The following is a 68,222-nucleotide window of genomic DNA, read 5'->3' as shown; positions in this document are numbered from 1 at the left end:
AATGAGTAATTGCTTCAATATTTACAGAACAGAAAGCACATTTCACATCAATGTCTATTTTAAACCTTTTAACAATATGATCATTAGAAGGATAAAATCTATGAATTATTTTTAAACAATATTTCTCTAACTTTGTTGGTCAACAGGTATCGGTTGGGTAAGAGCCAGACCTTTTTCCAGCCAATATGATCCATGTACCTATTCCAGTGTGAGATCACATAAGGAACTGTGGTGACATCCTGTCTAAACAAGAATCTAATCAACTTATTGTTCTTACCACGGTTACAGGACAAACAGATTTTGCCAATTGGAGTATCAGTCAATGATAACAGGGATAATTGTTGGGTTTCCACTCTTGGTTGAGATCTAAAAAACATGCAAACACCAGAAGGGATTGCTCCAAATACTTTTGCAAAGTCTCCAGGTGACACAGGAATATTGTATTCTGCTAGAAACTCATTATAGGAGTAGAGAAGACCGTCCCTGTTAAACAACTGAGCTACATATACAATGTTGTTATTAAACCAGTACTCAAATAAATAGGGATTTATGTTTAAACAATATGTCTTTGTTGTTCCATATGAGGTATTTGTGGGGTGAAAAGTTGTGTTTGAAAATAAGAGACCATGACAGGAAGGCCTGACGGTGAAAGGAAGACATTTTTATCAGGATTTTATCAATATTGTAGTCACAGGTAAAAAAAAAAGTTTAATCCACCCAGTTTTGACAGAATATGGAAGGGTAGACATTCCAGATAGAGTTAGGATTTTTGAAGAATTGTTTCAACCAATTGTATCTTAAATGTGTTATTTAGGGTGCAGAAATTTAGAAAATGTAGTCCACCATTTTCATAGTCATTCATTAGAAAAGATTTTTTTCAGATGATGAGTTCTATTTTTCCACAAGAAGTTGAGAAGCAGCCTGTCAATCTGAGTAATACGTTTGTTGTCCATGAACAGAGACAGAGATGCATATGTTAACGTGATATTCCTTCCTCCTTGGTGAGTAAAACTCTACCACTAAGAGAAAGATCCCGTAATAGCCACTGGTTTCACTTTTTTTGAGTTCTTTGGATAATATGATTGAAATTCAGTGAAGTTATTTTTTGTTGGTCCTTAGTTATTGTAATACCCAAGTAAACAACTTTTTGACTGGGATACTACAAATTGATGTTTTATCAGAATGCTTAATGGACAACAAAATTTGTTGTCCTTTTCGGACATTGTAAAACTGCTATACCGGCGAGGCCGGCCACGCCCCCTTAGGAACGCTCGGTCTGAGATGCAGGAATGCCCGAGCGGGCGGTGTTTGTTGTTGTAAACGTCATCAGATTGACCCGCTCTGAACTATTTTCCGATCTCCAATCAAAACCGATAGGGGCATTATAGGCCTGATCCCGATCAGTGGCCGATCAATCGGTGCATCTCTAGTTTTGAGCAGGTGTCTGCGATTTCTCCTGTACATTTCTCCTCTCCCCCTTGTGGTTTTGATAATGTATGATCTGGGCTGAATGTGTTTCTCTACCACAGGTACCCACTTGTTGCCTTGTCTAACCCACACATTTTCACCAACTTGGAGGTCAGACAGTGTCCTGGTTCCTTGATCAAAGTATTGTTTCTGTCTTTGTTGTCTTTGCACGAGGTGGCTCCTGGCATCTTTATAGAAAGCTGGCTGCAATAATGTCTTTGTCACAAGTAACTTTGATTTGAGCCTTCTTCCCATGAGCATCTGAGCAGGTGAGAGTCCAACCCCACTCAGTGGTGTGTCCCGGTATTCAAGCAGTGCTAGGTACGGGTCACCAGCACTGCCCTGTGCTTTTGTCAGCATGTTTTTTATTGTCTGAACTGCTCTCTCAACTTGGCCATTTGACTGGGAGAAAGTGGGACTTGAAGAGATGTGTTTGAAACCCCACTCAGCACTGAAGTCCACCATCTCTTGGCTCACCGGCTGTCTGCCATTGTCGGAGAACAACTCATCTGGCACACCATGCCTTGCAAATATAGACTTCAGCCCAATGATGATGTGTTTGCTTGTGGTTCCATTCAGTTTGATGATCTCTGGAAACTTTGAAAAATAATCCACACACAATAAATACTTTGCATCCTTGAAGTGAAACAAATCCACACCTATCTTTGCCAATGCTGTCTCAGGCACTGGGTGTGGTATAAGTGGCTCTCTGGGATTATTGTTCTTGTGTGTGTTACCTACAGCACACTGAGCCACGACTTCTATCTGTTTCATCGTGCCCGGCCAGTACAGTACATCACGGGCTCGCTCCTTACACTTAACCATGCCATATGTGACGTGTGGATTTTCCTGAGCATTTCACTTCTCAATGTGTGTGGTACTACTAACCTTGAGTTCTTGTGTATGAGTCCATCTGCATATGGCAGTTCTTCTAAATGTCCAGTACTGTTTGATTCTGTCTGGAAGCTGTCTCTGTGTATCTGGCCAGCCTCTCTGAATTGCATTTGCGACTAGCATCAACTCAGCATCCTCTTGTGTTGCTTCTTTGAACTCCTGCAACTTCTCCTCTGATACTGGGAGGTGGTTATTTACAAAGTTGGCTTCCAGCTCTTCATCAAGGAGTTTCTCATGGTGCTCTTTTAGAAATGCTCTGCTTAAAGCATTAGCAATATGCATCTCCTTGCCTGGCTTGTACTTGACCTCAAGACTGTACTTTTATAGTCTCATGAGCATTCTTTGTAGACTGGCTCGGGCGCTGAGGAGTGATTTTTTTTTTTTTTTTTTTTTTTTTTTTTTTAATTTTTAATCACCTCCAGCGGCTTATGATCACTTGTTACATGGACATGTCTTCCATACCTGGCTTTCTGACATCATAGTTCTTGAGTACTGGTGCTTGGTCGACGAGAACTTTCAGTTTGTCAAAACTCTGTTGTTGCTCTGACCCCCAGTACCAGTCCACATTCCCTTCCAGCTTCCTTAGTGGAGCACTCAGGTCTGAAAGGTTAGGGATGAATTTAGAGAGGTACTGCAGTAACCCTGTGAACGTCTGGAGGGCAGCTTTGTCCTCTGGTGCAGGAATGTTTTGTATGGCTCTAACTTTTTCAGGATCAGGCTTGAGTCCTTTCTCACTGAGCACATGTCCAATGTAACTGATTTCTGTCATCCTTATCTTCCACTTACTTTTTTTCAGTTTCATATTGACGCTTCTTAGGCGGTCCAGCTGTTGTTTCGAGCGGCGATCATGCTGCTCTATGTTCTCTCCCCAGACCAGGATGTCATCTATTACATTGACTACACCCTCTAGCCCTTCTAGATGTCTGGCTATGCAATAGAAAAACCTGCCTTTCAAACCTGTATCCCCACATGGCGTGTTGAATGTACACAGGTGAGAGCTTTCTTGGTCCAATTTGATTTGCCAAAATCCGTGGTTTAGCGTCTACAACTGAGAAGTATCAGGTCCTCTGGGTCAATACAGATCCGAACTTTGTTGGGTTTTTGTTACAGTCACCATACTATTGACCCAATCTGTAGTTTATTTCTGTTTGGTTATCACCCCTAAGTTTTCCATTCTATTCAGCTCTGTTTAAATTTGATCTTTTAGCGCGACAGGTACTTTCCTGGGAGCGTACTACTGGAGTGACATCTGGATTCGTCTCAATGTGATAAACTCCTGGTATGCAGCCTAATCCAGTGAATAAATCCTCTTATTCACTTAGAATGTCACTCTCTTTTCTAAGCGCATGCAATCTTTTGACAAGCCCCATTTTCTCACATGACTCTCCTCCTAGAAATGCAGGTGCATTGTTCTTTATGACCTCAAACTCCATGTCATACTTTTTTATCTTTGTACTGACATGTCAACATGACTTTACAGGGCTCCAGACTAACTTTTTCCACTAGGAGCACCAGTGCTCCTTACTGAAAATTTTAGGAGCACCAGCACAAAATTTAGGAGCATCCATATCAACACAACATATTCATTTTTTGTCTATATTAACTGCATTACTGATAATTTAGCAATAAACACAGGCAATTTACAGTAATAGCAATGTACTGCTTTTTCATTGCATCAGCAATAACACCAATGAACTGCGAACAGTGTATTCCATTCACTTGAGAAAAAAACTAACGAAGATATTTATCTCAGAATTCTGAGAAATGTTTTAATGAAAGAATAAATCTGCTGTGTTTTTCTGAATTAACGAGAATTATCTCAGAATTCTGAGAAGTTTTAATGAAAAAAAAATCTGCTGTTTTTTCTGAATTAAAGGAGCTTGAAGCTCCTTTTAAAAAATGAGACTCTCTAGCGCCACCCTTCACCACGACGGCAGTTGGGGGTACTGCAGCCAACAGTGAAGCCGGCACGGGAGAACGGGGAGAACGTGCATGCAGCGCCATGTGACGTCACATCCGCAGGACAGCACGGGAAATTCGGGACCGAATTGCAGCACATTTTGCAGCACACAACCTGTTCAAGGCAAAGGAGATCTACACTAGAGGGCTCATTCTTTTGGGTTTGGAACGCTTCATCTGACATTATTACTAGAAAACTTAAAACGTATACAGATTTTTTTCATAAATCCTGCCACAATCCGGCCTCAAGCTCCTTTAAGCAGATACCTCACAACTTGCAGAAGCTATCATTCACTTGAGAGCTGGATTTCATGGAAGCAAACATGACATGCCTGCCCAGTTTAATCCAATTTTATTTTGCTTTTGGTTTGAAACATTGGGAGGTAGTCTTGTCTTTAAGTTATATAGATTGTATTGTTATTAGTTTGTCGACTTTGCGCAGGCCTTTGGACCTCAGGACTTTGCGGTTGTTCAGACGGAAAGGGTTTTTTTTTTTTTTTCATTAAAACCACGGCTTCTATTCTACAGCCTCATCACAGCAGATCATTCCGCGTCAGGGAAGCAACAATGTATCCGTGACAACAACCAACTGTTACATATTTTTGACGGTTACAGCAGGTAGCAAAAAGTAGCTGGTGTTAAAGTTTATTTTTTATTTTCGTGAACAAGTAATTTGGCATGTTTGCGGTAAACTTTGATCTTCGGGGAGGAGCTAACGATGGATGAATGGATTGACGAGTGCCAGTCTCCGAAAAAAAAAGACGACATGCGGAGCTGTAAACTCTCCCACTCCGTTAAAATCGTCCTGTGTTTATCCTCATATTTTCGTTAGGCCGTGCATTTTTCCCTGCCATTTTGAGTGCGCACCACAAACGCAAAATTCAATGGGAGCGCGCGCCCGTCTGGTTCAACGGGTTGAGCAGACTTATGTAAACCTTCCCCTGTACAGCGACGCATGTTCGATTCCAGTCGCGGGATATTTTGCCCCCACTTCCTACGGGTCTGTCTTTCACTGCACCATCAAATAAAGTCGCAAGAACCGCATGACACCTGGCAAAGAGTTGGCACTGGCGCGCGCCGTGCCCCCCCCGCCTCGCAGTGCGCATCCAGACACACATGACAGGCACGCACACACGCACGCACAGACACAGACGCTTGCTTCGGCTCCTCCACATTATTATGAAAAAAAAATAAAGAAATGGGGGAGAAGGGTGGATTTGTATGTCGCGCTGGTGCTCCTAGTTAAAAAACTATGTCGCACCGCCTCCAGAAAAGGTCGCAAAATGCGACCAATTGGTCGCAGTCTGGAGCCCTGCTTTACCTTTGGCTGGAATGTGGTGTCCTGCATAAGCAACAAGCTTGGAGTGAGATTTGCTCACTTTTGTATCCAGTCTCAGCTTTCTGAGGTCTTTCATAGAAATTACGTTGCAATCAGCCCCAGTGTCCAGCTTGACTTTCAAAACTTGTTGACAATCAGAGAAGCGCCCCGCTGCCTCTGCAGCGGGACGGTCCTCTGGTCCTGGAGGGCTGCTTTTGTGGGGGCGGGTACATATACACATACACTCGCGCACACACACATACATTTATATACACACACACACAAGTGTTCTTGCTTCCTGGTTTAGCAGCAGGTTTGTATGTGTGTGTGTGTGTGTGTGTGTGTGTGTGTGTGTGTGTGTGTGTGTGTGTGTGTGTGTGTATATATATATATATATATATATATATAAAATATAGTAACAATGCACATATATATGCCTTAGGTTTTTACCATTATGATATTAACCATTAATATGTGTGCAGACAAGGTAAAAAAAAAAGAAGAAGACACTCAGATCTTCATGCCACTTTTTTTTTTCTTTGCATCCACTGCATCGATTTGTGAGACTTGTTTTTCTGCTTGGATTGTGCCAATAAAGAAGTCCTGATCTCGCTCGGCCTTGTTTATATGATGCACTTTATGATTATTTGTGTGCTTGCGTGAGTTGCACATTTTGGCATAGTGATTTTTCCCGTGGCAGGCTTTGCACACTTGTCCGTAGTAGGGGTGGGTTAAAAATATTAATATATCGATATAAGTCAGTCCTGGGCATTGCTCCATCTACCAACCTCGGGAGGCCCTGCACTGAGCTCAAGTCTCCTCCTTACTTGAGGAGTGAGCAGGCTGCTTCTCTTCACCAGGCAGGGTGGGGTTTCTTTGGCCGGACGTGGCGCGTGGAAGGATCATGTTATTCCCTTATTGTAACCAGAATATCGATATCGAATCGTATCGGATCGGAAATCGTATCGTCTTGGGACCTAGTGTATCGGAATCGTATCGTATCGGGAGGTCAGTGATGATACCCAGCTCTAGTCCGTAGGCAGGGCACTTCCTTGGCTCATGCCTGTAGCTGCATCTTGCGCAGTTTCCTTGAGTCAACTCACTGGCTCTGCACATGTCTATTGCTTTATTTAGCGCGAGGTCCAGGTCTCTCAGTAGTCGTCCTCTCACTTGGTCATCTGTGATTCCACACACGATTCTATCTCGTATCAGTGAGTCGGTGAGGTGCTCAAACTCGCAGTCTTTCACTTTGTTTTTTAAACCAGTCACATATGCATAAACAGTCTCTGATTTTCCTTGCACTCGAATAAAGAACAGGTGTCTCAAATACGTCACATTTTTCCTTGGCTCACAATGTTGGCGGAAAAGTTCTTTCAATGTATCATAGTCATCTACGTCTTCATCGAAGTCAAAATTTTTATATACCTTTAAATGCTTCGTCCCCGGCACATGTAGGAACGTGGCTCTTTTCACTGCATCAGATTTTTTGTCTACTCCGCTGGCGACAAGAAACAGTTCAAATCTCTGGATCCAGACTCTCCAATTTTCTGCTAGATTTCCTCCTAAATTTAAGGAGGTCGGAGGTTTCATCTGCTCCATTTTGCCTTCCTATCTTTGTTTTCCTTCAAGTTTTTACTCTGACACCATGTTATATATGATGTGGAAGAAGCCATTTCTAGAACAACAACTTTATTCTTCAACTGTCTCGTTACCAACGCAGTAACACGAGTACTGTCACAGTGCCGCCTAATGGTCACACAGAGTAAAGCACTTGTTTTCAAATATACTACATAGATGAAGGGGAAGACCGAAGGTTCAGGACAAACTTTAAACCTCACACATACAACCAAACAATCAACACTGGGAAGCACTTTTGACTTGTTAAAATCCTATCTTTTTGTCCCTTTTTGTAATTCCAGAACTCCCACAAGAAAATGTTTGTAAGGGGAAGGAGGACGGGGTTTTCAGTGACCAGCACCTCGATAACCTGGAGAGGAGCTGCAGCCCGGACCAGGAGGAACCAGGGCATCCACAGACTGTAGAACTGGAGGAAGACTCCAGTCGTCAGGCGTAGACGTAGAGGTGGATGTCTCATTGGTCAATGTCGCTGATGTGAAAGTTGGTGAACCAGGACCAAACTGTGGCCAGCTGCTGTTGCACACTTCTCCTGAAGCTCAAAACAAAGATGAGGAAGGGACTGAAAGTTTACGCTCAGAATCCAGTAAAACTGCAGATCCGGAGCCAATGGGACGACACGGTGACCACGAATATGCTGCTGTCCCGTCAGACAGCAACTGTAAATCAAAGCTGACCAGGACCCACACGGGGAAGAAGGTGTTTTCTTGCAGAACCTGCAGGACAGAGTTCAGTAAAAGTAGTATTTTAATGGATCACATGAAGATCCACACTTGTGAAAGGCTATACCTGTGCAACACCTGCGGAAAATCGTTTACTAAATCATCAAATCTTAAACGCCACATAATCACACACAGGGGTGAGAAGCCCTACATCTGCAAAACATGTGGAAAAACTTACACAGAACGTTCCAACCTGGTGGTTCACTCGAGGATCCACACTGGCGAAAGGCCGTACATGTGCAACACCTGCGGAAAATCGTTTACTAAATCATCAAATCTTAAAAGCCACATAACCACGCACACGGGCGAGAAGCCCTACATCTGCAAAACATGTGGAAAAAGTTACAGGCTACGTTCCCAGCTAGTGATTCACTCGAGGACCCACACTGGCGAAAGGCCGTACCTGTGCAACACCTGCAGCAAAACCTTTACTAATTTATCAGATCTTAAACGCCACATAACCATGCACACGGTCGAGAAGCCCTACATCTGCAAAACATGTGGAAAGAGTTACAGGATACGTTCCTACCTGGTGGCTCACTCGAGGATACACACCGGTGAAAGGCCGTTCGTGTGCAACACCTGCGGAAAAACCTTTATTAAATCATCAAACCTTAAAAGCCACATAACCACGCACACGGGCGAGAAGCCCTACATCTGCAAAACATGTGGAAAAAGTTACAGGCTACGTTCACACCTAGTGACTCACTCGAGGATCCACACCGGCGAAAGGCCGTACTTGTGCAACACCTGTGGAAAAACCTTTACGGGATCATCAGTTCTTAAACGGCACATAACCACGCACACGGGAGAGAAGCCCTACATCTGCAAAACATGTGGAAAAAGTTACAGGCTACGTTCCCAACTAGTGATTCACTCGAGGATCCACACCGGCGAAAGGCCGTACCTGTGCAACACCTGCGGAAAAACCTTTACTGAATCATCACATCTTAAACGGCACATATTCACCCACACGGGGAGAAGCTATATTAGTGCAAGACGTGCAACAACGGTTTTAGCCGCAGAATTGATTTGCTGAGTCACATGAAAAATCACCCGGAGGAGAAGTCTGGTGACTCGTGACAAATGAAGCTCATGTTGTCGTCCTCCGGGGGCAGCTGTCCACTCCTGTCTGACCCACAGAAGAAGAACCCGCAGAAGTCCAACCACCACCTCCTGTGGCTGATGAGCCTAATCCCCTCCCCACAAGGGTTGCAGCTTCAACCCGGATTTATGCTTCTCCGTCAACTTGACGCAGAGGGAACGATGTGGTGGTGTACTTTTTTTTTTTTTAATTCTGCATTGAGTTTGTTTGAATCCCTGTTCCTTCTTAAAATCGTATTATTTGTTGCTGTTGGTAACTTGTCGTCTCCACGGTGCAAATAAAGAGCTGTTAGTATGTGCTGAAGGTTCTTTAAACGTGACAGTTTATTTCGTTCATCTACAAAGCCTCTCTCACACGTCCTTTTTCCCGTCTGTTTCTTCTTCACTCACATTCTCTTTGTAAAGTTAATCTGCAGCTCCATGTTGTTAAACTTTCGTTTGATATATTTTGATATATTTACAGTTTGATATATTTACATGTTCTTTTTACAACGTTCTTCTGAAAAACACGAAGAAACTTCAGAGAAACGAGGCCACAAGAAGAAATGCAACCATCAACAGAACAGCCAACCATCTGTCACCATTTACAGATTAAGATTCCCAGAATATTCAAACTTTTTGAGATAGGATATTTGAATTTTCTTAATATGTAAGCCATGATCAGCAATGTGAAAATAATAAAAGGCTTGCAATATTTCAGTTGATTTGTATTGAATCCAGAATGTATGACGTTTTTGTAATTGCATTACTGAAAATCACAATATTCAAATTTTCTGAGACAGTCCTGTACAAGCTAAAGTTACAACATATTTGTGTACGTTTTTCACATTATTTACATATTATGAAATTAATGAAATATTATTTTATCACATGTATAAAATCAAGTTGTACTAGATTTACAACTCGTCTGACACATGATTTATTCTAAAGCTAATGTTGTGTTGTGTTGTGTTGAAGCTGCAGATCTGCAGGTTGGAGAGCAGGAAGAAGAGGGAGGATCATCGGGATCAGATTCCAGGAAGAGGACAGACTTTGGATTTAACCCTTTTATATCAGACATCCGTTTAGAAGTAAATGTCTTTTTACCTCAACTCATATTTAGTCAGAAATAATCATGAAAATGTAATTAAGTTTTCATTTTAGACGGATGACTTATTATATTGTTTATAATTCTGGAATATTACACTCTCCATATGTAGAAAGAGCAGCAGTGCCCCCTGGTGGTGAGTTATAAAAGCTCAACATAAACCCAAGAGTGAACAATCTATCGTAATAATAATAATAAAAACACAAATAAAAAAGACTTTAGTGCATCAACAAGACGAAAGTTATCAGTCACGCAGATTATTGGTACAGCGTGATCAGTACAACCAGCATTTAGCTCAGAAAACAATGTGGAAAGAGAAATGTCATCAAATGAAGTTGAAAAGTGGAGATGCACTTTTGTCCTTTATCCTCAATTTCCTCAATCACGTCATTTTGATCCAGTTTGTTATTTCACTGGTCTTGGCTTCATCAAATGACACATCCAGGGACAGAAGCCGTGCATAGGTGTTCATCCTGTCCAGGTGTTGGAAGGTGAAGTGAAGCCGAAGCCATCGCTTCATCCACTGATCTGTTGGCACGGTAGGAAAACTGATAGGAATCCACTGTGTCAGGAACCATGGAGTTGATGTGGGTTAAAAAAAGATGATCTGCTCTGTTGGTCTCTGGAGAAGGTTTAATGAAAATGTCTCTCCACATTTCTAGTCCATGAAAGAAGGCAGATTTTATGTCCATCAAATGCAGTGTCCATTGTTTTTGATAACTTCCTGCCACAAGGAGCCTCAGAGACTGAAGCACAGGTTGGAGATTCCTTCTGTAGCAGAAACTTGCACATCCTCAAAACCTTGTGCAGCAAGCCTGGCTTTTGGTACCAGTCCATTTTCCATCTCTTTCAAAGTGCAAACTCAACGAGTGGAGATGCGCTTTTGTAATAATAATTATAATAATAAAAATAATAATATGATAATGGAGGGAGGACTTTGCTGTTTCAGGGCTGAGACCACTTGCCTTCATGGAGAGGGACATGAATTCCTTCATGAATAAGGACTAAAAATAACGTTAAAGGTATTTGGAATATATTGAATGATGCGATTAGGAAAAGTTCAAGACAGACTAATTATCCACAATATTTAACCAATAACGATGAAGTCATTAATGATATGATTGAGGTGGTTAATAATTTTAACAGGTATTTTGTGAGTGTTGGACCAAAGCTGGCAGAAAAATGTGTGGTCCTGGATCAGCTGATGGATGGAAGGAAACATTAATAAGTAGAAATCCAGATTCAATGTTTCTCACAGCTGTGGAGGAGAGAGAAATCATAGATATTGTAAGTAAATGTAAAAACAAGGTGTCAACTGACTGTGGTGATATGACAATAGTCAAAAAGGTTATTGATGGATTGTTAACTGACATACAGCTGTAATCAGTCGCTCAGAACTGGGACATTTCCAAAAAAAAATGAAAACTGCAAAAGTCATCCCACTGTACAGAACTGGAGACAGACACCAATTCACTAATTACAGGCCTGATTCTTTACTCCCAACATTTTCTAAGATCTTAGAAAAAGTATTTATTTACAGGTTGGACAAATTAATGCCAATCAAAAGGCCACGCCCCTAATTACGCATTAAACTTCTTGCTTTATATAATTCCAACCTGCCACAATACGAGGAAAAAGAGGCTTCAAACCCCTGCAGAAAACCTGTGGGTGATTCATGCAGGAATGAACCGTCATTCTGAGTTTGGGGGTTAGTTTGGGATCTTTATTCCCTCTAGTGGTTAAATGTTGGAAACTGCAGCTTTAAATGAGTCTTGTATATCTATATATTTCACACCAAAATCAGTTTGATAGTTTGATCAGTTTGATATTTAAATGTTTTAATGTCTCAAAGACTTACCATGTGTATTATTTTGAGGCCCATTGCAATAAAAGTTTCTTAACAACATAAATGTTTTATGACAAATAATAAAGAACACATGGATTAAAAAATATTTGTATTTTATATATTGATATTAACAATCAGAAGCTTATCATATAAATTGCGTCAGCTCTCATTGTGTCGGAAAAAATAAAACTCTTTCTAAACCTTGTTGCTTGTGTTGTTTTCTCAGATGTAAATCACTTTGGATAAAAGCGTCTGCTAAATGACAGAAGTCGTAGTAAACCAGTGATGAAAAGAATGTTCTATGCATTTTGTTCTAAATACTTTCGTTGGTAAATGAAATACTTACTGTAACTGCGAGAAGGAACTATGTCATTTGTTCAGACTCCACTGCAGCCCTTCAGAGTTTGACTTCAAATAAAACAATAAGAGAAGATCTAGTGTTGGAAATATTAATGGTGTTGTGGAGGTTCTGCAGAACTGGAATTACTGTGCAGTTTTGTTGGGTTCCTGCCCACATGGGTGTTGATGGCAATGAGAAAGCAGACAATATTGCTAAAAGAGCATTGAAATTGAGTAGTGAGGTAATTATGGAAATTCCTTTTGGTAAAGGTGAAGCAAAATCATGAATTAGAAAGGCAGTGAGGGATTCATGGCAGAAGGTGTGGGACAACGGTGTAAAAGGGAGACATTTTTATAACATACAGAAGTCAATTAACGTGAAGGTTTTCAAAGGAAAGTGTAGGAGAGAGGAAGTCATCATTTCTAGATTAAGATTAGGTCATACTAGTTTAAAATCAACTCTGTATTTAATGTCAAAGTCCGTGTCTGATAAATGTGATGAGTGTGATGTCACAGAGAATGTAGAGCATGTGATTCTTAAATGTGGCAAGTATGAGGTAGAAAGGAACGCTTTAAGAGACAGGATGTACGAGCTGGGACGGGAATGGAGTTTAGTAGGTTATTAGGGAGGAGTGAGGTGATGAGGGATTGTTATAAGGAAATCCTTGTCTTTCTTAAAGATGCAGGGATAGATAATAAGATTTAAATGTGGTTATCTTATTTTATTTAGGTATTTCCTCCCCCCCCCCCTTTAAGTTAGACTGTAACCTGGTGTAATAATGATCCTGATGTTACACACTCCGGTACAGCAGGTGGCGGTAGAACCTAATAACGTTGGTTGTGATCCGCCATTAAACCTAGAGAAGAAGAAGGAGAGGACGGTTCTGTTGTTTCCTTTCTTTTTCCTCTTCAACAATGTCTAAGGTGAATCATCTGAGAGAGTTTATCGGTCAGCGACTAACAGCAGCTGCTGTAGAAATATTGTCAGTGTTTGAAAAAAGCATCTTGGAGTATGAAGAAGAGCTCGACCGTCAGCGCAGACTGTTGGACCTCGCCTGGAAACCTGAAATCAGACTCCACAGAGTCGGTACGTAACCCTGGAAAGTTGAATGAATGAACACATGAGTATGACTCCTACAAGATCCCTTTGTTTCCAGTTAAAAGCCGTGGTGATGAAGCAAACCAACTAAATGGGAAACTCCCCAGCTCAAGCAGCTGCTGATGTGGGATTCGGAAACATCCCGAACTAACTTGTTGTTCTGTTTACTTGGTGCTGCCTTTCATGCTCCATTCAGACTCTGGACCAGACTCATATTTCACACTTTACACTTAATCCTTTATTCTGTAGAAAAGATGCAGATCACAGTGGCTCCTTGTAGATTTTTTTAGAGCAAATTCATAGTGTAATAATTTTTGAAGAAGAATATAAAAAAAAAGCTTTGGATAAATCAAGAAAGATTCCCAAAGTGTATTAATTATTATTGATTGCAGTGTGAATTTTATCAACCAATTGAATTATAGCCATTTCTGTAGAATGATTTTTCCTAAATCCATATTGGTGTTTATACAGTAAATTACCGTCCTGCAAATGTTTCATCATTCTGTTATAGACCAATTTCTCCAGGATCTCTGAGAAACATGGGAGAACAGAAATGGGCCGGTAGTTTCTAAATACACTATGGTCTCCAGATTTGTAAACAGGGACTACTTTGGTAATTTTGAGGTCATTGGGTATTATTCCAGTTTCTAGAGATTTGGTGAAAATATGGCGCCTAATGGTCACACAGAGTAATGCACTTGTTTTCAAATATACTACATAGATGAAGGGGAAGACCGAAGGTTCAGGACAAACTTTAAACCTCACAAATACAACCAAACAATCAACACTGGGAAGCACTTTTGACTTGTTAAAATCCTGTCTTTTTATCCCTTTTTGTAATTCCAGAACTCCCACCAGAAAATGTTTGTAAGGTGGAGGAGGACGGGGTTTTCAGTGACCAGCACCTGGATAACCTGGAGAGGAGCTGCAGCCCGGACCAGGAGGAACCAGGGCATCCACAGACTACAGAACTGGAGGAAGACTCCAGCGGTCAGGAGATGAAGCACGAGGACGTAGAGGTGGATGTCTCATTGGTCAATGGTGCTGATGTGAAAGTTGAAAATGGTGAACCAGGACCAAACTGTGGCCAGCTGCTGTTGCACACTTCTCCTGAAGCTCAAAACAAAGATGAGGAAGGGACTGAAAGTTTACGCTCAGACTCCAGTAAAACTGCAGATCCGGAGCCAATGAGACGACACGGTGACCACGAAGATGCTGCTGTCCCGTCAGACAGCAACTGTAAATCAAAGCTGACCAGGACCCACACGGGGAAGAAGGTATTTTTTTGCAGCACTTGCAGGAAAGAGTTCAGTAAAAGTAGTAATTTAATGGATCACATGGAGATCCACACTGGTGAAAGGCCGTACCTGTGCAACACCTGCGGAAAAATCTTTACTGAATCATCAGATCTTAAACGGCACATAACCACGCACACAAACATTATTTTGGGAAGATTCTAGGTTTCAAAGACTGTAATAATTTACCTTGTTGACTAATTAAGAAACATTTTGAGTGGATTTCTTTCCCTCAAAGCACTCAGAAACACAGCCATGAAACCTTTTACATAATGTTACACAGGGAACAACCTGCCATCAAGACATTTATGAAAATATCTATATTTTTCCGTTTTGCAGGTTTCTACTGAGGAAATGCCTCCAGAAGATTCTGGTGTTACAAAGTCTTCCTCCACAATTGAAGATTTGGAACAGGTATATATTGATACTTTTAATAAACATTGTACATTATCTGACTATGAAATACTATTTTCTGAATGAATAGCAGCGGGGTGCAAAAAAGATTACGGTAGGTTTTAATCTTAACTCGCACACTGTGCTCGTAAATTATTTCTTCCAGTTCGTACATATCCATTTTTAGGGGCAAGTGAAATACTCGCTCTGTAGAGCCCTGCACTAACATCACATTGGACTACCAAAACAGCCAAATCACTGACCAAGTTCAACACTATTAAATCATTCAAAAAGTTGTACTTGAAAACAGGGTTTTGTTTCTGTAACTCATATTTGTTTGTATCTGTAACCGTAGTTTTGTAAACTTGTACATAGCAGTAGCTATTAAATATTTAGCTGTATGAAAGTGAGCTTGCAAGTGTCTGAATGCACAGACTTGTAAAACAGAGTTTGCACACATGTAGAAGTTTACGAAACTAAGCTTACAGATAAATGCTTGTACTTAAATGTACAAGTTTGCAAAACTATAGTTACAGGTACAAGGGTCAAAGACGAGACGTGTAAATTTGGTGTCCGAGGGCCATTCTTTTAACATAAAAAGATATATATATAATATTAAATCACTCAACTCTTATCCTTCTTTTGACCAGGAAATATTTGTGTTGCTAATTTATTAAATTAAGGAAGTTATTGATCTCTAAAGTCTCAAAATGTCCTTCAGTGTAACTGTCCCGGTTTAAATTCTAATGACAAAAGTTTTTTTTAAATGTAGAAATTCATCCTAAAAATATAAATGAACACTCATGGCATAATTGTGTTAGTGTTTGCAACAATATATAGAATAATGGCCATCATACTGTATCTAAAAAATATTTAAAAACTTGAATATCTTTTGTCCGGACCTTTGCCTTTCCTCAATGTCATTCAGTATAACAATGGTAAAAAGGCATTTTAAGGCATATCACATGATGGTAATCATGTGACAGTGTGTGACATCACAAAGAAGACCCCTTGAAGACCCTCTATCAATGTGATGAGGTGAGTAAATCTCTCTGAAATATTTGATGATTTAATAATAATAATAATAACAATGACTTGGATTTATATAGCGCCCTTCTAGGCACCCAGAGCGCTTTACAGAGATCATTATTCATTCATACACATTCTCACTGGTGGTGGTAGCTACATCTGTAGCCACAGCTGCCCTGGGGCAGACTGACGGAAGCGTGGCTGACATATCGCGCCTCACGGCCCCTCCGACCACCACCAACATTCAAACACATTCACACGGGGCAAGGTGGGTAAGGTGTCTTGCCCAAGGACACTACGGCAGCAAACTGGGACAGAGCGGGATTCGAACCGCCGACCTTCCGATCATTGGACGACCCGCTCTGCCACCTGAGCTACTGCCGCCACCTTTTCTCCCTCTTGTAACCTTCGGAACAAAAAAGTATGTCCTTCAGTACAACACAGAAAACATACTTTTAATGTTATTGTTTTATAAATACCTACATTAAACATGAAAAGTAAGGATAATCTTTACAGGTTAAGAGCATTACATTATATAGGTGGCCAAGGAACTGCCTGTTAAATATGTTTATGTATGAAATCTGTCCTTCAGTGTCGCGCTTTTGTCCTTCAGCACAACAAAAGTTTCATGTTATACCACAATGTCACCCGTTATGCTGAATGACAGTAGCTTTATTATCCCATGTTTTCACAACATATTATCATGCAATTCATATTTTATTGTTGTATTGATACTGAATAGTATTGTTTTAAACTATTTTTATGGCATTTGAAGGTATTTCAAGACATTATCTTTATACTGTAGATGCCATTGTCTAATAAGGAGAGGGCTGCACGGCACAGACAAAAGATCAATGCAGATCCAGTTGCTAGGGAGGAAAGACTAGCCAGAAGAAGAGCAAGGTATTGTTTTCATGGTTTTATGGTGTCAGCAACAGAATAGGATATACAGTACTGGGATATAAAGCTGGGTGGATAACACTTAAAATTAAGTTGCACTATTACACTGTAGTTAATATTTTATTGCACTGCAGTTAAGGTATGACTGATGGATTATATCAGTTAATATAATATCACACACACACACACACACACACACACACACACACACACACACACACACACACACACACACACACACACACACACACACACACACACCCACAATGCTTTGGGTTAGGTTAATTATGAATTATAGATTGCATTTGTGTACTTGCATTGGATAGAAATTTACCAGTACCATTTTACGTTAATTACAACGTTAACTATCGTGCAATAATTGTGTAATAATGCAACTTAATGCAACATAAAGTGTTGCCATAGACCAAATCCTAGTAAAGTGATTATTATTGACATTAGCAATGAAATAGTAACAAAAAATGTTTAAGAGAGAATGGAAGAGGGAGTTGATTTAACTTTTAAACTTTTTATCATTTTATAGCCTACTATTAATAGACTACTAATAACATTTAATGGATGTGAATCCTTTTCTGTGCCAGTCATAACTATTAAATGCTTGTTTTTTAGCTATCAGAGAAGAAAGAGGGGGAAGGATGGCAATCCTGATCATCCACCGATCTATATAATGACGCAATCAGATGCTGAAAAAAAGAGGGGAAAATGGAGATTAAATCAGAGGCGGCGCCGTGAAAAAATCAAACAAGTGAATGTGGTGATGAACATAACTCCAGAATCCATTGAAGGAAACTCTTTTGAGCAGCCCCCTGAACAACTTGTACAAGTACAACATGAACCTGCACCTCCAGAGCTGGAGCAACCATCTGAGTCTTTGATTCCAGAAGTAGAGCAATCCCTTGAGCCTCAATCTCAAACACTGGAGCAACCACTTTCTTCCTCCACTCCAGAAAAAGTGAAAAAGGTATCAAAACGTTGCAAGCGGCTGCAAAAAGATAAAGAAAAACTAAAGAATAAAATTCTCCAACTGCAAATGAAACTAAAACAGTCAGAACAAAAAAGCGACAAATTAAGAAAGGGCATGCAAAGGTCAAATAAATTAAAACACAATCTAAGTGAAAAATACAGGCCACGAGGGCTAAAGAAAATATCTTCAGTGAGGAAAACACAGGTCATTGCATTTCTCAGTAGAGATGAAAATAGTCACCTTCTCTCAGGGAAGAAAGACACAGTCACACACAAGAAGAAGAAGGTTCAGAGATGCATACTCATGAAATCTATGAAAGAACTCCATGCAGATGTTGTGCAACTCAGGTAGCTTGGCTGTCCAGTTATCGAAGGCTAATGATAATTCTATTAAAGAATTATTAATAATTAATAAAGTCGACTATTTATCAAAGTGAATTATCAAAATGATAATAATTCTCGTAGGGGCACCACCCCCGGGCCTTAATCCGGGGGAAAAGTGATAACTAAACAGCAGAAAATCAGTCTCATATGATTTTAGGATTATCCTGCATAACAGTAAATCTCACTATCACTTACAGAATAACAATTGAAGGCGTGCAATTCGAGCACTGGCTCTGCTGAACAATCAGTTTGTGACCAAATCTTATATGAAATAACAACAACCACTCATTAAAAATCAATCAGAATTTATTTACATACGGGTATCAAAAGATGATAAACGCGACACCCAAATAATTCCGATGGCACACTACGTATTACAAAACCATTAATTAAGAAAAACAACAATCAATAAAAATGAAATGAAAGTTAAATGCATGGAATGAAAAAGAAATCAAATGCAATCATAAACATGATATCAACGAACCTCTATGGTTTAAAAGATGGCTGCCGCATTTAAAGATGGCGGAACAGTAACCACGCCACGTGCAGTCAGACCGGATGGTGATCCCGCTGTTTAAACCGTGAACAACTGGCGAAACGGCGCTTTAAAACATGAATGACTAGCAGAAAGTGGTGACTACAAATTAATGACAACAGTCATGATAATGATGTAATCTCAGCTCTGGACACAGATTTAGCTCTGTAACACTCCCAGTTAAACTCATACACCCAGGTCTCAAAATCTCGCACACAGTTCTGAACACTCTTAAATTCTACTGATCGCTGCTCGTGAGCTCACGTCTCCTCTGGGATCCGGCTCGGGTGCCTGCGGGTTTTGTCGACTGGGTTCGCGGTCCTGCTGGGGATTCGCAGTCAGGCTATCGCGTCCCGTCCCTTCCCCTGAAACGGATTAGACAGCGGCGGGGCCGCCTCGTACCGGGCCGTGGTTCCGGGCCAACGGACGCTCCCACGCATTCCTAGGCGCGGCGGAGGGACCGGTCTCTCCTGCCGTGCTTCCCTGCTCGCCGGTCGCCGACGTGCGGCCGTCCAGGCCCCGGGAAAGCTCACAACCGGGCGAGACGCCGGCCGTCCGTCCCGATTCCTGCGCGGTCAGCAGACAGGGGCTCGGAGCGAGGAGGGGGGGGGTTCAGTCGGAGCGATCAGTCGCAGCTGTGTCCCGATCTGATTACCGGGAGCTCGTGGGCATCAGGAGTTCGGATCTGCGGACTTAAAGAGGAACAGAGTTTAGTGAGAGGTCGGAGCCTCCCCGGGGACCGCGGTTCCGTGGACCGCAGGTCTCCTCTGGGCTCCGATGCGGGCCTTACATCTCCCCCCAGCCGGGGGGAGAAAGGGAGATGGGACCGTTGGCCTGGAGCCAAAGATCCAGCGCAGATGAGATAAAGTGGAGAAGGGAGAGAGGGACGCAGCACCGTGGATCTCTCCTCTTACCCCCCCTTTTTGGGGGGGGGAAGGTCGTGGTCCCTTTGGCCTGGAGCCAAAAGGGACGTGTTGACCCACCGGTTGATGAAGGAAAAGAGAGAGGACAGGGAGCAGCTGCAGAGTTTTGATCCTACGCGCGCTGCGGTGACGTCATCGGTGCCTCGTTTGTGATTGGATGCGCGCCGCTTGTAGGCGCCGCCCCCCCACGCAAGGCATGCTGGGGGTTGTAGTTCATGGCAACGGCGGCCTGTTCAAAGAGGCACATTAAAGCGGGAAAGGGGGGTTGCTGGTATTTGTAGCTTTTGGGTCGGTTCAAAGAAGCAGTACCCCCCCCTCCGAGGCCTGGTTTTCGGGCTCCGCTGCGTCCGGCTTTGATCTGGGCCATTGCAGCGGGGGTCGTAAACGGGTTATCTCGAGCCAGGCCGAGATAACCAGAAGTTAGCAGCAGGGGGTCATAAAACTGACTTCAGGAAGAAGGGCCAACTCTGGCTTTACTGGTCTTCATAATCACAAAATTTTCATACATTTATAAGTCCAGAGTTCACATGGGCATATGGGCGAGCACAACACAGAGTACAATTCAGAGGTGGATGGGACACTGTCGCTGTCATACAGACAGTTTTTACGACTGCGGCCATTTTACATTACAGAGCCAAAGGCACATGACCGCAACACCTGTGCGTGTCTCGATCACGAGAATGTGAAACTTCTAGTTGACAGGTTGAGCCAGAGCGGGTTGCTGAAAACCTCAAGCATTTCCGAGTTACTGTCATCCATTGTCTGTGATCTCAAGAACAAGAAATGCATGTACCGTGTTTGTGCAAAGTGTTGCTATGATGAAATAGAGCTAGCCCTACCTGAAGAGAATGCACAGATTTCATGGCAACAGTGGCAAAGGGAGAAATCAAGCAACGGAGAAAGGTCATTCACAAATGTTGTGAAAAAAACAGAGACAGGCACGTGGCTCGATCTGGTTAAAAAATTAAATGAGAAACTGAATGTTCTTGAAATGCACCAGTTCAATTGCTGCACCAAGTTTAGCAGTGCCGAAACTTGAAAGACACACTTAAAGAACACGAGGTTGTAATCCACATGGACTTTTCAGAAAATGATGCATGTCAACTGCATACAGAGGTTCAAATGTACAAATGTACAAGTTTGCAAAACTATAGTTACAGGTACAAACATAAATGCACAGCTTTACAAAACTATGGTTACAGATACAAAACCCTGTTTTCAAGCACTCCTTTCTGAATGATACAATATTCCATAAAAAAGGTGCAACCAAATCATGTGCTGGTGCAACCAACTTTCTCAGTTGTCGCACCAGTGGACGAGTTAGTCTGGAGCCTGTGCAAGACATTTTTGACCTTCAAAAGCTGTATTTCCACACTTATTTTTATCCTGTCACTTAATGAACAAATGAACACAGGCAGACCACAGTGTTAATTTTGAACACATCTGCTCTTGTTCTCTATCTTAGATGGACACGGAGAATCAGTTCTGCAGTCCAGCTGAAATGGAGACAATTGTCAACAGTGAGAGGGTAAGTTGAATGTAATGTAGACATTTGATGGAAATGTGTTGTTTTTAAAAAAAATACTTTTAAGATAAATACATATGATTCTGAAATGTCTTGCTGCTCAAACTGTGTGGTAACAATAAATGTTACAATAAAAACATTCCAACAGTGTCAAAAACATAGCCTGGTGTGTGCAACTGTCTCCCCCTTGGACAAGTGTCTCCAGTGTGTGGGACCTGTGTCCTCCCTCAAGTGGCTTGGCTATAAATGCAGAGGTGAGATATTAAATGAATTGGCACTGTCTGGTGAAAGGTAGTAGGTGTATGTGCTGTGTTCTGTGGTACGATTAACCCCTCTATTAACACCTATGGAAAATGATCCTGGTACAGCATAGGCTACTGTACCTACTATTGTTTTCAGTTTAACTATGGTGTCATTATGAAATTGAAGGCAAGGCAAGGCAAGGCAAATTTATTTATATAGCACAATTCAACACAAGGTAATTCAAAGTGCTTTACATTGACATTAAAAGCGGCAAAACATAATTAGACAGTAAATAATTCGACATAATTAGACAGTAAATAACAAATAAGATTGAATAAGATGATAAGAAAAGAAGTAAAATAATAAAAGCACAAGCTGTTAAAAATAAGGGCAGTAGAATACAGCAGGTAAGTTTAATTTAGGAGTACGCTTGAGTAAACAGTAATGTTTTTAACCCTGATTTAAAGGATCTACAGTTGGAGCAGACCTCAGGTCTACAGGAAGTTTGTTCCACCGGTGAGGAGCAGAATAACTGAACGCTGCCTCACCTTGCTTGGTTCTGGTTCTTGGGACACACAACAAACCAGATCCAGAAGACCTACGGGGTCTGGGAGCTTCATAGGGAACTAAGAGATCCAGCATGTATTTTGGTCCAAGACCATTCAGTGCTTTGTAGACCAGCAGTAAGATTTTAAACTCTATCCTTTGACTAACTGGAAGCCAGTGTAGTGATTTCATGACCGGTGTAATGTGGTCCAGTTTCCTGGTGTTTGTAAGGACTCTGGCAGCAGCGTTCTGGATCAGCTGCAGCTGCCTAATAGATTTCTTGTTTAGGCCTGTAAAGATGCCATTGCAATAATCCAACCTACTGAAAATGAATGCATGAATAAGTTTTTCCATGTCTTGATTAGACAGAATACCCTTAATTCTAGCAATGTTTTTTAGGTGGTAATAGGCAGATTTAGTGATAAACTTTAGATGGCTGTTGAAGTTCAGGTCTGAGTCAATAATTACACCAAGATTTCTGGCTTGATTTGTAGCTGTCAATGACATGGAGCCAAGGTGAGCGCTGATCTTTTCCCTTTCATTTTTAGGGCCAAAAATTATCACCTCTGTCTTTTCTGCATTTAGCTGGAGAAAATTCTGGCACATCCACTCATTGATTTGGTGAATACAGTTACTCAATGAGATCAGGGGACTGTAGTCATGTGACGTCACTGAAATATAGAGCTGTGTGTCATCGGCATAAGTATGGTAGGAAATGTTGTGATGTTCCATAATCTGAGCTAGGGGTAGCATATAGATGTTGAATAGAAGCGGTCCGAGAATGGACCCTTGAGGAACCCCACATGTGATCTTGGTTCTCTTAGACTCATGGTTTCCAATTGACACAAAGAAGGCCCTATCATGCAAGTAAGATTTAAACCATTGAAGCACAGTGCCGGTAAGTCCCACCCACTTTTCCAGTCTGCTGAGAAGAATGTTATGATCAACTGTGTCGAATGCAGCACTGAGATCCAATAATACCAGAACAGAGGATTTGCCTGCATCATTATTCAGATGAATATCATTTAGGACTTTGATGAGTACAGTCTCAGTGCTGTGGTGTGGCCGAAATCCAGACTGAAATACATTAAAGAGGTTGTTTTGCATCATAAAAGCATGGATTTGCTGGAAAACGACCTTTTCAATGATTTTCCCCAAAAATGGCAGATTTGATATTGGCCTATAGTTTCTAAGTGTTGTGGCATCCAGATTTGATTTTTTTAGAAGAGGTTTTATTACTGCAGTTTTCAACGCCTGGGGAAACTGGCCTGTTTGAAGAGAAGTATTTATTATCTGCAATACATCCGGAGCTATGCAGTTTAAAACTGTTTTGAAAAAGTTTGAGGGCAGAATATCAAGACAGCATGTTGTGGGCTTTAATTTTGAAACTGTTTCCGTTAGGGTTTTGTAATTTAAAACGCTGAACTGTCCCAGCTTTACTAAAGGATAGGAAGGCCAGAGTGTTATCATTCCTGAGGGGGAGCTGCACATTGCTTGTCTTATCTGTAATATTTTGTTTGTGAAAAAGTCAGCGATACTATTGTTTTCAGTTTAACTATGGTGTCATTATGAAATTGAAGACAGCTACCGTACTTTATTAGAGTGAGATTGATTGCAGTGCGTGTCATATATGTAATCTAATTCAGATTACATAAAGATGTTTCATTCTGCCTTATTGGCACTGACCAGTTCTGCGAGGGTCATACTGTAGGTTTTCCTCAATCCACCTTGTTCTCCACTTGGATGTGCGAACATTTACATCAATAAGTGTCAGTGAGTCGGTGAAGTGCTCAAACTTGCAGTCTTTCACTTTGTTTTTTAAATCAGTCACATATGCATCAAAAGTCTCTGATATTCCTTGCACTTGAATACAGCACATTTTTCCTCACAATGTTGGCGGAAAAGTTTTTTCAAGTGGCTCTTTTCACTGAATCAGACTTTTCGTCGATTCCGCTGGTGACAAGAAACCGTTCAAATCTCTGGATCCAGACTCTCCAATATTCTGCTAGATTTCCTACAGTCACAGTGCCACCTAATGGTCACACAGAGTAATGCACTTGTTTTCAAATATACTACATAGATGAAGGGGAAGACCGAAGGTTCAGGACAAACTTTAAACCAAATACAACCAAACAATCAACACTGGGAAGCATTTTTGACTTGTTAAAATCCTATCTTTTTGTCCCTTTTTTTTAATTCCAGAACTCCCACAAGAAAATGTTTGTAAGGTGGAGGAGGACGGGGTTTTCAGTGACCAGCACCTGGATAACCTGGAGAGGAGCTGCAGCCCGGACCAGGAGGAACCAGGGCATCCACAGACTACAGACCTGGAGGAAGACTCCAGCGGTCAGGAGATTAAGCAAGAGGACGTAGAGGTGGATGTCTCATTGGTCAATGTTGCTGATGTGAAAGTTGAAAATGGTGAACCAGGACCAAACTGTGGCCAGCTGCTGTTGCACACTTCTCCTGAAGCTCAAAGCAAAGATGAGGAAGGGACTGAAAGTTTACGCTCAGACTCCAGTAAAACTGCAGATCCGGAGCCAATGAGACGACACGGTGACCACGAAGATGCTGCTGTCCCGTCAGACAGCAACTGTAAATCAAAGCTGACCAGGACCCGCACGGGGAAGAAGGCGTTTTCTTGCAGCACTTGCAGGAAAGAGTTCAGTAAAAGTAGTACTTTGGTTGATCACATGAAGATCCACACTGGCGAAAGGCCGTACCTGTGCAACACCTGCGGAAAAACCTTTACTAAATCATCAGCTCTTAAACGGCACATAATCACGCACACGGGCGAGAAGCCCTACATCTGCAAAACATGTGGAAAAAGTTACACAGAACGTTCCAACCTGGTGATTCACTCGAGGAACCACACCGGCGAAAAGCCGTTTCTGTGCAGCACCTGCGGAAAAACCTTTACTAAATCATCAGCTCTTAAACGGCACATAACCACGCACACGGGCGAGAAGCCCGCGTGCGTGTACATCTGCAAAACGTGTGGAAAAAGTTACAGAGAACGTTCCAAACTGGTGATTCACTCAAGGATCCACACGGGCGAGAAGCCCTACATTTGCAAAACCTGTGGAAAAAGTTACACAGAACGTTCCAGCCTGGTGATTCACTCAAGGACCCACACCGGCGAAAGGCCGTACCTGTGCAACACCTGCAACAAAACCTTTACTAAATCATCAGCTCTTAAAAGCCACATAATCACGCACACGGACGAGAAGCCCTACATCTGCAAAACATGTGGAAAAAGTTACAGAGAACGTTCCAAACTGGGGATTCACTCAAGGATCCACACGGGCGAGAAGCCCTACATTTGCAAAACATGTGGAAAGAGTTACAGGCTACGTTCCACCCTGGTGGTTCACTCGAGGACCCACACCGGCGAAAGGCCATACCTGTGCAACACCTGCGGAAAAACCTTTACTAAATCATCACATCTTAACCGCCACATAACCACGCACACGGCTGAGAAGCTATATTTGTGCAAGACGTGCAACAAAGGTTTTAGCCGCAAAATTGATTTCCTGGGTCACATGAAAAATCACCCGGAGGAGAAGTCTGGTGACTCGTGACAAATGAAGCTCATGTTGTCGTCCTCCGGGGGCAGCTGTCCACTCCTGTCTGACCCACAGAAGAAGAACCCGCAGAAGTCCAACCACCACCTCCTGTGGTTGATGAGCCTAATCCCCTCCCCACAAGGGTTGCAGGTTCAACCCGGATTTATGCTTCTCCATAAACTTGACGCAGAGGGATCGATGTGGTTGTGTACTTTTTTTTTAAAGTTCTGCATTGAGTTTGTTTGAATCCCTTTTCCTTCTTAAAATCGTATTATTTGTTGCTGTTGGTAACTTGCCGTCTCCACGGTGCAAATAAAGAGCTGTTAGTATTTGCTGAAGTTTCTTTAAATGTTTATTTCGTTCATCTACAATGCTTCTCTCACACGTCCTTTTTCCCATCTGTTTATTCTTCATTCACATTCTCTTTGTAAAGTTAATCTGCACTAACCTCTGAGCGGAGTAGATGGAGAGAGTTTAACAACATGGAGCATGTTGTTAAACTCTCTCCATCTACTCCGTTCAGAGGTTAGTCCAAGTTTGATATTTTTACGTGTTGAGTTTATACAACGTTCCTCTGAAAAACATGAAGAAACTTCAGAGAAACGAGGACAAAAGAAGAAACGCAACCATCAACACGTCAGAAACAGAACAGCCAACCATCTGTCACCATTTTATAAACTTTAATGTCTGCAGCATTAAACAAAAAACCTTGAAGATTTCAGAAGTCAGTGCAGTCAGATACGGTTTGCTTTTATTTCCCTTTTAAAATGTTTTTATTGATTTAGAAAACAAGAACATTTGGTTTAAAGGTGAATGAGGAAATGAGTGTGATGTGAGATAAACATAACTATACAATACGATATTGCAGTATCCAAATTTTGCGATATATTGTGATGTTATACACAGTTCGCTGAAAACTGTAAAAGGGTTTATGCATTTTAAATCTGAGCTGCGTGTACATCAGATTATCGTGATAATTCATGGGACAAACTAAGTCAAAACAATGTAATTCAAATGATCCATGCTGTGTTATTGTAACTATATAAGCTAAAGTTACAACATATCTGTGTACGTTTTTCATATTATTTAAATTTATGATAAATAATATGAAATTAACAATATTATTTAGTCACATGTATAAAATCAAGTTGTACTAGATTTACAACTCGTCTGACACATGATTTATTCTAAAGCTGATGTTGAGATCCGTGTTGAAGCTGCAGATGTGCAGGTTGGAGAGCAGGAAGAAGAGGGAGGATCATCGGGATCAGATTCCAGGAAGAGGACACACTTTGGATTTAACCCTTTTATATCAGACATCCGTTTAGGAGTAAATGTATTTTTACCTCAACTCATATGTAGTCAGAAATAATAATAAAAAATGTAATTAAGCTTTCATTTTAGATAGATGAATTATTTTATTGTTAATTCTGGAATATTACACTCTCCATAGAAAGAGCAGCAGTGCCCCCTGGTGGTGAGTTATAAAAGCTCAACAGAATCAGAAAAAGGTTTATTGCCAAGTTTGTTAAACACACAAAAGGAATTTGTTGTGCTGATTGGTGCAATACAATACAAATATAAAATATAAAAGCAAATATATAAGAGAAAATGTATAAGCAAAAATGAACAATATGAGGTTTTTAAAGTGCCGGATATGAGTCTATGCAAAAGTGACTTAGGATGTGCGTTAAAGGGGACCTATTATGGCATTTAATGTATATTTTAAACAGGCATTGAATGTCTTAAAAACAATCTAAAGATTGTTTTTTCTACATAAATCAGAAATTCAGTCTGTGGGCCATGTCTCTAGTTTTACCGCTTCTAACCTCCTTCTCTGTGAGGGATTATGATAATGAGGCTCTGCGCTGATTGGCTGCTTGAATGACGTGTAGCAGGGGAGGGAACAAAGCCTCTCCCCGGGCAGAAGAGCCGGCTGTGTACACAAAGCGTGTCCCATGCGATGCGATCGAACTTGAGTGACAAAATAAATTCCATTGCTTTATTTTTTTTTGTATTGGGCTGTCCTAACTGGCCGCGAGTTAACGGTTTCAGTGTGGACAGAGAGCGTTGGACGCTCGCATGCAGTTATGACACAGTGTGAACGGATCTTAAAGCCTGAATTACGGTTCTGCGTTACATCGACGCGTACCCTACGCCGTAGGCTCTGCGTTGGTGTAACGCGGAACCATAAATCAGCCTTTAGTCACCTCGTCTTCACACAGGAAGATTTAATTGAATTCTAAACAGGTACACCACAGTTATTTACTCCGATTCCTCATCATTTCATTTTATTATGTTACAAGACAAATGAATCATGTTAACTGTAAAGAAATCACAACACTGAATTTTCACAAATGGCAACTTTATTGTTAAAAAAAAATAACATAAGTTGTATATAAATAACATTTATGCACTATTGCTAGCTCAAGGAAGGACCGTGCATCTTCTGAAGGTGTCGTTGAACAGCTTCAGATAATAATGATCTTAACTACGCTGCAGCCGTCTGGACGTGTGGTTGGGTGGAGCAGGTCGTCCTCCATCCTGAAGGTCGTGGACTGACCCCAGTCTGAGGAGTCTTTGAGCAGGACACTGAACCCCACACTCTCACCTGATATGACGACTGGGCTACGATGTAGAACATGATTACTACTGTAAATATGCAGTACTGACACTTGAAAATCAAACTTGTCGTCAGTTCAACATTTACTGGAATTTAAACTGAGCAGAGAGAACTTGGAAGCAGGACTGAAGATCACAAAACTGCATCTGGACGAACCAGCAAACTTCAGGAACTGTGTCATCAAGATTCAGGTGTCTGTTCCAGGACTCTCCTGTTGTTTCCATGGAGATGCCCTCTGACCCTGACCTCTTCCTCATCTTCATCATCAGCACCAGCAGCAGGATGACGACAGCCATCAGGACGATGGAGCAGATATGACGTGGACTCTGAATGAACGGAAAGACTCGGCCCTCCAGCTCACGTCCAGCCGGTTGTCCAGACTCAGGTGAGACGCTGCACAGGTGTACTTGTGCTTCCTCTGCAGCTCCTCTTCATCCACCACCAGCGTCTTCCTCAGCTGGTAGAGACCGTTGCCGTTGGGCAGCACCGAGCCAACGGTCATTTCCTCCTCGTCCACGGGTTCACCGTCCCGCAGCAGCAGTTGATGTGGCGACGGTAGAAGTCTGTGGCCAGACAGGTGATCTGGGCCCCGCCCCCCCCCCCCCCCCGGCTGTGATAGGAGGCGTAGTCGAGGTCGAACACGACGCATCACCAGGTGCTTGTTGATCTCCAGCAGGTGTTTCAGAGTCCGGGCACAGAAGGGCAGGTAGATGTTTGAGAAGCGCATCTGAAAGTAAATCTGCTCCATGGTGTCCAACTGGAACTCCCAACCATCACCACCGCCGTACAGGAAGTGGGTTGTGTTACACACTACGCTTTCGGCATCATGACCATTCACACCATCCCTGACCATGAGGAAATGATGCTGATTGTCTTCCTGGTCCCCACAAACCACCATCCTCTGTTGAACGTAGATGCCTGGAGAGGTCAGGTTCAGCTGTTTTCCGGCTACGTCCAACCTGATCCTCATCCCCTTCATATTGTTCCACAGCCCATTCAAGGCAAACTGTCCCACATCAAGCTCCTCCCCTTTCTCACCTCCAGCACCGACCTTCCTCACTCTGTTGGTCTCTGAGTCATAGTACCCCACCTGGATGTCGTCCAGCATCAGGACCGCCGTGTACCCTGGGAACTGGGTTGGTCCTGAGATGTAGGTGAGGCGGCCAGGAGGCCCTCACCCTTCAGGCCGACGACCCCCACCCGGCAGGGGGCCAGCCTGCCCGGAGAGACAGAGCCGCCCCGGCCACCGACGCGGGCAGGCGCACCCGCCCCCCACGAAAGTGGCCCTCCTAGACCAGAGGGGCGCCCCGCCGCAGAGGCAGCGGGGGGGACCGGAGACGGGCCCGGAGAGAGGGAACCCCCCAACAAGGCGACACACGTGCAGGCCCGACAACGGAGGGCCCCAGACCCAGGCATCCCATTCATTCATCCATTCAACTATCCGATATCTATACTAATAATAATATGATATACTATACATAATAATAATACTAATAATACTAATAATACTAATACTAATAATAATAATAATAACCATCTTTGTATAATATAATATTGATAAATTATTAAATTTTGATGTCCTGCCAATGGAGGCCCAAATCCTCCATGGCAGGACCCTTCCATACCGCATTCTCACCGACACAGACACACAATCACGCACCGTTTCCCCCTCCCCGGGGGGGTCCAGCACCGCCAGAAGGCACCCCAGGCTGCACGGCGAGCCCCGCTAGGCCCGGGTATCCCGACCCACCTATCCCAGGCCGGTGAGGGAACGCGGGTGATGTGGGACCCCCTCCCGCCCCTGGTGTTGAGTGCATGTGATTAATGCCATAAAAACAGGGAGGGGGGAGGGCCAAGTATCGATTTGACACCGACCCCCCCCCCTCCCGAACTACGTGTCCTTGTCAAATGTATTTATTAAGTGTTGAATGTGCAGTGTCTATTTTGCTGTTAAAACCGTGAGGCGGGGAGTGCCGGGCCACGCGGGACAATGTCCCCCACGACCCGAACCCCCCGCCCTTCGCCTATGTGCGTATGAATCGTGTAGGGGGGGAAGGAGGGGGAGCGGAGGCCGAAGCCAGGAAGCAGGACCAGCAAAGCCGGCCCTGATAAGACACCCGCGTCCCCCCACCGGCCATCCAGTAGACGGGGGCCGGCCCTCCGAGCCGGGCCAGGGCCCCACCGTACCTCCACGGGCGCCCCCGGCGCCGCCGGAGCCCCCAGACGGAGGGGGAAACGGTCCAACATCCTCCCATTCATACTGACAACATAAGACATAGAGACCAGACATTTCTGACAAAAGAGCAAAGACCTTGTGTAAATATCTCTAAAAATGGAAACCGAATTTACTTTCCTAAAGAGGAGCAGGACCATGAACAGTTACAAGTTCTGAAAGTTATTTCAGCTGGAGACACAGAAACGTCCGTCTGTGTCATCAGTCATTGATGGCAGAGAGCCACATGAGTGAAAATGACAAATTAAAATAAAATGTAAATGTTTCACTTGAAGACAATCAATGCATATATAAACTAAAAATGTTTAAAATAAATAAGTGCTTTAATTCACTAGTGTTTTAATTTAGGCTCTATTATAGGAATTACCAACACAGGAATGTCCACAGCATTTCAGTGTCAACAAAGGTAGAACTAGCAGATTCTGAGCTCATAATTGTAGTTTGTAAGTGGTTGACAGGTAGTTATTTTAGATTGATCATAAATCTGTCTTTAAATGTAATATAATACTGGACCTCGGTTGGACTGGCGGGACAGCGGCGGAAAATTTCATTTATTTTAAAATCCAAAGCTTAACAGGTATGATACAGAATCGCCATCAAAATGCAGAGAAAGATTTACGACATATTTAAGAGAAAAAGGGAGTCCGACTCCGAAGTTAGAGATGAAGAAAAGAGGGAGGAAGCAGCAGCAGAACCAAAAAGAGGTGCAGGCTATTGACAGAATTAAGGGCCAACTAACTAAATAATGTTAAACTTTACTGTCTCAGAACACACACACATAACATTACACTGGAAATTATATTAAAATATTTTTTTAAATTTATTTAGATGGGATTATGCATATTGACACATAAAGCAGTGTAAATACAGACTATTATTTCTGTGCAGCTCTCATCTAGAACATTACATGTCTATGTGAGAACAGCCTTTTTACAGTTAGTCTTACTCTGAATTAGGTAAACTAGTTTTACTTTTCTTATAAACTATAAGCATACTATAATTTTAAAATTGTAAAATTTAATTTGTGTCTGAGGTTTGGCCCGTGGGGGGGCGATTAGTTCCTACAGGAACTTTATCCTACTGTAAATAAAGAAACACTCTGTTTCCAGCAGTATTTGTTACCTGAACTCATCACCAGGTGGAGGAGCAGAAACCCCGACATCAGCTGGAGAACAAACATATTTATTACACTGCTGGTAAAAACCCGACCGTCTGTTTCTGAGTTTTTACTTTCAGTTTTGCAGATGTAAACACACGAAGACCCACGAAGACCCACGAAGACCCACGCAACAGCAGCGGAACTGATGAGCAGAGTCTGGTTCCTGACGGACGGACAGAGGAGGAGGACGGACGGTTCTGTTGTTTCCTTTTTTTTTCCTCTTCAACAATGTCTAAGGTGAATCATCTGAGAGAGTTTATCGGTCAGCGACTAACAGCAGCTGCTGTAGAAATATTGTCAGTGTTTGAAAAAAGCATCTTGGAGTATGAAGAAGAGCTCGACCGTCAGCGCAGACTGTTGGACCTCGCCTGGAAACCTGAAATCAGACTCCACAGAGTCGGTACGTAACCCTGGAAAGTTGAATGAATGAACACATGAGTATGACTCCTACAAGATCCCTTTGTTTCCAGTTAAAAGCCGTGGTGATGAAGCAAACCAACTAAATGGGAAACTCCCCAGCTCAAGCAGCTGCTGATGTGGGATTCGGAAACATCCCGAACTAACTTGTTGTTCTGTTTACTTGGTGCTGCCTTTCATGCTCCATTCACACTCTGGACCAGACTCATATTTCACACTTTATGAATGAATCAATGGATGAATGAATGTTTATTTGGAACATGTATATAAAAAATAAACAGTTACATCTTTATATTCACATATGTTGGAAAAAAGGAGTAGGAAGAAGTCTACACTTTTTCCTAGTTCCTACCCCTTTATAACTCTATGGATTTACATTATTGCTATTATTATATCTACACAATATCCATATAAATATAGTCTATATAAATACTATGTAAAACAAGCCTATTACCACATAATTATCCATATAAGTATATAGAAAATATAAATATTACATGAAAATTATATCAATATATAGAAAATACAAATATTTTATAAAACTATATAAATATACACTATGTAACTACATACATATCCCTATAAATATATATATGCTACATACCTAATAAATATTTAACATATATTACATAATTATAACTATCCCTCTCAACATATAATATATACTACATAAATATCAACATAAATATCTAAACATATCTTAAGCAAGTATAATATACCATTTTTCCCTATTTTATTTGTTTCTCACACTCGTTACCCCATTTCCTCTTCCATATACCTGTTTATAAATAATTTTTTGTATCTTTTTAAACAGATTTATGTTAGTACCTTTTCATTTCCAGCTCCAAACTGTTCCACAGAGTCTCCACAGTTCCATATGCACATGCTGCACATTGTTGTTCCTGCTTTATGTTTTCTAAAATTAGATGGTAGTAGATTATTCCTTGCTTTGAACATTATTTGCGCTGTTTTGTATTTAACCAGATCCCTAAATTTCTTTAGACTTAATCGTTTATTTAGTAGAAAAGATGCAGATCACACTGGCTCCGTGTAGATTTTTTTTTTTATTCATTAATTCAGCACAGTATAAAAACAGAACAAGTAACATACAAATGTAAAAGAGAGATTGGTAATGTGCTAGGCTGAGGCAAAAAGCCCAAGGGGCTTATACGAGGCCTCTACCTGTAAAATACAGCAAAAGATTGTACAAAGATTTAAAATATGCAGAATACATGATTGCAGTCTAAAAACAAAGACAAAGCAAATAAACAGCAGCATGAATAGAATACATGGTATCTACATGATTAAAGAAAAAATAACACATCTAGAAAATATCATTAGATAATCTGATCAATCAAATGTGTCCTCAGCTTACGTTTTAAAATGATTGAATGAAGTAGAGGTAGACGAGATTGCTGTAGGTGTTCCATAACTGTATCTGATGGAGAACTGACACAAACCAGTACGGAACTTCAGGAGATTTAAATGATTAGCCTGTCTTGTATTAAAATGGTGCATATCACTGTTGAACTGAAAACAATCTTTACATGGCAAAGAAAATGAAAGTGGAAGGAACAATACTTTGAAAATAAAATTGCAGGTTTGATATGTATTTAACTTAAAGATGGGTAAAATATTGAGTTGTTTGAAAAGAGGGGCAGAATGAGCAGACCAATTACTGTGTGTGGCAATCCTGCAGAATATTTTTTACAACGTGTTAAGTTTATGAAGATGTGTGTTGTAGGTAGCTCCCCCAATACTATTACAGTAAATAAGATATGGATATATCAAGCTATAATAAAGAGTTGGGAGACAATTTTCATTCACCAAACTACAGAATTTGCCAATAATACCAATAGATTTAGATATTTTTTTACAGACATGGTTGATGTGGTTTTTCCAGCTTAAACTTTCATTGATAATTACACCAAGGAAGGTTATTGATGTAACCTGAGTGAGTGGGTCATCTCCTAGACAGACCGGTGTTAGATTTACAATATATTTTATTTTTGGATGTAAATATAATAAAATTTAGATTTTTTTTTTATATTCAGTGAATTTTGTTAATATTAAATCATTTTGAAATGTTTTATAAATCATGGTTAGCCTTTCCCATTAGAGATGAAAAATCATTATGTGGAATAAATATGTTTGTTTCATTGGCAAAAAGTACAGGAAACAAGGAGGACAAGGCTGCGGCCAAATCATTTATATGAATCAAAAATACACAGGGGCCCTAGTATAGACCCCTGGGGGACCCCACATTTTAAGGCGGCCCTCTCTGATGATTTACCATCAATGATAACAAATTGCTGACTGTTATGAATATAATTGAAAAGCAACACATGAATGATTCCAGCAAATTCATAGTGTAGTAATTTTTGAATAAAAATATCAGAATTAACTGTGTCAAAAGCTTTGGATAAATCAAGAAAGATTCCCAAAGCGTATTCATTATTATTGATTGCAGTGTGAATTTTATCAACCAATTGAAGTAAAGCCATTTCTGCAGAATGATTTTTCCTAAATCCATATTGGTGTTTATACAGTATATTACAGTCCTGCAAATGTTTCATCATTCTGTTATAGACCAATTTCTCCAGGATCTTTGAGAAACATGGGAGAACAGAAATGGGCCGGTAGTTACTAAATACACTATGGTCTCCAGATTTGTAAACGGGGACTACTTTGGCAATTTTGAGGTCATTGGGTATTATTCCATTTTCTAGAGATTTGGTGAAAATATGGCCACCTAATGGTCACACAGAGTAATGCACTTGTTTTCAAATATACTACATAGATGAAGGGGAAGACCGAAGGTTCAGGACAAACTTTAAACCTCACAAATACAACCAAACAATCAACACTGGGAAGCACTTTTGACTTGTTAAAATCCTATCTTTTTGTAATTCCAGAACTCCCACAAGAAAATGTTTGTAAGGTGGAGGAGGACGGGGTTTTCAGTGACCAGCACCTGGATAACCTGGAGAGGAGCTGCAGCCCGGACCAGGAGGAACCAGGGCATCCACAGACTACAGAACTGGAGGAAGACTTCAGCGGTCAGGAGATTAAGCATGAGGACGTAGAGGTGGATGTCTCATTGGTCAATGTCGTTGATGTGAAAGTTGAAAATGGTGAACCAGGACCAAACTGTGTCCAGCTGCTGTTGCACACTTCTCCTGAAGCTCAAAACAAAGATGAGGAAGGGTCTGAAAGTTTACGCTCAGACTCCAGTAAAACTGCAGATCCGGAGCCAATGAGACGACACGGTGACCACGAAGATGCTGCTGTCCCGTCAGACAGCAACTGTAAATCAAAGCTGACCAGGACCCACACAGGGAAGAAGGTGTTTTCTTGCAGCACTTGCAGGAAAGAGTTCAGTAAAAGTTGTATTTTAATGGCTCACATGAAGATCCACACTGGCGAAAGGCCGTACCTGTGCAACACCTGCGGCAACGCATTTAGAAAATCATCACATCTTAAAAACCACATAACCACACACACGGGCGAGAAGCCCTACATCTGCAAAACATGTGGAAAAAGTTACAGGCTACGTTCCACCCTGGTGGCTCACTTGAGGACCCACACCGGCGAAAGGCCGTACTTGTGCAACACCTGCAGCAAAACCTTTACTCAATTATCAGATCTTAAACGGCACATAACCACACACACGGGCGAGAAGAGATATTTGTGCAAGACGTGCAACAAAGGTTTTAGCCGCAGAATTGATTTGCTGAGTCACATGAAAAATCACCCGGAGGAGAAGTCTGGTGACTCGTGACAAATGAAGCTCATGTTGTCGTCCTCCGGGGGCAGCTGTCCACTCCTGTCTGACCCACAGAAGAAGAACCTGCAGAAGTCCAACCACCACCTCCTGTGGCTGATGAGCCTAATCCCCTCCCCACAAGGGTTGCAGGTTCAACCCGGATTTATGCTTCTCCGTCAACTTGACGCAGAGTGAACCATGTGGTTGTGTACTTTTAAAGTTCTGCATTGAGTTTGTTTGAATCCCTGTTCCTTCTTAAAATCGTATTATTTGTTGCTGTTGATAATTTTCCGTCTCCACGGTGCAAATAAAGAGTTGTTAGTATGTGGGTGATTATCTGAATTCGGTGCCCTTTGGGTTGTCTTGGTTTTGAAAAAAATACTACAAATAATCATATTTCTGAACATTGCATCTGATAAAGGACTATCTGAACCTTTGAGAAATTACCTCTGTCCACCTCAGACTTGAAATCCCAAACATTATTAGCAAATTCTTTGTCACCCGAGTTGTTTTGAATTCAACCCCGTAACGGTCAACTCGATATCTGTGTGAATACTAAAGTAAAACATGTTCAAAATATTTATTGCAGATTATTGGTAATTATCTGTCCCTTGTTTAGAATAACTCATTGTGAGTAGATTTTGTTTTTTTTTCCAACATTCATAATTTGACTGAGAAGTAGGATTTGACAACTTCATGTAAAAACGGTGTTTGTATTTCAGAAAAATATGCATCAACAGTAAGAAATGGTTTGGCTCCCATATATTTTCTTGGTGTCCCTTACATTCTACATACAATCCAGAAACAATTGATTTAATATTTATGTTTTATTATACAAACAAATTATAAAATGTATGAAATAACAGGGTTGAACTCACTGTAACAGGGTTGAATAGGATAACAGGGTTGAAGGGACATTGAATATTTCCATAGGGTCTACAGATTAATACACCTATGAGGGAACAAACACATCAATTAAATGAACAGTATTCAAAATAACATGTCCAAGTGTCCTCTTAAAAAAACACCATAGAATTGTATTTATTTTATTTTATTGGTTTAGTTGATAGGGACAATGCAGTTTAAACATAGTTTCAGTACAATGACAGCAACTTGTGTTCTGCACAAAGAGTTTATAGCTATTGCTAATTTGCAACTCCTGTCCCTAGTTGGGCTTTTCTAACAATAAAATACAACAATATCTAGGACCTATAATACAAAATATAAAATTACATCTATTTAAAAACAATCACAAAATAAACAGTCACATGATCCCACAATCTCCACACATCATACACATACTCCCTCACTCATTCACTCCCTCTCAACACGCATCACAACACACACAGTAACAACATTTCAAAAGTGGGTACAATCCTGTTGTGTTTTCAGCCAGTTCTTAACCATGGATGCAAAGATTCTGCTATCTGATACCAATTTAATTTCATTCGGGAGTCCATTCCAGAGATGACCGCTCTTTACTGAGAAAGCTGATTGTCCAAATGTTGTTCTGCTGTAAGGTATTTGACAGTTACAGTTTGTAGAGCTCCTGGTGACTCTGCTGCTGTTTTGTCTCTGAATAAACACTGAGAGTGGCTCTGGGGCCAAACTTTTAATACATTTGAAAAATAGTTTAAGAAAGCAAAAAATAATAAAACTGTCAAAGCTCAACAGATTATATTTCTTTAAAATGTTACAATGATGCCAGCGAATTTGCTTCCTTCGACAAAAAACAGCTTGATTGAAGTGTTTGTCTATGAAAGGGCCTTGAAGAGCTCATGGGAATTGTAGATGTCCCTGCCATGGCTGATCATCACATCGGCTGTCCTTTTCAAAGCTGCTCCGACACCATCTGGTGCTCCTTTTCCATGGCTGGACTCAAAAAAGTTCCAAGTCCCTCTCAGGCCTCTCTTTTCTAGCTCTGTGCTAAACAGGAAAACGTTGCCTTTTTATCTGTACTGAGTACAGGGCCCGTCACTGAAAAAGTGTAGGACAGAAACCTCTGGGTAGGTGGTCTGCACAATGTCCAGTGTAGGCTTCAGATGTTCCCATATAGCAGCTGGACTCTTGTGCTTTGATGGTGAGATGGAGGTGAAGCAGGTTGGCTCTTGGTTTCCACCAACATAGATAACCCCTGTATGGAGTGTGGCCTGTTGATGAGATGATCCAAAATGTACTGACTGGATTTCTTTGTTGTACTTGCAAGATAAATTTTCAGAGAAATCGATGTGTATCAGGCATTCATTGTTGGCCATGCTGCTACGCAGCTCTCGGTAGTAGGCATACTGTTGACGTATGTTAAAGAGGTGCCTCTTGAACTTCTTTAGATGGGTGTGGAAGCTCTCTGCGAGCTCCTCCCCCTCCTCCTACTTTAAACCCTGTAACAATGATTCAACCCTGTAACAGTGCTCTTTGTTACAGGGTTGAATGTTACGGGGTTGAAGTTTTTAGCTTCAACTAGCCTTCTTGTCCATATTTAGCTAGCATGGAGCACCACTTGGCATTAGAAAGCCAGGAAATTAACATATATTTCCAACACTATTGTTTGCTTTTCCCTCACAAATAGTATCTGTCATTTATTTGTGTAACAGTGTTGAATGGTTGAGCTCGACATACTCAAAATGACATTAAAAACAATCAAATATAGGCAGAAAAGTATGCTAACACTTACCTCTCTGTACAGTGTCACCTTGAAAAGACTTGAGTGATTTCACTTCCTAGATCCTGAGGATGTTGGACTGAACCATTATTTTTAAAAGGGGGGAAATTGATAGGCCGTTACGGGGTTGAACGAAACTGGGGGACACGATAAAATTATGTTGTTTTATGAATTATTCATGGGGTTTTTTCAGATGTTTCACATTCTGATTCAGGTAGACTGACATAGGATTATATTATCAGGAAAAACTTAGGGTGAAATGCAATTTTTAGTTGTTTTATATTCAATGAAAAAGTAACATTGGTCAATGGGGACATGCACATTTGGCTGTCATCTGTTCCTGAGAAATCCATACAAATAAAAATAAACAGATATTTTTTTATTACAGTTGTGTGTAATAATGCAAAACATGTGGATCTCTCAATCTATAGATTAAAAATGCATTTTTTTGGTTACTCTAATTGAAGAAATTAAAGATAAACGTGTGGGACATAAAAGGCACCGAATTCAGATAATCACCCATGTGCTGAAGTTTGTTTAAACGTGACAGTTTATTTAATTAACCTACAAACCCTCTCTCACACGTCCTTTTTCCCGTCTGTTTCTTCTTCACTCACATTCTTTGTAAAGTTAATCTGCAGCTCCATGTTGTTAAACTCTCTCCATCTGCTCCGTTCAGAGGTTATATATTGTGATGTTATACATAGTTCGCTAAAAAATGTAAAAGGCTTTATACATTTTTAAATCTGAGCTGCACGTAGATCAGAATATTGTGATAATTCATGGGACAAACTAAGTCAAAACAATGTAATTCAAATGATCCATGCTATGTTATTGTAACTATACAAGCTAAAGTTACAACATATTTCTGTACGTTTTTCATATTATTTAAATAATATGAAATTAACAATATTATTTAATCACATCTATAAAATCAAGTTGTACTAGATTTACAACTCGTCCAACACATGATTTATTTTAAAGCTGATGTTGAGATCCGTGTTGAAGCTGCAGATCTGCAGGTTGGAGAGCAGGAAGAAGAGGGAGGATCATCGGGATCAGATTCCAGGAAGAGGACAGACTTTGGATTTAACCCTTTTATATCAGACATCCGTTTAGAAGTAAATGTCTTTTTACCTCAACTCATATTTAGTCAGAAATAATCATGAAAAATGTAATTAAGTTTTCATTGTAGATGTATTGTTTATAATTCTGGAATATTACACTCTTCATATGTAGAAAGAGCAGCAGTGCCCCCTGGTGGTGAGTTATAAAAGCTCAACATAAACCCAAGAGTGAACAATCTATTGTAGTAATAATAATAATATCAAGCAGTAGCGGCTGTTGATAAAAAATGTTGGGGGGGCACTGGCGAGTGAGGATTACAACACAACTATAAACTCTACTTGAACATAAATTGTTTTGTTATTTTTTATTGCATATCATTACATATACTACATATACATATACTACATATTCATGTAGCATATTTTACATAAACATTTAAAATTTTTCAAGTAACAAAATAACATTTTAACAATTTTTCAGATTTTTTCAGTTATTATATAGAGATATTGACAGATATTGTCTGAAAAATGGTTCAAATATGTTATTTTTTTATTTGAAAAATCTAAAATTTGTTTTGTTGATGAGAAAATATTTTCTTATTTTTGTGAGGGGGGATATATATTGTTTTTCGGCACTACCTTGTTCTCTATAGCTGGTATAACATGAATTACTCCTATGTGGGATCAATAAAGTTCTTATTTTTGCCATCTCAGAAAATTAAATATATTATATTTGGTGCCTAACTGTTTCCCAAGTATATTAGTGCATGTGTGAATGAATAAATGAGACGTAAAACGTACATTTCTTTGTAGAAAGGCGCTTTATGAAAATAAGTCCATGTACTTGTATTAGTTTACAGCGCAGTCTTGAACATCCAATATGGCGGCGACGTTGACGTATCAGCAGCTCCATGGAAGGAGGAGGAGACATGTCTATGCGGAAATCCAGATTGTAACACCTGGCGGAAGAGCGAAAGTTTGGAGCGAACGGAACACGTGAGCAGTGATTCCTTTGAGGAGGACGGTTCTGTTGTTTCCTTTCTTTTTCCTCTTCAACAATGTCTAAGGTGAATCATCTGAGAGAGTTTATCGGTCAGCGACTAACAGCAGCTGCTGTAGAAATATTGTCAGTGTTTGAAAAAAGCATCTTGGAGTATGAAGAAGAGCTCGACCGTCAGCGCAGACTGTTGGACCTCGCCTGGAAACCTGAAATCAGACTCCACAGAGTCGGTACGTAACCCTGGAAAGTTGAATGAATGAACACATGAGTATGACTCCTACAAGATCCCTTTGTTTCCAGTTAAAAGCCGTGGTGATGACGCAAACGAACTAAATGGGAAACTCCCCCAGCCAGCCGTCATTCGTACTTCCGTGGTCAAATCAGCCGCTCCTAAATGTTCATGTGCTCCTATTTCAGCCTTTACGGTAAATGAATGAACGCGGCTCAGAAACGGAAAGATATGAATTTCTGAGTTTGAGATAATGCTGATGTTTTTTTCATATACCCATACTTCCACTGTAATATTTACAAGCTCTTACTGTAAAAGAAAAGGATGAAACACTTTTCTTTTAGATCTAAACTTCAAACACCTTTTCTAAAAAGGTCAGTCTAATTTTTCGCTTATTTCAGAGACTATAAAAATGAATTCTACTATAATTTCACCCAATGCCTCATATACCCCTCTTCACACCTACAATCACTACAAGCACACTGGATTTCAAACAATTTTACTGTGGAAAAATTGAAATATTAAGGTGTAAACTTCAAACTAAGTTCTAAAAAAGAGATTCGCCTTTTTTCCTTCAGGTTCTGTTTTGTAGAGACTGTAGAAATGAATTCTCCCATAATTTCACCCAATACCTCATATACCTCTCTTCATAACTACAATCACTACAGGCACAGTGAATTTCAAACAATTTTACTGTACAAATATTTAAAAGAAAACTCCCGCACACCTTCTTCTCACCGGACTCGTGTTTATTGGGCCAACGTTTCGGTCATAAACCTTTTTCAAGGCATCAAACAGATCGGAACAAAAGCTTGTCTATTATAGGCTGGTAGGACTATGTGGTCCAATCAGGCGCCGCCACACAAACACCTGAGCACCTTCAAACAAGGTCACATACCGAAATACAGTCGGTAAGCATCACCAAAAACCAGGGAAAAGAGACAACACCCATAAAGTGCATGTATCAAATACATCAATCAATGACTATCGAATCCAAAGGTATAATCATTAGAAAGGGAGGGTGATTATACCTGTAATGTGTCAATCTTAGGTAGCAATCAATTTAAAATATTTACAATGAGGGAAGAGAGTCACACAGCAGAAATCCCATCTCAGTGTTCTGATCTTATACAGTATAACAAATAGGGAGGATGAATGTACTGTAAAAACACAAAGTACATCAAAACTTATAAGGAGAACATCTTAGAATAAATAGGAGTCAGGGCCAGTCTCCTAATCCACCCATTCCCTGGAGAAAGGAAGGGAAAGGAGAACTGGTCAAATTCAACTCTCAAAATGTTTAAAGATACTTAAGAGGTGTGTATGTGTGTGTATGTATGTATATATATATATATATATATATATATATATATATATATATACACACACACATTACACAAGTTATACATATAGATACTGACTATGTGTGAGGAAGGAAACTACACATGATAAAAAACCAAATCATAACGTAACACTCAAAAGCAGTTCATCATTCAATCCCTTCGGTGCCAGTGTTTGCAAAGTAAAAATCCAGAAGAGCCTTCGACGTTTTAGCAGCAAGTCCAGATTCCCACCCCTCCGTGGAAGGCTGACTTTTTCAAGTCCACAAAAACATGTTTGTTCTCGTTGAAATGAACAGCCACAGGATAGTTAATGTCTTTTCTCCATATAGAGCTTTTGTGTTCACTTATCCTTTGTTTTAACTGTCTGGAAGTTTTTCCCACATATGCTAGACCTCAACGGCAGCGTAGCATATATATGACATGTGTAGATGTGCAAGTAATCACCTCTTTGATGGAAAATTGTTTATTAGAGTGAGGATGATAAAAAAGTTGGTCTACTTTGGGAGGTGTTATTGCATTGTGCACAGTTAACACACCGGTAATTTCCAGCAGGTAAGGGAGCCAACAGTCTCTGAGTAGGTGGCTTAGGTGTTTGGGTAGTATAGTCAGCGGGAACAAGCAGGTCTTTTAGAGTTTGTCTCCGTTTATATACAAAGAGGGGGGGGATCTTTAAAAGTGGGGGCCAATTCAGGGTCCGAGGTCAGGATGTGCCAGTATTTCTCAAATGTGGATTTCACATAGTGATGCAGGTCACAGAGAACTTCCTTTCTTTCTTTTGGATTTTTTGTAGCATGTTCTGAGCGTGATTTCTTCCGTGCCGCATCATACGCCCTCTGGATACAATCCATAGGATATCCCCGCTGGACAAATCTAGAGCTCATTTCTGATGCCTTGTCTATGAAATCCTCTGTACTGCTGCAAATTCTCCGGAGTCTAAAAAACTGGCTTTTGGCTAGGCCTCTTTTGAGGGGAGGAGGATGAAAACTACTAGCCAATAAGAGCGTATTTCTATTGGTTTCTTTGCAGTAGAGTGAAGTGGATAAGGAGCCATTCTTTTTTTCAACCCATATATCTAGAAAATGAACTTTTTCACTACTATACTCCATTGTAAATTGGAGGTTGCTGTCGAAGCTATTCAGTAAGGTAAAAAAGTCTTCTAGTTCATTAGCATAAGCTTTAATTAGACAGAAGATGTCATCAATGAATCTGTACCATTTTAAGATTTTTGGCAAAAAAATATTGTGCTCAGGATTTCACACAAAGTTTTTTTCAAACGGATTGTGAGGGTCTGTTGGGAACGTCTGGCTGAGCCCTCTGTCAGGGACATCTTCAACTCCCACCTCCGGGAGAGCTTCTCTCGGATCCCGGGGGAGGCGGGGGACATCGAGTCCGAGTGGACCATGTTCTCTGCCTCCATTGTCAACGCGGCGGCTCGAAGCTGTGGACGCAAGGTCTCCGGTGCCTGTCGTGGCGGCAATCCTAGAACCCGGTGGTGGACACCGGAAGTACAGGATGCCGTCAGACTGAAGAAGGAGTCCTACCGGGCTATGTTGGCCGGTGGGACTCCTGACGCAGTAGATAGGTACCGGCAGGCCAAGCGGGCCGCGGCTCGGGCAGTCTTGGAGGCAAAAACTCGGGTCTGGGAGGAGTTCGGGGAGGCCATGGAGGAGGACTTTCGGTCGGCCTCGAGGAAATTCTGGAGGACCGTTCGGCGCCTCAGAAGGGGGAAGCAGTACTCTGCCGGCACCATTTATGGTGCTGGTGGGGAGCTGTTGACCTCGACTGGGGACATTGTCGGACGGTGGAAGGAATACTTTGAGGATCTCCTTAACCCGACTGACATGCCTTCCACTGAGGAAGCAGAGGGTTGGGGCTCGGAGGCGTGCTCATCCATCACCCAAGCCGAGGTCACCGAGGTGGTTCGTAAGCTCCTCGGTGGCCGGGCACCGGGGGTGGATGAGATTCGCCCTGAGTACCTCAAGTCTCTGGATGTCGTAGGGCTGTCTTGGTTGACACGCCTCTGCGACATTGCATGGAGGAAGGGGACAGTACCGCTGGGGTGGCAAACCGGGGTGGTGGTCCCTCTGTTTAAAAAGGGGGACCGGAGAGTGTGTTCCAACTACAGGGGGATCACACTTCTCAGCCTCCCGGGGAAAGTCTACGCCAGGGTACTGGAGAGGAGATTACGGCCGATAGTCGAACCTCGGATTCAGGAGGAACAATGCGGTTTTCGTCCCGGTCGTGGAACACTGGACCAGCTCTATACCCTCCGCAGGGTGCTCGAGGGTTCATGGGAATTTGCCCAACCAGTCTACATGTGTTTTGTGGATCTGGAGAAGGCATTTGACCGTGTCCCTCGTGCCATTCTGTGGGGGGTGCTGAGTGAGTATGGAGTCCGGGGCCCTCTACTAAGGGCTGTCCGGTCTCTGTATGATCGAAGCAGGAGTCTGGTTCGCATTGCCGGCAGTAAGTCAGACTTGTTCCCGGTGCATGTTGGACTCCGGCAGGGCTGCCCTTTGTCACCGGTCCTGTTCATAATTTTTATGGACAGGATTTCTAGGCGCAGCCAGGGGCCGGAGGGGATCCGGTTTGGGAACCTCAGGATTTCATCTCTGCTTTTTGCAGATGATGTTGTCCTGTTGGCTTCATCAGACCGGGACCTCCAGCATGTGCTGGGGCGGTTTGCGGCCGAGTGCGACGCGGCAGGGATGAGAATCAGCACCTCCAAGACCGAGGCCATGGTTCTCGACCGGAAAAGGGTGGCATGCCTTCTCCGGGTGGGTGGAGAAGTCCTGCCTCAGGTGGAGGAGTTTAAGTATCTCGGGATCTTGTTCACGAGTGAGGGAACGATGGAGCGTGAGATTGACAGACGGATCGGTGCAGCGTCCGCAGTAATGCGGTCGATGTACTGGACCGTCGTGGTGAAGAAGGAGCTGAGTCGAAAGGCGAAGCTCTCGATTTACCGGTCAATCTACGCCCCTACCCTCACCTATGGTCATGAACTTTGGGTAGTGACCGAAAGGACAAGATCGCGGATACAAGCGGCCGAGATGAGTTTCCTCCGCAGGGTGGCTGGACGCTCCCTTAGAGATAGGGTGAGGAGTTCGGTCACCCGGGAGGAGCTCGGAGTCGAGCCGCTACTCCTCCACATTGAGAGGAGTCAGCTGAGGTGGCTTGGGCATCTGTACCGGATGCCTCCTGGACGCCTCCCTAGGGAGGTGTTCCAGGCATGTCCCACCGGGAGGAGACCCCGGGGAAGACCCAGGACACGCTGGAGAGACTATGTCTCTCGGCTGGCCTGGGAACGCCTCGGACTCCCCCCGGAAGAGCTGGAGGAAGTGTCTGGGGTGAGGGAAGTCTGGGCATCCCTGCTGAGGCTGCTGCCCCTGCGACCCGGTAACGGATAAAGCGGGAGAAGATGAGTGAGTGAGTGAGTTTTTTTCAAAGTGACCCACGTATAGATTTGCCTAATTCGGAGAACAAATAGAGCTGGTACCAGATACTTGTAAATAATATTCACCATTAAAGTTAAAGTACTTTTTCTTAATGACTAAAGTAGCTAAGTCAACAATAAACGTATCCAGGGGCATTAGTAAGTCCTGCAAATACAACTTTTAGGCTTCTCTACCACCATCATGGGGAATATTAGTGTAGAGACTGGGGACGTTAAAGGTGACCAACAGAAGATCATCAGGAAGGTTAGTGAGGTTAAAGATCTTATTAATGAAATCCGTGGAGTCTCTAATATACGCTGGTAGTGTTTGGACATAAGGTTTGATATAGTGATCCACAAACTCTGACAAAGGTGATAGTAAAGCGTTCATCTGGGCCACAATAGGGCGACCAAGAGGATTTGACAGGCTTTTGTGCACTTTGGGTAGTGTGTAAAAGACTGGACAAACGGGATGCTGACAATACAAGAATTTACAAGAAATGCTCAACCTGAAATGCTCAACCTGAAATGCAACAACTTTATTCTTCAACTGTCTCGATACCAATGCAGTAACACAAGAGTACAGTCACAGTGCCGCCTAATGGTCACACAGAGTAATGCACTTGTTTTCAAATATACTACATAGATGAAGGGGAAGACCGAAGGTTCAGGACAAACTTCAACCAAAATACAACCAAACAATCAACACTGGGAAGCACTTTTGACTTGTTAAAATCCTATCTTTTTGTCCCTTTTTGTAATTCCAGAACTCCCACAAGAAAATGTTTGTAAGGTGGAGGAGGACGGGGTTTTCAGTGACCAGCACCTCGATAACCTGGAGAGGAGCTGCAGCCCGGACCAGGAGGAACCAGGGCATCCACAGACTACAGAACTGGAGGAAGACTCCAGCGGTCAGGAGATGAAGCACGAGGACGTAGAGGTGGATGTCTCATTGGTCAATGTCGCTGATGTGAAAGTTGAAAATGGTGAACCAGGACCAAACTGTGGCCAGCTGTTGTTGCACACTTCTCCTCAAGCTCAAAACAAAAATGAGGAAGGGAGTGAAAGTTTACGCTCAGACTCCAGTAAAACTGCAGATTCGGAGCGAATGAGACGACACGGTGACCACGAAGATGCTGCTGTCCCGTCAGACAGCAACTGTAAATCAAAGCTGACCAGGACCCACACTGGAAAGAAGGTATTTTCTTGCAGCACTTGCAGGAAAGAGTTCAGTAAAAGTTGTAATTTAATGGATCACGTGAAGATCCACACTGGCGAAAGGCCGTACCTGTGCAACACCTGCGACAAAACCTTTACTACATTATCAAATCTTAAACGGCACATAACCACGCACACGGGCGAGAAGCCCTACATTTGCAAAACATGTGGAAAAAGTTACACAGAACGTTCCAACCTGGTGATTCACTCGAGGACCCACACCGGCGAAAAGCCGTACCTGTGCAATACCTGCAGCAAAACCTTTACTAATTTATCAGCTCTTAAAAGCCACATAACCACACACACGGACGAGAAGCCCTACATCTGCAAAACATGTGGAAAAAGTTACAGGCTACGTTCCACCCTGGTGGTTCACTCGAGGACCCACACAGGCGAAAGGCAGCACCTGTGCAACACTTGCGGAAAAACCTTTACTCAATCATCACTTCTTAAACGCCACATAACCACGCACACGGGCGAGAAGCCCTACATCTGCAAAACATGTGGAAAAAGTTACAGGCTACGTTCCACCCTGGTGATTCACTCGAGGACCCACACTGGTGAAAAGCCGTACCTTTGCAACACCTGTGGAAAAACCTTTACAAGATCATCATCTCTTAAAAGCCACATAACCACACACACGGGTGAGAAGTGATATTTGTGCAAGACGTGCAACAAAGGTTTTAGCCGCAGAATTGATTTGCTGAGTCACATGAAAAATCACCCGGAGAAGTCTGGTGACTCGTGACAAATGAAGCTCATGTTGTCGTCCTCCGGGGGCAGCTGTCCACTCCTGTCTGACCCACAGAAGGAGAACCCGCAGAAGTCCAACCACCACCTCCTGTGGCTGATGAGCCTAATCCCCTCCCCACAAGAGTTGCAGGTTCCACCCGGATTTATGCTTCTCTGTCAACTTAACGCAGAGGGAATGATGTGGTTGTGTACTTTTTATTTAAAGTTCTGCAATGAGTTTGTTTGAATCCCTGTTCCTTCTTAAAATCGTATTATTTGTTGCTGTTGGTAACTTGCCGTCTCCACGGTGCAAATAAAGAGCTGTTAGTATTTGCTGAAGTTTCTTTAAACGTGACAGTTTATTTCGTTCATCTACAAAGCCTCTCTCACACGCCCTTTTTCCCGTCTGTTTCCTCTTCACTCACATTCTCTTTGTAAAGTTAATCTGCAGCTCGATGTTGTTAAACTCTCTCCATCTACTCCATTCAGAGGTTATATATTGTGATGTTATACATAGTTCGCTGAAAACTGTAAAAGGCTTTTTGCATTTTAAAATCTGAGCTGCGCGTACATCAGATTATCGTGATAATTCATGGGACAAACTAAGTCAAAACAATGTAATTCAAATTATCCATGCTGTTTTATTGTAACAATGCAAGCTAAAGTTACAACATATTTCTGTACGTTTTTCATAAACATAATATGAAATTAACAATATTATTTAATCACATGTATAAAATCAAGTTGTACTAAATTTACAACTCGTCTGACACATGATTTATTCTAAAGCTGATGTTGAGATCCGTGTTGAAGCTGCAGATCTGCAGGTTGGAGAGCAGGAAGAAGAGGGAGGATCATCGGGATCAGATTCCAGGAAGAGGACAGACTTTGGATTTAACCCTTTTATATCAGACATCCGTTTAGAAGTAAATGTCTTTTTACCTCAACTCATATTTAGTTAGAAATAATCATGACAAATGTAATTAAGTTTTCATTTTAGATGGATGACTTATTATATTGTTTATAATTCTGGAATATTACACTCTCCATATGTAGAAAGAGCAGCAGTGCCCCCTGGTGGTGAGTTATAAAAGCTCAACATAAACCCAAGAGTGAACAATCTATTGTAATAATAATAATAAAAACACAAATAAAAAAAGACTTTAGTGCATCAACAAGAGGAAAGTTGTCACTGACGCAGATTATTGGTACAGCGTGATCAGTACAACCAGCATTTAGCTCAGAAAACAATGTTGAAAGAGAAATGTCATCAAATGAAGTTGAAAAATGGAGATGCACTTTTGTCCTTTATCCTCAACTTCCTCAATCACGTCATTTTGATCCAGTTTGTTATTTCACTGGTCTTGGCTTCATCAAATGACACATCCAGGGACAGAAGCCGTGCATAGGTGTTCATCCTGTCCAGGTGTTGGAAGGTGAAGTGAAGCCGAAGCCATCGCTTCATCCACTGATCTGTTGGCACGGTAGGAAAACTGATAGGAATCCACTGTGTCAGGAACCATGGAGTTGATGTGGGTTAAAAAAAGATGATCTGCTCTGTTGGTCTCTGGAGAAGGTTTAATGAAAATGTCTCTCCACATTTCTAGTCCACGAAAGAAGGCAGATTTTATGTCCATCAAATGCAGTTGCCATTGTTTTTGATAACTTCCTGCCACAAGGAGCCTCAGAGACTGAAGCACAGGTTGGAGATTCCTTCTGTAGCAGAAACTTGCACTTCCTCAAAACCTTGTGCAACAAGCCTGGCTTTTGGTACCAGTCCATTTTCCATCTCTTTCAAAGTGCAAACTCAACGAGTGGAGATGCACTTTTGTAATAATAATTACAATAATAATAAAAATAATAATATGATAATGGAGGGAGGACTTTGCTGTTTCAGGGCCGAGACCACTTGCCTTCATGGAGAGGGACATGAATTCCTTCATGAATAAGGACTAAAAATAACGTTAAAGGTATTTGGAATATATTGAATGATGCCATTAGGAAAAGTTCAAGACAGACTAATTATCCACAATATTTAACCAATAACGATGAAGTCAGTAATGATATGAATGAGGTGGTTAATCATTTTAACAGGTATTTTGTGAGTGTTGGACCAAAGCTGGCAGAAAAATGTGTGATCCTGGATCAGCTGATGGATGGAAGGAAACATTAATAAGTAGAAATCCAGATTCAATGTTTCTCACAGCTGTGGAGGAGAGAGAAATCATAGATATTGTAAGAAAATGTAAAAACAAGGTGTCAACTGACTGTGGTGATATGACAATAGTCAAAAAGGTTATTGGTGGATTGTTAACTGACATACAGCTGTAATCAGTCGCTCAGAACTGGGACATTTACAAAAACAAATGAAAACGGCAAAAGTCATCCCACTGTACAGAACTGGAGACAGACACCAATTCACTAATTACAGGCCTGATTCTTTACTCCCAACATTTTCTAAGATCTTAGAAAAAGTATTTATTTACAGGTTGGACAAATTAATGCCAATCAAAAGGCCACGCCCCTAATTACACATTAAACTTCTTGCTTTATATAATTCCAACCTGCCACAATAGGAGGAAAAAGAGGCTTCAAACCCCTGCAGAAAACCTGTGGGTGATTCATGCATGAATGAACCGTCATTCTGAGTTTGGGGGTTAGTTTGGGATCTTTATTCCCTCTAGTGGTTAAATGTTGGAAACTGCAGCTTTAAATGTGTCTTGTATATCTATATATTTCACACCAAAATCATGTTAATTGATCCTCGTTTCCTTCCCTGTGTTCCCTCTGGTCGTACCATCCGAAGTTTACCTTCCCTCTGACTTAACTTACTTTTTTATTTTAATGCCAAACGGTGACTCATGAGTCCTGCATGTGCACGTCAATAATAAATCCACCGACTGGAAGTGCTGAACTAAACTAAGTTGGATATTTAAATGTTTTAATGTGTCAAAAGACTTACCATGTGTATTATTTTGAAGCCCATTGCAATAAAAGTTTCTTAACAACATAAATGTTTTATGACAAATAATAAAAAACACATGAATTAAAAAATATTTTCTTTTTTTTATTGATATTAACAATCAGAAGCTTATCATACAAGACTTTCTCAGAAAATTTGAATATTGTGATAAAGTTCTTTATTTTCTGTAATGCAATTAAAAAAACTAAAATATCATACATTCTGGATTCATTACAAATAAACTGAAATATTGCAAGCCTTTTATTATTTTAATATTGCTGATCATGTCTTTCTCAAAGATGCAGGGATAGATAATAAGATTTAAATGTGGTTATCTTATTTTATTTAGGTATTTCCTTTTTCCCCCCCTTTAAGTTAGACTGTAATCTGGTGTAATAATGATCCGGATGTTACACACTCCGGTACAGCAGGTGGCGGTAGAACCTAATAACGTTGGTTGTGATCCGCCATTAAACCTAGAGAAGAAGAAGGAGAGGACGGTTCTGTTGTTTCCTTTCTTTTTCCTCTTCAACAATGTCTAAGGTGAATCATCTGAGAGAGTTTATCGGTCAGCGACTAACAGCAGCTGCTGTAGAAATATTGTCAGTGTTTGAAAAAAGCATCTTGGAGTATGAAGAAGAGCTCGACCGTCAGCGCAGACTGTTGGACCTCGCCTGGAAACCTGAAATCAGACTCCACAGAGTCGGTACGTAACCCTGGAAAGTTGAATGAATGAACACATGAGTATGACTCCTACAAGATCCCTTTGTTTCCAGTTAAAAGCCGTGGTGATGAAGCAAACGAACTAAATGGGAAACTCCCCAGCTCAAGCAGCTGCTGATGTGGGATTCGGAAACATCCCGAACTAACTTGTTGTTCTGTTTACTTGGTGCTGCCTTTCATGCTCCATTCACACTCTGGACCAGACTGAGATTTCACACTTTACACTTAATCCTTTATTTAGTAGAAAAGATGCAGATCACCGTTTTTTTTTATTCATTAATTCAGCACAGTATAAAAAACAGAACAAGTAACATACAAATGTAAAAGAGAGATTGGTAATGTGCTAGGCTGAGGCAAAAAGCCCAAGGGGCTTATACGAGGCCTCTACCTGTAAAATACAGCAAAAGATTGTACAAAGATTTAAAATATGCAGAATACATGATTGCAGTCTAAAAACAAAGACAAAGCAAATAAACAGCAGCATGAATAGAATACATGGTTTCTACATGATTAAAGAAAAAATAACAAATCTAGAAATATCATTAGGTAATCTGATCAATTAAATGTGTCCTGAGTTTACGTTTAAAATGATTGAATGAAGTAGAGGTAGACGAGATTGCTGTAGGTGTTCCATAACTGTATCTGATGGAGAACTGACACAAACCAGTACGGAACTTCAGGAGATTTAAATGATTAGCCTGTCTTGTATTAAAATGGTGCATATCACTGTTGAACTGAAAACAATCTTTACATGGCAAAGAAAATGAAACTGGAAGGAACAATACTTTGAAAACAAAATTGCAGGTTTGATATGTATTTAATCCATCGTAGGAACAAAGGTTACTGGAAATTTAACACAACAGTTTATTGAAATGCCAGGCCTTTCATGATGGAATCGAAATCTTAATCTCAGATGTAAAGTGTGATGAATCAATAATATCTTATGTTGCTAAATGGGAATTCTTAAAATTTAAAATTCGAGAATTTGCTATTAGTTTTGGAAAATCACGTAACAGAAGTAACAAATTATCAGAAATTATTAAAGAAGTAAACTCCTACTGCAATAAAACTTCACAGACTGATGAGGATAAACAAAAATGACAAATTTAGCAAATTAAGCTTGATGAAATCTATCTCAGGAGAGCCGAAGGTTCTTATATAAGATCAAGAGCAAAATGGATAGAGGAAGGAGAAAAAAGCACATCATACTTTTGTCCATTAGAAAAAAGAAGACGGGAAAGAAATTCAATCAAATCACTGGTGATTAAAGATCAAACTGTCACAGATCCAGCTGTGATTGCCAGAGAAATAGTTTCCTTCTACAGTAAGTTATATTCCTCATCTTTCTCTAGAGATGATTCTGACAACTTTTTTAACTTTAACAAAGATCTTATTCCAACTATAGAAAAAGAGTTTGCAGATTTACGTGATGCTGATATTTCTTCTGTTGAACTTGACCAGTTAACAGTTCGTCTTTGGACAAATCCCCAGGGAGTGATGGTCTTACTGCAACTTTTTATAAACATTTCTGGGATTTATTAAAGGAACCATTCTCTCCTCTCTTCCTCCCACAAGAAAATGTTTGTAAGGTGGAGGAGGACGGGGTTTCCAGTGACCAGCACCTGGATAACCTGGAGAGGAGCTGCAGCCCGGACCAGGAGGAACCAGGGCATCCACAGACTACAGAACTGGAGGAAGACTCCAGCGGTCAGGAGATGAAGCACGAGGACGTAGAGGTGGATGTCTCATTGGTCAATGTCGCTGATGTGAAAGTTGAAAATGGTGAACCAGGACCAAACTGTGTCCAGCTGCTGTTGCACACTTCTCCTGAAGCTCAAAACAAAGATGAGGAAGGGACTGAAAGTTTACGCTCAGACTCCAGTAAAACTGCAGATCCGGAGCCAATGAGACGACACGGTGACCACGAAGATGCTGCTGTCCCGTCAGACAGCAACTGTAAATCAAAGCTGACCAGGACCCACACGGGGAAGAAGGTATTTTTTTGCAGCACTTGCAGGAAAAAGTTCAGTAAAAGTTGTAATTTAATTGATCACATGAAGATCCACACTGGTGAAAGGCCGTACCTGTGCAACACCTGCGGAAAAATCTTTACTGAATCATCAGCTCTTAAACGGCACATAACCACACACACACATTATTTTGGGAAGATTCTAGGTTTCAAAGACTGTAATAATTTACCTTGTTGACTAGTTAAGAAACATTTTTAGCGGATTTCTTTCCCTCAAAACACTCAGAAACACAGCCATGAAACCTTTTGCATAATGTTACACAGAGAACAACCTGCCATCAAGACATTTATGAAAATATCTATATTTTTCCGTTTTGCAGGTTTCTACTGAGGAAATGCCTCCAGAAGATTCTGGTGTTACAAAGTCTTCCTCCACAATTGAAGATTTGGAACAGGTATATATTGATACTTTTAATAAACATTGTACATTATCTGAGTATGAAATACTATTTTCTGAATGAATAGCACAGACTTGTAAAACAGAGTTTGCACACATGTAGAAGTTTACGAAACTAAGCTTACAGATAAATGCTTGTACTTAAATGTACAAGTTTGCAAAACTATAGTTACAGGTACAAACATAAATGCACAGCTTTACAAAACTATGGTTACAGATACAAAACCCTGTTTTCAAGCACTCCTTTCTGAATGATACAATATTCCATAAAAAAGGTGCAACCAAATCATGTGCTGGTGCAACCAACTTTCTCAGTTGTCGCACCAGTGGACAAGTTAGTCTGGAGCCTGTGCAAGACATTTTTGACCTTCTAAAGCTGTAATTCCACACTTATTTTTATCGTGTCACTTAACTTAAACTTAAACAAATGAACACAGGCAGACCACGGTGTTAATTTTGAACACATCTGCTCTTGTTCTCTATCTTAGATGGACACGGAGAATCAGTTCTGCAGTCCAACTGAAATGGAGACAGTTGTCAACAGTGAGAGGGTAAGTTCAATGTAATGTAGACATTTGATGGACATTTGTTTTTTTTAAATACTTTTAAGATAAATACATATGATTCTGAAAAGTCTTGCTGCTCAAACTGTCTGGTAACAATAAATGTTACAATAAAAACATTCCAACAGTGTCAGAAACATAGCCTGGTGTGTGCAACTGTCTCCCCCTTGGACAAGTGTCTCCAGTGTGTGGGACCTGTGTCCTCCCTCAAGTGGCTTGGCTATAAATGCAGAGGTGAGATATTAAATGAATTGGCACTGTCTGGTGAAAGGTAGTAGGTGTATGTGCTGTGTTCTGTGGTACGATTAACCCCTCTATTAACACCTATGGAGAATGATCCTGGTACAGCATAGGCTACTGTACCTACTATTGTTTCAGTTTAACTATGGTGTCTTTATCAAATTGAAGACAGCTACCTTACTTTATTAGAGTGAGATTGATTGCAGTGTGTGTCATATATGTCATCTAATTCAGATTACATAAAGATGTTTCATTCTGCCTTATTGGCACTGACCAGTTCTGCGAGGGTCGTACTGTAGGTTTTCCTCAATCCACCTTGTTCTCCACTTGGATGTCGAGGTCAAGGTCAAGGTTTACTTTATTAAGTAAAACTAAACTTAGATTTTTGGGTGTTGTACTGGATGACAAATTGACATGGAAAGCTCATATATCACATGTTAAAAAAATAGTAGTATTTTTGTTCTGAACAAAGCAAAATATGTATTAGATTATAAGCCATTGCGAATTTTATATTGTTCACTTACTTTACCTTATTTCAATTACTGTGTGGAAGTCTGGGGCAACACATATACTAGCAATGTACATCCATTGTTTATCCAGCAGAAAAGAGCGGTGAGGATCATTCATAAAGCAAATTACAGAGAACACACCAACAGATTATTTATTAATTCAGGACTTATTAAATTTAAAGAAATAGTTGAGTTACAGACATTATTAGTTATGCATAGGGCAAAAAGAAAATTATTACCAAGTAATCTACAGCAGTTGTTTGTTTTTTCAAATCCAGAAGATATAGAACATAGAAGGAAATATAATTTCAAACATCAGCATGCAAGGACCACTCTTAAGCAGATGTGTACATCGGTTGTGGGAGTAAAACTGTGGAACTCTCTACAAAATGATTTAAAGGAATGCACAAATTCACTTAGGTTCAAAAAAATGTATAAAGATAAAATATTTAAGTTATATGATCATGAATAGACTGGGAATTAAGCAGTATTATTAATATCTGTGGTTGGTTCTATTTAAGTGTATATTTTTGTAAATATTGGTTACATTGACTGTTCTTTTTGTTTTGGTATTTAATAAGGGGCAGGTAACATAAGACTTGTCTTCATCCGGCTCCTTTTCGGTCATGGGTGTGTAGATTGACCACCATGCACGAAACGAAATAAATGAATAAATAAAAATTAATCTCCCACGGGAGAAATTGGTCTCGGAGTAGAGGCCACAAAGCTGCAGTACAGACGGACACAGACGGCACAATAACAACATCAACAACACCATCAACATTAACAAAGGCATGTGCAGCACTTGCAACAGCACTGTATAAATCAACAAACACTTGCAAATTGTTAAAAGATGATGCTAGCATCATCAGTCTTTTTAGCTTTGCTGCACAAGATCACATAATCAGTTAAGCATTCCCATGATCTTCCCTGCTGTTTTGGCCAGGCTAACAATCTGGGATTTAGATTTGACCGTTAGGTTCCCAAACCAGCTGGTGATGCCATCGCGTACGATGGACTCTATCGTCGCTCTATAAAAAATCAGCATGATGTTTTTGCAGACCCCAAACAGTCTGAGCCTGCGTAAAAAATGGAGGCGCCGGTGGATCCTAACACAGACATTTGTCACATGCGTGCTCCAATTAAGATCCTTGTCAATATGGACGCCCAGGTATTTATAGGACGTGACCTGCTTGATGTTATGGCCATGTATGATAGTTGTGCTGTGATCCCCAACTGACTTTGGGTCCACCACAATCTCCTCGGTTTAATTAATATTGATCTGCAGGTGGTGTTCATCACACCAGCCCACAAACCCGTCCACTCCAGCTGTATGGCTGCTGATGTCAGAGCTGCTTGTGAGTAGACTGAGGATGACAGTATCATCAGAGAATTTGACCACATACTGGTCGGGTTGGGAGCTGACACAGTCATTTGTGTACAGAGTAAACAGAAAGGAGGAACTGACAGATCCCTGGGGGGCCCCAGTGCTGCTTACTGTTGTGTCTGAAAGTGCAGAGTTGAATCTCACCTGTTGTGGCCTGTCTGATAAAAATGAGAAATACCACTTAGTTAAATAGGGATTTGCGTTCAACTTAACTAATTTTCTAAGAAGGATGTCTTGATGGATTGTGTTAAAAGCAGAGCTAAAATCAATGAAGAGCAGTCTGGCATATGCAGCTGGACTCTCAAGATGCTTCAACATAAAGTGCAATAAAGTAGAGGCCGCATCACTGGTGCTGCGGTCTCTAGTATAGGCAAACTGAAACTGATCTAGAGATGGCTCCACCTCCCTTCAGAGCTCCTCTGTTACAATCCTCTCTAGTGACTTGACTACATTTGAGGTTAGGGCCACTGGCCTGTAATCATTATTCTCTATGGGATGGGCTTTCTTGGGGACTGGGATTATGATCGACTTTTTCCAGAGCTCTGGCACAGTGTGTGTATCCATAGAGAGCTGGAAAAGGCGATGCCAGGCTGGTGTGAGCTCCACAGCAAAGGATTTTAAAAGAAAAGCAGACATGCCGTCTGGTCCTGTCGCTTTATTAGTGCGTATGGTTTTAAAAACCTTGGTCACAGAGTCTTCGTCTATAACCATTCTGTCATCACCCACATTAAAAGTTATTGCATTTAAAATATCACTGCATTCTTTAGAGGTGTCTGTCTCAAAGCGCATAAAGAAGTCATTCCGTTCATTTGCCCTCACGCTTTCGTTGTGGGCAGCCATGGGCTTCTTTTTCTGAGTTTACATCCCTATCCGAGCGTATATGTGAAAACCCATCGATCTGTATAAAACTGTCCGGCACGTCATTTCGGAACCATGTTTCAGTGAAAACCATTAAGCCAGACTCACGGTATTCGTAGTAAGCTCCGGCATGGGAGCGTAGTTCATCCAGCTTGTTTTTCAATGAACGAGCATTGCAGAGTAGTATCGGAGGCAGTTGAAGTTTGGTGGCTCTCCGAGCCCGCTGCCTGACGCCGCCTCTCTTGCCCCGCTTCCTGGCCTTCCGAGCAAGGCGAGATGCCGGTCCGGGTTGCCTCAATAGCTCCCTGGGGATGTTGCTCAGCAGGTTTGGCGGTGGTGACACTCCGCATTCCCGCAGGTGTAGAAGCTCGCTCCCGCTGTATGACAGCTGATCAGCGAGCGCACACCCGGCAGCCCAGCCAGACAGGAATAACCATGCCACCAGCAGCCACTCCAATCTCCTCCAGTTCAGCACATTTGGACGCAGCTTGCAGTTCAGACCAGCCCTCTTGTCAAGTGCATGTTGTGCCAGCCGATTCAAAACAATAAACAGAACAATAAACGGAGACGCCACAGACATCCATACAAAATGCAGCAGGAGCCCTCCTCCATGTCGCCAGCAGAGCAGCGCCATCAGCTGATCGACTGACAGCTGATCAGTCGATCAGCTCAAATGTGCGAACATTTACATCAATAAGTTTCAGTGAGGTGCTCAAAATCGTAGTCTTTCACTTTATTTTTTTAAATCAGTCACATATGCATCAACAGTCTCTGATTTTCCTTGCACTTGAATAAAGAACAGGAGCCTCAAATACGTCACATTTTTCCTTGGCTCACAATGTTGGCGGAAAACTTCTTTCAATGTATCATAGTCATCTACGTCTTCATCAAAGTCAAAAGTGTTATATACCGTTTAATTGCTTCGTCCCCAGCTACATATAGGAACGTGGCTCTTTTCACTGAATCAGACTTTTCGTCGATTCCGCTGGCGACAAGAAACAGTTCAAATCTCTGGATCCGGACTCCAATTTTCTGCTAGATTTCCTACAGTCACAGTGCCCCCTAATGGTCACACAGAGTAATGCACTTGTTTTCAAATATACACGAATCCAGCAAAACCCGGAAGTCGAGCGGCCGCCATTACTGCGGTGGCGGCTCCGCTCCTCCGCTCCAGCCCATAGACATATATACGTATATAGATCCATGCTCCGCTCCCATGGATCTATTACTCCGCTCCCTGCCAGGCTCTCTTAGACCCAATCCCAATCTCCACCCTCGCAGACTCGTAGACTTACGTGCGCGCTCCCGCACCTTGCGTAAGGGCTTAGGGCTGTCCCATTCCTCAAGTGGTCAAGTGCGCGAGGCCTCCCGGCAGCCATTTTGAGCCCTTACTGCCCCCTTACCGCAAGTCAGCATCCCAGCACACTCTGGGAAAGGGAATTACCCACAGTTCATTGCGTTGTGACATGAAAGGAGGTTACCAGGGAGAATGTAAACAAAACAGGGGGCGGAGGAAAAGAACCATGTGTGACTGCGAGAAGAAAGTTCACCTGTAAATATAAATACATATCCCACTGGTGATTTAAATTCAGAAACTGTTGTCCCGTGATGATTTTTCAACGGCCCTATTATTTCCTTTACAAACAAGGAGCGACCAACAAACATATTATTTAACTATTGTTCTTTGGTTTAAAATATATATATATATATATATATATATATATATATATTTCTCTTTTCTTTTTTTTTAGCATGTTCGAAATAAAGTTTTTCATTCACTCATTCATTCATTCAATCGGAGGGAAGAAAACCAAAAAAAAGGACAAATGACGTTTTGGACTTTTCATTTTATATTAGACCAGTGTTTTTCAATCCTGGTCCTCGTGGGCCCCAGTCCTGCATCATGTTTTAGATGCTACCCTGCTTCAGCACACCGTAATAAAAGTACCTGTGTCATCAACAGAACTGTGCAGACCTTGGTGACAAGCTAATGAGGACCTTTAATTAGAATCAGGTGTGTTGGTGCAGGGAAACATCTAAAACATGGAGGACAGGGGCCCACGAGGACCAGGATTGAGAAGCACTGGATTAGACAAATCCTCAGTTGACCTGCTGGTGTTGAATAAACAAGACTTGTTTTCTTTAATCTGAGTACAGTGTTTGAATTAAGATTCCCTATGTTAACAGAAATGCATACATGTAAATACTAGCAAGATAGTTTTAGATCCAACACAAACAAGTCAGGCAGTTATTTGGTTATTCATTTATTTATGACCACAAAATTTAAACAATTTCAGCAAGTTGAACAAAAACGTTGCAGTAAATAGTGATAATATAACTGAAATATTTAGCTCAGGTTACCATCAATTTATACGCTCTCTTACAAAAATGAAATGACATCATGCTGAAAAATGGAAAGTACTATTAGATGGTGAATACACAGCTGGAATATTTAACTCAGTTTACACGCGCTTACAAAAAAGAAATTACTCGGCGATTGAGTCTGGCATTCTGGATGTGCTGGTATGGGTAGATTGAAAGAAAGACAACGTTAACAAGGAAATATATATTGTACTGTGCGCATGTTTAAATTGTGTTCTTTGTTGAATTTTATGCTCCTTTATATAGGCTACCACTTTGTTTTCAAACATCCGGATGGTCATTCCCAAACTTATAATACCGGTACGTAACATTTTGATCTGACTAGGAATTTTGTAAATTGAAATTTTAAATAAAGTTTATTGAAAAAACAAACAAAAAAACAGACGTTTTTATCTGACTTGTTTCCGGTTTCTGCTAAGTGTGTCCCATTCCTATTTATACCATTTGGATCCCTCACACCCTCGCACACTTGATCACGTGACGCTGACGTCACTGAAAGTCTGTGAGGGCTCAGGGTTTGAGGGTTTAGGGTGGAGTTTGGGATTGGGCCTTAATGTATTTGTATCATCGGAAAACTCCTGTCCCGGTCACGTGTATTTGTTTTGATAGTGAATGAAGACGGGACGGACTTTCAAAACTACTTTTCTGTTTCACCAAGTGAACAGACGGAACGCAAAAAAAAGATGTTAAACTGCTGGAAAGGAATTGGAATTTACCGGGATACCTTAAACAAGGAAGCCAGGGAGCGGTATATGGAGAAAATAATGATTATTAACGGTCTGGATCCATATGAAATCACTACTAAAGAACTCTCCGATGAGGATTTACTGCCGCAGTTCTGCACAACCCACATCTTACTACCTTGTTTAGGAGTGTTTGGCAGCTGCTTTGGTAAATGTTTGACTCGCCATGTGTTTCAATAAATTTGTATAATAGTACAACATACAGTACATCTTTTTTATTACTCTTACTTCTCTTTTCTTTTTTTTACCGCTATATTATGCTGAAGAGGCTCCGAGGCGTGAGCAATATTTTTCTTTTCCTCGTGAGATTATTTTTTTCCTCTGCAGCTACAAATAGAGTTGATATTTTTTCCTCAACAAACTAGTTTTATCTGAAGATTGGGGTTATGTATGTATGTATGTATTCTGTATAATCCGGAGCTGAGATAGTTCTGCCCTTCAATTAGAGACCTGTAATTGCGTTTTATTTGGTCATCGGACGCCAGGCGATCAATAAAATATTCTTGGATACCTAAAATAAAACAAAACATAAACAGGTGTTGTTGTTGTTGTTTTTTTTAATCACGTAGCCTTTCCATAATGATTACATTTCGCGCTGCTAACGTCACACGTAACGTATGCTATATTACAGTGTTTAATCATACACTCCCTTATCTCCCTATTCCTCTATTCTTTCCTGCTTATCGCTCAAACAAATCATTATTTATAAATTAACATCAGCATTAATTTAAGATACCTTCATTATTTATGGAAGGCCACTGTCTAACATCATCAATCCAGCTATAATGATGCTGTAGAGCGTCAGGTTACAACAACAGCGCTGCGGTGGCAGATTGACACCTGCCGCCGCAAGATGGCGGCACACACAAACCGGTCGCCGGATTCGTGTATACTACATAGCTGAAGGGGAAGACAGAAGGTCGGGACAAACTTTAAACCTCACAAATACAACCAAACAATCAACACTGGGAAGCACTTTTGACTTGTTAAAATCCTGTCTTTTTGTCCCTTTTTGTAATTCCAGACCCCCCACAAGAGAATGTTTGTAAGGTGGAGGAGGACGGGGTTTTCAGTGACCAGCACCTGGATAACCTGGAGAGGAGCTGCAGCCCGGACCAGGAGGAACCAGGGCATCCACAGACTACAGAACTGGAGGAAGACTCCAGCGGTCAGGAGATGAAGCATGAGGACGTAGAGGTGGATGTCTCATTGGTCAATGTCGCTGATGTGAAAGTTGAAAATGGTGAACCAGGACCAAACTGTGGCCAGCTGCTGTTGCACACTTCTCCTAAAGCTCAAAACAAAGATGAGGAAGGGACTGAAAGTTTACGCTCAGACTCCAGTAAAACTGCAGATCCGGAGCCAATGAGACGACACGGTGACCACGAAGATGCTGCTGTCCCGTCAGACAGCAACTGTAAATCAAAGCTGACCAGGACCCACACGGGGAAGAAGGCGTTTTCTTGCAGCACTTGCAGGAAACAGTTCAGTAAAGGTTGTAATTTAATGGATCACATGAAGATCCACACTGGTGAAAGGCCGTACCTGTGCAACACCTGCGGAAAAACCTTTACTACATTATCAAATCTTAAACGGCACATAACCACACACACGGGCGAGAAGCCCTACATTTGCAAAACATGTGGAAAAAGTTACACAGATCGTTCCGGCCTGCTGGTTCACTCGAGGACCCACACTGGCGAAAAGCCATACCTGTGCAACACTTGCAGCAAAACCTTTACTAAATCATCACATCTTAAAAGCCACATATACACGCACACGGGCGAGAAGCCCTACATCTGCAAAACATGTGGAAAAAGGTACACAGAACGTTCAACCCTGGTGATTCACTCGAGGATCCACACGGGCGAAAGGCCGTACCTGTGCAACACCTGCAGCAAAACCTTTACTCAATTATCATCTCTTAAACAGCACATAACCACACATATGGACGAGAAGCCGTATTTGTGCAAGACGTGCAACAAAGGTTTTAGCCGCAGAATTGATTTGCTGAGTCACATGAAAATTCACCCGGAGGAGAAGTCTGGTGACTCGTGACAAATGAAGCTCATGTGGGAGTGAGGGGGGCAGGGTAACGGCCCCTTTTGGGCGGGGGAAAAGGTTTGTCCCTCAAGACTCCTCTCCCTGGCCCTCCCCCTTTTCAACCTTTCCCCGACCCTGCACCCCAACCTGGGACTTGATGATTGGGCCGGAGCTTCGGGAGCTGCGTGCTGGCCTGCGGTCCCCACCCCTGGTCATCCCGTTGCTGCTTCCACCTGCCTGCTGTGCTGTTGCCGTCCCTGACCCACCAGTCTGGCCCTCGGCAGGAGGGTCCCCCTTACGAGCCTGGTCCTGCTCAAGGTTTCGTCCCTCCTAAAGGAGAGTTTTTCCTTGCCACTGTTTGGCTTAAGGTTTTTCTCCCACTAGGGGAGTTTTTACCTGCCATTGTTTATGTAATAACTGCTCGGGGGTCATGTTCTGGGTATGGGTCTCTGTAAAGCGTCTAGAGACAACTCTGTTGTATTAGACGCTATATAAATAAAATTGAATTGAAATTGAATGTTGTAGTCCTCCGGGGGCAGCTGTCCACTCCTGTCTGACCCACAGAAGAAGAACCCGCAGAAGTCCAACCACCACCTCCTGTGGCTGATGAGCCTAATCCCCTCCCCACAAGGGTTGCAGGTTCAACCCGGATTTATGCTTCTCCGTCAACTTGACGCAGAGGGAACGATGTGGTTGTGTACTTTTTTTTTAAAGTTCTGCATTGAGTTTGTTTGAATCCCTGTTCCTTCTTAAAATCTTTATTTGTTGCTGTTGGTAACTTGCCGTCTCCACGGTGCAAATAAAGAGCTGTTAGTATGTGCTGAAGTTTCTTTAAACATGACAGTTTATTTCGTTCATCTACAAAGCCTCTCTCACACGTTCTTTTTCCCTTCTGTTTCTTCTTCACTCACATTCTCTTTGTAAAGTTAATCTATAGCTCCATGTTGTTAAACTCTCTCCATCTACTCCGTTCAGAGATTAGACCAAGTTTGATATATTTGCATGTTCAGTTTTTACAACGTTCCTCTGAAAAACATGAAGAAACTTCAGAGAAACGAGGACAAAAGAAGAAACGCAACCATCAACACGTCAGAAACAGAACAGCCAACCATCTGTCACCATTTTCTAAACTTTAATGTCTGCAGCATTAAACAAAAAACCTTGAAGATTTCAGAAGTCAGTGCAGTCAGATACAGTTTGCTTTTATTTCCCCTAAAATGTTTTTATGATTTAGAAAACAAGAACATTTGGTTTGCAAATGAATGAGGAAATGAGTGTGATGTGGGATACACATCACGATACTTGAGTCACGATACAATACGACATTGCGGTATCCAAATTAGTTAGCTGAAAACTGTAAAAGGCTTTATGCATTTTAAAATCTGAGCTGCACGTACATCAGATTATTGTGATAATTCATCCGACAAATTAAGTCAAAACAACTCAATTCAAATGATCCATGCTGTTATTGTAACTATACAAGCTAAAGTTACAACATATTTGTGTACGTTTTTCATATTATATACATAATATGAAATTAACAGTATTATTTAATCACATGTATAAAATCAAGTTGTATTAGATTTACAACTCGTCTGACACATTATTTCTTCTAAAGCTGATGTTGAGATCCGTGTTGAAGCTGCAGATCTGCAGGTTGGAGAGCAGGAAGAAGAGGGAGGATCATCGGGATCAGATTCCAGGAAGAGGACACACTTTGGATTTAACCCTTTTATATCAGACATCCGTTTAGGAGTAAATGTCTTTTTACCTCAACTCATATTTAGTCAGAAATAATCATGAAAATGTAATTAAGTTTTCGTTTTAGATGGATGAATCATTTTATTGTTTATAATTCTGGAATATGTGGAAATATTATAAATATCTCCATATGTAGAAAGAGCAGCAGTGCCCCCTGGTGGTGAGTTATAAAAGCTCAACATAAACCCAAGAGTGAACAATCTATCGTAATAATAAAAACAAAAAAGACTACACTGCAAAAACTCAAAATCTTAACAAGAATATTTGTTTTATTTCCAGTTAAAATGTCTCATTTTTTGTAAAAAAAAAAAATCTCATTACACTTAAAACAAGACTCATCATTGGAAAAAACAACAAATTTCACCTATTTCAAGTAGATTTTCACTTAAAATAAGTATAAAATAAGTACAAAAAACTGCCAGTGGAACAAGATTTTTTTGATTGTAATGAGAAGATAAATCTTGTCCCACTGGCAGATTTTTCTACTTATTTCAAGTGAAAATTTACTTGAAACAGGTGAAAATTGTCAAATAAGTTATTTTTCTGGTAATGACTCTTGTTTTAAGTGTAATGAGATTTTCTGACTAAAAATGAGACATTTTAACTAGAAATAAGACCAATATTCTTGTTAAGATTTTGAGTTTTTGCAGTGTAGTGCATCAACAAGAGGAAAGTTGACGCAGATTATTGGTACAGCCTGGTCAGTACAACCAGCATTTAGCTCAGAAAACAATGTAGGACAGGGGTGGGCAATTCCGGTCCTCGAGGGCTGGTGTCCTGCATGTTTTAGATGTTTCCCTGCTTTAACACACCTGATTCTAATTAATCATTGTCATCAGCTTGTCATCCAGGGCTGCACAATTCTGTTAATGACACAGTCACTTGTATCACGGTGCAATGAAGCAGGGAAACATCTAAAACCTGCAGGACACCGGCCCTCCAGGACCGGAATTGCCCACCCCTGATGTAGGAGCTCTCCAGGGTTCTGATGGAGCTCTCCAGGGTTCTGATGGAACTCTCCAGGGTTCTGATGGAGTTCTCCAGGGTTCTGATGGAGCTCTCCAGGGTTCTGATGGAACTCTCCAGGGTTCTGATGGAACTCTCCATGGTTCTGATGGAGTTCTCCAGGGTTCTGATGGAGCTCTCCAGGGTTCTGATGGAACTCTCCATGGTTCTGATGGAGTTCTCCAGGGTTCTGATGGAGCTCTCCAGGGTTCTGATGGAACTCTCCAGGGTTCTGATGGAGCTCTCCAGGGTTCTGATGGAGCTCTCCAGGGTTCTGATGGAGCTCTCCAGGGTTCTGATGGAGCTCTCCATGGTTCTGATGGATCTCTCCAGGGTTCTGATGGAGTTCTCCAGGGTTCTGATGGAGCTCTCCAGGGTTCTGATGGAACTCTCCAGGGTTCTGATGGAGCTCTCCAGGGTTCTGATGGAGCTCTCCGGGGTTCTGATGGAGCTCTCCAGGGTTCTGACAGTCTCATGAAGGGGGTGGGAGACATTGTCCATGATGGAGGACAGCTTAGCCACCATCCTCCTCTCCCCCACCACCTCCACCGGGTCCAGACTGCAGCCCAGGACAGAGCCGGCTTTCCTCACCACCTTGTCCAGTCTCTTCCTCTCTGCTGCAGTGATGCTGCTGCTCCAGCAGACACACCATAAAAGATGGCCGACGCCACCACAGAGTCATAGAAGGTCCTCAGGAGGCCGTCCCTCACTCCGAAGGACCTCAGTCTGCGCAGCAGGTGGAGTCGGCTTTGGCCCTTCTTGTAGAGAGCCTGAGTGTTAACAGGTCGTTTAGTAAGGATATAAGTGTCTGCTAAATGACAGAAGTAGTAGTAAACCAGTGATGAAAAAAATTTTGCATTTTGTTCTGATTATTTTCATTGGTAAATTAAATAATTACTGTAACTGCGAGAAGGAACTATCCGTAGAACCGTGAGCTCTACCGGAACTCCAGATTGTAACACCCGGCGGAAGGTCGGAAGTTTTGAGCGAACGGAACACGTGAGCAGTGATTCCCATCCTGCTAAAGCCATCCTGGAGGACTGTTGGGAACATAATAAATCAAATATTATGAGTTTTGGGTGGGTAGGAAACATAAAAGCAGTACAAGCAGGTTTAGGTCATATACACTTCAGTCCGACAGTCCCATATTCATGTACTCCTCCCTGGGTATTCATAGAACCGTCAGTAAACTTTGACATACAGCAACAATTGAAGAAAAGGAACAGGCAGATTTCCGAGGGAAGGGTAGCTGAAAGTTATCTGGAACAACAATTTTCAGACTAAATATTAATTTTCACTGATGGGTCAAAGGACCCTGATACTGGAAGAACAGGAGCTGCAGTTTTCATTCCACACTACAAAACACATATCAAGAAAAGAACCACAGATGATGGCATTTGATGGCATATCTGAAAGATACAGGGCTACTGGAGAGGATTTGATGTCCTTATTTAGTTTTTGTTTTATTTTATTTGTATTTTTCTTTTCTCATTTCTTTTTTATCATTTTGTCTGCTAGTCTAGTGTTCCACACTCCAGTCCAGTAGGTGGCGGTAATGCACCTTCAAGTTGGTTTGCCAACCGCCAATAAACACCATTGAAGAAGAAGAAGAAGAAGAACAAGAACAAGAACAAGAACAAGAAGAACACATGAGCAGTGATTCCTTTGAGGAGGACGGTTCTGTTGTTTCCTTTCTTTTTCCTCTTCAACAATGTCTAAGGTGAATCATCTGAGAGAGTTTATCGGTCAGCGACTAACAGCAGCTGCTGTAGAAATATTGTCAGTGTTTGAAAAAAGCATCTTGGAGTATGAAGAAGAGCTCGACCGTCAGCGCAGACTGTTGGACCTCGCCTGGAAACCTGAAATCAGACTCCACAGAGTCGGTACGTAACCCTGGAAAGTTGAATGAATGAACACATGAGTATGACTCCTACAAGATCCCTTTGTTTCCAGTTAAAAGCCGTGGTGATGAAGCAAACCAACTAAATGGGAAACTCCCCAGCTCAAGCAGCTGCTGATGTGGGATTCGGAAACATCCCGAACTAACTTGTTGTTCTGTTTACTTGGTGCTGCCTTTCATGCTCCATTCACACTCTGGACCAGACTGATATTTCACACTTTATCAATGAATGAATGGATGAATTTTTATTTCGAACATGTATATAAAAAATACACATTAACATCTTCATATTCACATATGTTGGAAAAAAGGAGTAGGAAGAAGTCTACACTTTTTCCTAGTTCCTACCCCTTTATAACTCTATGAATTTACATTATTGCTATTATTATATCTACACAATATCCATATAAATATAGTCTATAAAAATACTATGTAAAACATGCCTATTACTATAAAATCTGTTGTCAAATATCTTGGCATTTCCATCTCTAAAGATTCAGCAGAACGTGAAAATAAAAATGTGTGGAGGGTAATTAATGAATGCCAAACCAAACTTAACTCCTGGTTATTAAGAGACATCAGTTTATTAGGTCGTATCTTCTTAACCAAAATGGAAAGTCTCTCCAGATGTATTTATCCAGCAAACTCGTTGTCTATTCCCAATAACGTAATCAAAAAGATTAATCAGGTTAACTTTGATTATATCTGGAGAAAGAAAATGAATTGCTTTAGGAAAACTGAACTGACCAAAGAATTCAAAGATGGAGTCCTGCAAGCTATAGATTTAGATTTTATTAATGGAAACCTAAAAAAGGAACTGGTTGAAATCTTTTCTACACAATAAGAGCTTTTGGTATCATATCCCCAGAGTATTTTTTTTGTATAGATATCTTTATTGAGGGCATTAAAAAAAAAGAAAAAAAGAAGATTTACAATAACAATATTGTAGCAGACCTTGGATTTGAAGAAAGGTAGAGAGTCTCGACTGATGCGTAAGGTTTGTTTTATTGAAGTCGCATCCAGAATCATGCCGACAGAGTCCTTACGACAC

The 68,222-nt window shown here is 41.4% G+C and overlaps 2 protein-coding genes and 1 pseudogene across 2 annotated transcripts; all 3 read left to right on the top strand.

The window, feature by feature from the left end:
• The first annotated feature begins 7,575 nt into the window (after positions 1–7,575).
• On the top strand, positions 7,576–9,393 carry LOC133440413 (zinc finger protein 585A-like). Its single transcript, XM_061717672.1, has one exon. The coding sequence runs from the start codon at positions 7,883–7,885 to the stop codon at positions 9,032–9,034; it is 1,152 nt and encodes a 383-aa protein (XP_061573656.1). The 5' UTR covers positions 7,576–7,882; the 3' UTR covers positions 9,035–9,393.
• Positions 9,394–24,430: 15,037 nt separating this feature from the next.
• Positions 24,431–48,373, top strand: LOC133440675 (zinc finger protein 850-like; annotated as a pseudogene).
• Positions 48,374–53,718: 5,345 nt separating this feature from the next.
• LOC133440674 (zinc finger protein 177-like) lies at positions 53,719–62,148 on the top strand (the record flags this gene model as incomplete). Its single annotated transcript, XM_061717996.1, has 4 exons — positions 53,719–53,778; positions 54,269–54,331; positions 54,472–54,577; positions 61,487–62,148. Coding segments are annotated over exons 1-4 (891 nt in total), but the record flags the coding sequence as incomplete, so codon positions are not given.
• Positions 62,149–68,222: the final 6,074 nt, after the last annotated feature.

The sequence above is a fragment of the Cololabis saira genome, chromosome 3 (genome assembly GCF_033807715.1).
Source record: "Cololabis saira isolate AMF1-May2022 chromosome 3, fColSai1.1, whole genome shotgun sequence".
In the NCBI taxonomy this organism is placed as follows: Eukaryota; Metazoa; Chordata; class Actinopteri; order Beloniformes; family Belonidae; genus Cololabis; species Cololabis saira.
The sequence above is the reverse complement of the archived record's forward strand: the minus strand, read 5'-3'. Positions and strand labels throughout refer to the sequence as shown.

Bases quoted from the DNA above. Each gene is read 5' to 3' on its own strand.
- LOC133440413 (XM_061717672.1), top strand. From the start codon at position 7,883: ATGGGACGACACGGTGACCACGAATATGCTGCTGTCCCGTCAGACAGC.